Genomic DNA, 72,089 nt, shown 5'->3' with positions numbered 1-72,089 from the left:
TGGGTCCAAGAGAACGTTATTTATAAAACATCCTGGTGACCGGATTCGACAGGTGCACTAGAGTTTGCTGAGCTCTGATTTAGGAAATAGTCATCTGTTTGTGTCTGTCTATTTTGTATTTCTTGTAAATATTTCCAGGGGGAAAAAAGAAAAGAAAGGAAAACTCTTTCTTCTCCACCCATGGGCAGAGATTGGAGAAAAATAATAACATTTTTGCTTAAGAATTTAATAAGAACTCGCAAGAAGTAATTTCCAAACCTGGATACTGACAGTGAAGGCTCAGGAGCAGGCGTGAGCCAAGGCTCAGAGCAGCACAGAGAACAGAAGCAACCATCTCTGCAAATGGAATCTGGGACCGATTGTACTTTAGGGTTACGGTTAGATTAGGATTCAGGATGGGGTCCACAAGGGAACCAGGCTGTGGGGAGGGCTCCACAAGCCAAGGAAGGGCCGCCATTTGCTGTACAGAAGTGTCCGCAGGACCCTTTAAAAGTCAGGATGCCAAATATTCAGTCCTGCCTGCGGCTCTGAAAGGTCCAATTCTCCATCTTCGAAAATCTTCAGCAAAGTCTGCGACACATAGAAAGACTTTGGAAAGGTGAGAATTAAAGTGGGAATTAAGGAAAGAGCTGAATTTCCAAATCCAGGAGATTCTGGGGACCCTGGCAGCCTCACCGACAGTGAGATGATTCACAAATTGAAGTAAAAGCCGCAGGAGATGGAGGCTGCAGGCCGCGGGCCCAGGACTGGCAACGTGGCAGAGAGAGCACCAAGCCCCCACTGTCCGGGGAACGGGGCTGGAGACCATCTAATCTGGACCTGGCAAAACCGTCTAGAGCAGCCTGCTTCTGAGGTATGCAAGTTGTGGGTCTTGTTATCTGCTTGTTTGTCTGTTTATGACAAAGGGCATTTACTTCATTATAGACAATTGTTTACCGAGGGATTCTGCACCGAGGGAGATGGTGAGAACCATACTGTCCACTAGTCCTTTCTGCAGCAGCCACCAGCCAAGGGTGTAATGCTGCTGGCATGCGCCTGGTAGCCGTCCTGCTGTGGACAGGCATCCTCCTCATCAGCTGATGCAGTTCTAATTGGTTGGGACCCAGAGGCTGTGTGAGGTGTGAAATATTTTGAGTATCCTAAGCAACGCCACACAAAACCCTGTAACTTCAAGATAAAGGAGGTTTTCTTTGAAGCCAGAAGCTGCCTCTTCCTGATTCATTCCCAGACTTCAGGTATCTCCTGGGAGATAAACAGCTCTTCGTACTAAGCTAGGATTCACCTTCCCACCCGGAACATTTTAAACTGCTTACCCACCTGTGCAATGGGCTGCCACCACTAAGCCAGTGCTATTTTGCAATCTATTTGGGTTTCCTCTAATTTGACGGTGAAATGAATCTTAATTGATCCATGGGAAGAAACGTCAGCACATAGATCACCGATGGCCTTCCTGCAGGTGGAGGATGGGTTCTCAGGGTGGGGATTACGGGTCCTCCAGGCACAGGAACCATACCACCCACAAGGTCCTAGTCCTGGTATTTACGATGGTCTTCTATCCTCACCAAAACCCTAAGAGATCAACATTATTATCCCTAATTTTTAATCGAGGAATGACAGGCACAAAGAGACTGCATGAAGTTTATTCAAGTCACACATTTTGTAAAGAATGGAGATGCGGTTCATTCCTTTCTTTCGCTGGGCACCAGCAGTCTGCCGAGCCTTGCACAGAGCCCCAAGGATAGAAAGATGGACAGCACACACTCCCTGTCCTAGATCAGGGGACAGAGGCACACGAAGAGATGCGTCTAAGTTACCACGGAGCGTCCACGATGTCCAGGCTCCAACCCCAGGTTTCTCGAGGGCGGGATCTGGGTCTAATTACCGTAGCCCAGGGTTTGGCGTCCAGAGAGCCCCTGAAATACCCGATGTGTGATGGAATGGAAATATACATGCATGTCAGAACTAAGAGGACAGGCCTGGTGCACTCTCGGGACAAATAAGCATAACAAGGTTAGACCGTGGAATAAATACAGCTCCAAAACTCTACCGCGCTCCGTGCCCAGAAACCATGCGTAGTACGCAGGGAAACCTGAGACAGCGAAGGACTCCGTCACCCCACCTGTCCCCACCAGAGGTGTGTGGGGGTGAAGCAGCAGGACACAAGTAGAAAGCTGGAAACAGCCTGTGTTATGTCTCTTTAACTGGATCACCTGAGAGCCCAAGACCAAATGCCTTTATTTTAAAAGATGTTTTTAGTTATTTCTTTGTGTTACTGATGGATGTTTCTAAATATTGGAACAAATCATAAGAGTAATACTGTTTATTTTTAAACACACACACATCCAAATGTGCCAAACCAAGGGCTTTTCCCCAAGATCCTGGAACATTAAAAAGAAAGAATTTCCAAAACAAGGTTACGAAAAGTAGGACATCATTTGCATGTTTATATTTAACAACTTAACGTTTGTGATAGAAAAATAAAATGCTATCTAATGGTGAAATTCGCAAAATAAAAGATTGGAAAGTTATTTACAGTACACCCCAAGCAGTATTTGGATACTAGTTTAAATAACTGTATGAAATGTTTCTGTCGGCCCTATTAGTGCATCCCTGAGACTGAATGTGTAACAAGTGTGTGTCAATCATGTCTAGTCTAAGTCTTGTGGCATTTGTGCAGGAGAGGCCCCAGAAAAAATAAATTTTTCTACTGTCTTTACTCAGTGGCAGCCTTTGCAAAGAAGGACAAAGTGCTTCTATGCTTTAAAAGTCGTTTTAAAAATCTGATACATTTTTTAATTTCTTTTTTCTTTTTGGTGAGAAAGATCTGCCCTGAGCTAACATCTGTGGCCAGTCTTCCTCTATTTTGTATGTGGGTCACCGCCACAGTGTGGCCACCCATGAGTGGCGTAGGTCTGCACCTGGGAACCAAACCTGCAAACCCAGGGCGCCGAAGCAGAGAGTGCCAAACTTAACCACTGTGCCTCCAGGCCAGCCCCATAAATTTCTTTTCTAATTTTCCTTTAAATTAGATACATATGTGAACATTCTGTATAAACGGTTCTGCAAATTTAAGGACTCTATTATTGGGATTCTGAAGAGAAACTTTAGCTTCAGGTCGATGTTAAATATTAGTTCACCGGAAGGATGTAAGTCAATAGCAAAGGAAAGGAAGCAGGGGTCCTACAAGTATTGCTTTAGGAGGATAAGGATGCTGAGTTTGCTGCTGGGTCCAACTCTATATGGACAAATAGATCTATAACTTATCTGCCACCTGAAATGCTTGCTTTGTGCCCCTAACCAAGAAGAACGCTCATGACTGAGCTCTGGTGAGAATGGAAGGTTGGCAGGATGCAGCCAATATATAAAATGTAAAGCGACTAAAACAAGCATATTTTAACATTTTCTATTTTAGAATCTTTAGTAACACAAATCTAAAATCTAAACCTATAATCTTTTTGACCTTGAGTTTGGTAAAGATTTCACAGATAAGACACCAAAAGCATGATTTATAAAGTAAAAAAAATCAATAAATTTCATCATAATAAAAAGTTGTGTTCTGGGAATGATGCTGTTAAAGGAGTGAAAAGACGAGCCACAAGCTGGGAGAAGATATTTGCAAAAGCCTGTTTGAGAAAGAGTTTGGATCCAGCGTATGTTATGACTCTCCAAACTCAATAAGAGGAAAGCAAAATTCTTGATCAAAATGGGCAAACTATTTGGACACTCTACTAAAGAAGATCCGGATAAGCTCACGAGAAAATGTTCCTCATCATTCGTCCTTAGGGAAGAGCAAATTAAAATCCCAGTGAGGCCCTACTGCACACCTATTAGAATGTTGTTCTTTTTTAACAAACTAAGTGCTGGTGTGTATGCAAAACAGTGCAGCCACTTTGGAAAATGGTGTGGCAGTGTCCTGTAAAGTCAAACACGCACCTACCCTCTAACCTAACAATCCCACTTTCGATATTTGCCCCAGAGAGATGAAAATTTGTGATCACACAACAACCTGTAGGTGAGAATTTACAGTGACTTTGTTCCTAATTACACGAGACTGAAAACCACCCAAAAGCTCTTTATCTGCCAAATGGACACGCTGCAGTATATGCAGACAATGAAACCCCACTCAGCAATGAAAAGGAATACACGTAAGAACATAGACCAAAATGAGCTTTTTTCCATATTTTAAAAAAGCTGGACTCAAAAGGCTCCATATGTTTGATTCCATTTATATGACTTTCTGGCTAAGGTCCAACTCTAAGGACAAAAAAGATATCAGTGGCTGCCAGGGGGAGAGGTTCAGTACGACGTGGTCCAAGGGAATTTGGGGGCAGTGATGGGACTTTATTTCCTCATTGTGGTAGTGGCTACACAGCTACCTACATTTGTCAAAACTCAGGACCATACAGTAAAAAGGATCATTCTCACTGAATATAAATTAAACTACAAAGGATAAATTCAATATCACCTCCAAAAAGGAGACAGAATTCAGGCCAGAGGGGGAGAAAGATAAAGAGGAGGAAGGAACGTCCACAGGGCACTATTTATCGACAGGAAGGAAGGAAAGAGAATCCTTGAGAGTTAACACAGGAAGAGCAAGCCGCGAGGGGGCCACATCTCACCGTCCGAGACGCAGGGGCACCACTTCATCACAGCCAGCGTCCTAAATCCGAATGCTGAGCTCGAAGCTATTTCCCCAAAATCCAGAGCCCGGAGCTACCCTGGCAAACCCGTGCCACCCTGCGCATGGTTTTGATTGCTTTTACTTTCTATCCTATTAATAATTTGTAGCTTATAATCATTTCAGACACTAAAACACTGTACCATACATTTCACAATGTGTGTCATTGATTTTCTGGCTTTTAACTGTCCTATCAAATTGTTGTTACCAATAATATACCCCCCACTCAGACCTTGGCTTAGCTGAACCCCTTTGCTCACAAAGAACTCACAGGGTCCTGGTGGGTCACAGTCAGAAGGGGTTGTGGGCTTTGTCCACACCCCACTTCTCACCCCTAGGTGAATGTCCTGGCTCCCAGTGTGGCCGCAGTCCTGAGGGTGCTGCCTCTTTGGGTAGGCTTGAGTTCTCAGATCCTCCTCAACTTATTAAAGCCAGTTGCATGTGAGTCTGAAGAGTGTATCAGGTTCCGACCAGTCAGCAAACACCATGTTCTAGTGCCTCCTGTATACCCACATGGATGGTGATGACAGTCAAGTCAAGAGGTACAGGAGGTGTTCCTCCTTCACTGAAGTCAGTCATGACCTCATTGGGAAAACAAGATCCACATGGAACAAACAAATGCGCACACTTGAATTACATGATGGAGTACAGACTGATAGTGCTGGAGGGCTTCAGGAAAAAGAAATGAGCCAGGAACCAGGGTGGGTTTTGTGTCTACGCTCACTGGGCCTTGAGATGAGATGCTGAGCACCTAGATACGTGGGAAGAACATCCCAAGAAACATCCCAAGAAAGAGAATCTGACCCAAAATGATTCTTACTCTGTTGAGTTTCATTGCTTCAGACAGTCGTCGTTGAAAAGCACAGGATTAAGAAAACACGGACCAACATCCTCTCTCCCAAAACACAGACATACACGCAGTCTGCCCACCACTCCCTTCCCTCACGGCTGAAAAGCAAGATCAATGATGGGTTTGTAAGGAGTGGTAGTAGAGCTACTAAGGCAAACATTGTGTTTTATGCGTCTCGTTGGCCCTGACCACAGACTCTTGCCTGTATCCTTCACATAGTTACTCAGTGGATGGAAGAGCAAAGGATGGTGTTGAATTTCTAGGCTCGTGCCCAGGGCATGGCTTACAAATGCCCGGTTAGATATGATTCCTTGAGAAGGCCTTCCCTGCTAAAACCACCCTCTGTCCACAGCCAGGTTCCTGGGCATCTCTTGGTTTGTAATATCATATCATCTCATTCCTGGGGATATGCATCGCTACAACTGAGTTTTTCAGAATGCATTTGCCCCGTTAAGTGTACCAGCTGTATTGCCCGCTAATCCCATTTTCTCAGAGATTCCCCTCCCAACAGAATGGAGATCAAACCCATCAAACGCCTTAGGGAAAAAAATGAGAAGACATAGCACAATGTTTTGATTATTAAACCTATGATGATAAATATCTTTCAAATACTGGGAGGTTTTTCATTCCATTGCTCCAAGAAATACCAAAGACTTATAATTTACACTGAAGTCCCACCTTATATAAAGCTGGCTTAAGATAATTATTATTTTGGTAGGTACTGACGATCCATTATAGTTGGAGTGAACACACTACCTTTTTCTGCAATGCTCATAAGTTGTAATTTAGTGCATAAGTCATGCCACCAAACTGATTACTCACATTTAGACATCATGGGACAAAAATTACAGAATTTTCTAAACTCATTTACTAATGCGAATCTTCATGAATATTGCATGGAGATCACAGAGAGTGAGAGAGAGAGATTTGTATGGAGTAAATTTTGCATTCTTTGACATTTAAAAGAGTAGTCGCAGTATTTATGTCCATAGTGTGCTTCAAATCAGAGTGCTCTTTGAGGAAAGCACAGAAGTGACATTTACTTATTTGTACTTTCAGGTTTCATAGCTTACATGGAGGATGCATAATTCATGCCAGAAATCATTTGGCTCAACAAAAACTAATTTAGTTTATCCCTTTCCAATGCAACTTCAAACACACATATGACAAGGTGTGTGGATTCAGGGCTGGGGTGTAGATGTGTGTAAGAGCACAGTGAAGCTAGATTAAATACTTCACGTTGGTCCTTTTGGGAATCTTCAAATAGAATTTCACATTCTATGAGAGTCTTGATCTATTTTCTTTGAAATAAATCATTACTCATTAGTAGTAAGCCAAGTTAGACATCGGCATTATCAGAGATAGAATATGAACTAGGATGGCTTTCTCCTGTACTGAAGCTTCCATGACAATCATAGCTTAAAAACATAATTAGTATTCTCTGATTATGACAATCTTTGTAATGGAACTCTAGGTGTGCTTGAACCATTTTAACACTCAAATGTTTAGCAAGTGACGTCAGCAAAATGGAGGATTAGGAGTCTTCTGTCTTCCCCCATCTGCACCCCCACATTCACTGCAGCATTATTCACAATAGCCAAGATATGGAAACAACCTAAATGTCTGTGGATGGATGAATGAATAAAGAAGATGTGGTATATATGTACAATGGAAAATTATTCAGCTGGAAAAAGTAAGGAAATCCTGCCACATGCAACAACGTGGATGAACCCAGAAGATATGATGCTAAGTGAAATTAGCCAGACAGAGAAAGACAAATACTTCATGATCTCATTTATGTATGGAATCTAAACCAAAAAACCAAACTCATGGAAAGGGTGGAATGGCAGTTATCAGGGGTGGAGGAAATGAGGAGATATTGGTCAGAGGGGACAAGCCTTCAGTGATAAGATGAATCAGCTCTGGGGATCAATGTACAGCATGTTGACCATAGTTAACACTGTGTTGCATGCCTGTAATTTTCTGAGAGTAGACTTTAAGTGTTTGTACCACACACACAAAAGAAATAACTATATGAGGACGTGATGGACGTAATTAACCTGAACGTGGTAATAATTCCACAAAATATACGTATGTCAAATGATCACAATGTACACTTTAAGGATATACAATTTTATTTGTCTATTATGCCTCAGTAAAGCTCCAAAAAATACAATGTTTAACAAGGCCCCGAGTTGGGAAAATTCCCACCAACACCCCAAAATGCACAGTGAACCCCTGGGCTGCACTTGCAGGAAGTTCAGTCTGCCGAACCCCACAGGCTTTGGCAACAGAATTTGTGAACCTGGCCGGACACACAGGTGCTGTGTCCAACACTTTTTCTGGGAAAAAGATGACTTGGTATTTAGGGGCTGTGGTATATCTTTGCCTTCCTAATTCTTCTTCCCCATCTGATAGGAAAAGCAGTGTTTCCCAGTCGAACAAGAAAAGTGGATCCAGTAGGAGAAGGAAGGGGCGAAACACCTGTTGCAGGGTATCATGATTTTCCGCAGGTCCAAGCGTCACCCTGCTCAGCACACAGACTGGGGGCTCCTAAAACCCTGGGTGAATGACACCCCTGGACTTCTCTACCTTTAAAAAACTGAAGCACATGTTTGCTAGTTAGAAAATGATGTCCACCCACTGTGTTGGGGGGTGTGGAACATGGGAAAGAATAAAGAAGGAGACGGAGCGTCTTTAGCGCTCACCTCCCTGAGCAACGACAATTTAAAATCTTGGCCCATTTCCTGCCAGTAGTTTATGCACATAAAGGGATGCTGTAAATTGAATTCTGTATCCTCCTTTTCCCACTAAAGTTGCATTGCAAGCATTTTGAACGCTATAAAAATATCTTTGAAATTTTGATTCAAGGAATTGTTTTTATTTTCCAATGTAAGTAAATGTTGTAAAATTATTGTTTTGGATAAATCTGCCCAGAAGTCAATGTAAGACAATGGTTACAAGTTCATTACTCATCTCCAGTATCTTCCATCCCTCCAAGTGTCTTCCTATATGGACACATACATTCTGCCAGGTAACGTTTTTGGACTATTAACTTAACTGACAGATGCATAGAGCACAGCTGCACCCTGGCACATAGGAAAACTCAGACAGCCTCCAGCTAAGACCCTGATGTCATTCGTGACCCAAAGCAAAAATACCTGCTGGCCTCTAACGGGCCTGCAACCTTGTCGGATGGCGGAGGCCCCTCCTCCTGTGGTTCTCGGGCTGTGTAACTCCCAGAACCGTGTCTCAACCTGTGAATGTGGGGAGAGGTTTACCCTTAAAACAGCAAGGTTGTTTCTGTTTTAAGTTTCAATAATAAATCTGATTTTAAGGGCTGTAGGCCTTTAATATTGTTAAAATCGGTCTATTGATAATAACCACATCGAATCTAGTTTTAAAGAAACACAGACACAGTTCCCACTCTTCAAGCACTGCCCTAGGCCCCTCACCAAGGTGAACATTTTGCCATTTACGGCAATAAATGATTACTAAGCCCATTTTAAAGATGGAGAAACAGAAGCTCAGAAGTGTCATGTGACCTGTCCGAGACCGCATGATTTGTGAGGCAGGGGCCAGGTTCGAGGCCGAGGCGTCGGCTCCAGAGGTCCCTGTTCTCATCCACGGCAGAGCGTCAGCCTCCTGGGAGAGGTGGGGCCGCGGCTCCTGGGCGGCCTCCTCCTGCCTCTCACGCAGGGTCAGGAGCATTAGTGACAGCAACGCGCTTCCTGACATTCTTCCCACACTTTTGTACACTTCGTGACAGGCAAAGACATGAAGCTGCTCTTTCACGTGAACAACCTCTAGCAATGCTCTTGTCTTTCATTCTTTTCCCCTAAGTATGTCCAGGTCCCAGGCCACGATCTGGTTGGAACCCCATCGTGAAGCCCAGACAGCGCATTGCCAAGCCTGCCTCTCATCAGCAAGTTCCAGGCCGTCCATCCACTCTGAGTAGGAGAAGCACATCCTGCTGGACAGTGGTCCTCAACCTGAGAATCGCCAGGCGAAGCTTTAAACTCTCGAAGGCCCCAGGTCCCACCTGCAGAGACTCTCACCCGCCGTCGGGGGCGCAGGGAGGGCAGAGCAGGGTCTCTGTAAAGTGCCCCTGTGATGGTGTGTGCCCCAGGGTTGCGGACCACCTCCAGAGAGAAGCTTCTATGTGCCAAGTGACCTGACTGAGAAAGTGGCTGCCTTGTTTCCTGAGGAGAACTGGTGAGAGAATGGGACATTTCGACATTCCTCTCTCAAGAAAGAAGCCCGATTGTAACCTTTTGTCAACTGTCCTTGCCTCAGAAAGTAGATAAGGAGCCTTGATTTCTGAAGATCTCTTGACATAAGTGTCTAGATGTTCCTGGAGAGGAAGAGTTCTAGTGTCCACCTGGGCAGTGACAGAGTGAAGGACGACGGGGATATGGCTTCTCCCAACCTTCCTAAGCACTCAAGGATGTGGAATGGGTGCAGTTGACCACCTGCCCAGGCAGCCAGGCACCAGGTGCCTCTGCACAGCTCTCGTCTCCTGCTTGGCTGGAAAGGGAGGGAGCTGGCTGTTCTTGAGTGGACCCTGTGGACCCAGGATGGAGCATCCAGGACCAGCAGCCCTGATGGACTGAGCACCAATTCAGATGGATGGTGCAACCCCAGGGTGGGAGAGAATCCCACAAGAGAGAGGGAAGATAGACTTCCAAGCTTTCCCGCCTGGATTTCCTGCCAACCACTATGGTAGAAGCTGAGCCAGACTGGATCCCATTTAGAAGTAGAAAAAAGTGTGGCATGTTGCACTTGGAGTATATTTTAGAATTGGGACTTACTTACATATTGGATCATCTGGGGAGGATGATAGACAGAATGCCCACCCCTCCCAAAAACATGTCATTTCTTTTTTTTTTTTTTTCTGCTTTATGTCCCCAACCCCCACCCCGTACCCAGTTGTATATCCTAGTTGCATGTCCTTCCAGTTGTGGGTATGTCATTTCTTTAATCCCCGGAAGCTGCGAATAGGTGGGTTACATGGCAAAAAAGGAACTTACAGATGTATTAAGGGTCTGGACCTTGAGATGAGTGGATCTTCCGTTTTCCGGGTGGAACCAGTCCAATCCCATGAGCCCTTAAAAGCAGGGAACTTTCTCCAGGGAGTGACAGGGACTCAACGTGATCGCTGGTTTGAAGATGAACACACAAGAAGTGTACCTGGCCTTAATGAACTGAGAGGGGCTGCTGGCCGGAAGCCACTAGGGAAATGGGGACCCCAGTCCTACAGCCCCAAAGAACTGAGTTCTGCCAATAGCCTGAATGACCCCGGAAGCGGATTCTCTCCCAGAGCTTCCAGGTAAGAGCTCAGGCCAGCAGCACAGGGAAAGCAGGAGAGCCCAGCTGGACTTGACCCAAGAACGTGAGACAATCAAGGCGCCTTGTTGGAAGTCACTGTTTACAGCAGAGAGAGAAAACCGCTATGGGGAGGAAAATTACCCAGTATTACAACGACTTCCCAGAGCATGACAAGAGGGAGCAGGCTGGACCCTCCTAAGAGCACGGGATAAACCGGGAAATATTCCTTGGGCTTAATGCTGTTCCAACCCTGAGGAATGTGCATGCCAGACTCACAGAGAACTTTCTAGAAAACACTGAGTTATCCTGGAGGAAGCAGGGGGCCCCTGAAGTCCCTGTTGGATGATTAGACTCTGATAGGAGGGGAGCAAACCAAGGAGTGCGGTACAGGAAAAATCATCATTTCATGGGTTTCTCTTTATTTATCTAGGACTTAGCAACAAAGGTTTTCATCGAGTTCAACTGCTTTGTGCAGCTATTTCTTTGGGGAAAAAAATTTTTATCTTCATTGTTTAAATAGGAAGTAAAAAAAAATCAATCTACATGACAAGGACATTTTTAAAGGCTAATTTAGTGAAAATTATATGAGAAAATGTAGAAAATCATTTTTTCCCTAGTAGTGTGGATCTGAGTTCTTTTCTATTTATATGCAAATGCCGGGTGCCTGAGCCTACTTTATGTCTTACAATTTTGAAATATTGCCTATTTCATAAACCTTAGATTAATGAAGTCCTGATAAGATAGTGAGGTCTTTTAGAAAGCAGTTTTAGCAGATGTATTCCTAAAAGTAAGTTTCTAACAGATATTTCTTTGCTCTGCATAAAGCTGCAGTGAACAATTTTTGGATGTAATCTATTCTGGTATTTTTCACATTATTCTAAGAATATGTTGATCCTTTCTTAAAGTAAAACAATTAAATGTTAAGTTTCAGAAGCACGAACACCAGCCTTGTAGATGAAAAGCCAAGCAGCCAATACTCCACCTTTGCCTGGAATTATCTGCAAACTTCCACCTACGTAATGACCTTCTGTCTCAAAAAATCTGTTCTCAGTTCTTCAGTATTTCCTTGGGTTTTATTTGACTTCCTAAGTGTTAATCGTGCCTAAGTTCCCTCCTGGAAGACAAGCAGACGATACAAACTAACCAAATTACTTGTTTTTAATCCGCTGCTGAGTTAAGAAATTGTGAAACACTTTGGTTCATGTAGAAAGATGGTTTGCCAGAGAGAGGTCCTATTTGGAGCAAGTTTGCTGTATTTTTAATGACCTTGCTGCAGGAAAAGAACCCCAGCTGTATATGGCCTTAGTTCTATAGCTCAGGATTGTGACTGGACCATAAGCCAGAGAGAAAACCAGGCCGCAAGCCCTTGCCTGTGTTCCTCGTAATCGGATTCAGAAGGGGGCTGGGGAGCCTGGAGACTTTTTCTTTTTTTTTCGCGGAAGATTAGCCCTGAGCTAACTACTGTCAATCCTCCTCTTTTTGCTGAGGAAGACCAGCCCTGAGCTAACATCCATGTCCATCCTCCTCCACTTTATATGTGGGATGCCTACCACAGCATGGCTTTTGCCAAGCGGTGCCATGTCCACACCCGGGATCCGAACTAGGGAACCCCAGGCCACCGAGGAGCAGAACGTGTGACTTAACTGCTGCGCCCGCGGGCAGGCCCCTGGAAACTTCTGCATATAATACAAATCCAGCCTGGCCAGCTGCATGCAAGTTGAAATTCTACATCCTCTGCACGCAATTGGCCTCTGGTTTTAGTAATGTGTTTGTTTGTATATTTGGTTTTTTGTTTGGTAGGTTTTTGTACATTTGTTTTTCTCTCTGCAAAAATTAGGTTTGTTCCTCTTAGTCTCTTATTCCCAAGTCCCAACCCTCATGAGCCTGACTGCTTTCTATGAGACTATCTTGAGAGGGGATCCCTGAGCATGAACAATAATAATGCACGTGTGCTCAGTGGCTTGTCTCCAAACATCTTATCTGGGTGCACAATGCCTTCATCAGAGACCACATTTCAATTTATTTTGATCAACACAAGAAAACCGCCTCACTTGTCAAAGTGGAAGGGAGGCTGCTGATGGGAATTACGGCACAGCTCTGACAGCGCGGGAGAGCGACTGCCCAGAGGGCTTCAGCTGCCATATGCACAACTCGTCAAAGTTTTAGTTAAGGAGTAACACAGAGAGTCACATTCTGCTATGCTGTCCTTTGAACTCTTAGCTTACAAAGATGCTGTGTGTTGTTTGAAAGTTTTTCAGAGGTGGTAAAGGGCTCCTCCCTGTGAATATGGGAAACTCAGTCCTTCTGATGGCCTCCCTCTGCTCTTTCTAGCTGCGTTTTCAGCAGCTCGTAGATGGAGCCGGTTTACTTGGCCCAGAATGTGGCTGGGATAGAAGCAAGAGTCTTAAAGCTAAAGTTAGGGTGGGATAGAGACAAGGAAAACCAGAGCGTGCTCATGTGCCATCTAATGTGCTTTCACTGGAAGGCTCGTTTGGGGTCATACTCCCTGAGAATGGAGTGGGGTCTCAGATGCCTAAGGATACTGGGTGCAAAGTTCAGAGGTTATCCCACGGGGGAAGCACACTTGCAGCATCCTTTGCTCACTTGAGTCCAGACGTGAGGTCAGACACCATCCAGGGCTTATTATAAAATCATCTTTTATTTCTAATGATTGTTTTGGACCACAGGTGTGCAGCATTGGGCTGATATCAGCAGTGTGTGCTGGTACACATTTAACAATCAGATCTCAAAAAAAACCCCCCACTACAGTATAAACCCACAATCCGTCTTCCAAAACTTTCAGACCAGATGTATTGCAAAACCCAAAAACAATGTGTGTTTCAGAAAGGTGTATAAGCTATATATCACTTAACGTCTGCTGCGAGGTCTGGGGAAGCACCCCGTCATCCAACTCTGTTTATACAGCAAAACGTGGACATGTTCACTTAAAGTAGGATAGGTAAAGCCTATTAGCAGCGCCATGTTAGTTCACACTAGAGCCTGCTGTCAAATTTTGACACCAAAGCATAAGAAAACGTTGCTTTTTGTTTTATAAGACTGGGGTTTTAAGGTAGTAGGTGGGAATTACTTAGTTACAATCAATTATATGCATGTGCCCATTTTATTGTCCATCCCCAATCGATGGGCAAGTGGCTGATGACTGAGTCTTCGCTATGGTGACAGCACTACAGTGAACATTCCGGGTAGGTCTTTTTCGGAGAGAATCATCCTTTTGGCTGTGTGCCAGCATACAGAGTTTGGTAACATTATGGTTTCAATCCGCCTTCCCAGTGTTCATTCTACTAGTGTGGGGAAAAAAAAATTGCTGCCGACAGCAAAGCCAAGATCATTCTGCAAACAACGAGAAATTTTCACACCTTATCTAAAATTTAACAATATTATAATTGACTTAAATTCAAGAATTAAGTGGATTGACCAGCCCCGCTTATGGGTTTGTGCTATATTTCAGGTGAATTCAGAACACATTCCTGGCTCCCTTCATAAACCTAGGCATAAAATAAAGGAAGAACATGGAATGTAAATCCAGTAGGTTATTCACACCTTGTTCCCACCACTTGTGTGAACAAACTCGCTGCTGTCTCCCAGAGAATATCCATCCTTTAAACAAGAATGTCAGGAAGAGAAACTTCAAATCGTGGCATTTCCAACCACATGTGCTATGGACTGAATGTTTGTGTCCCCCAAAATTCGTATGGTGAAGTCTTAACTCTCAAGGGGATGGTATAGGAGGTCGGGACATTGGGAGGTAATTAGATCATGAGGACGGAGCCCTCATGGTGGGAGTAGTGCTCTTATAAGAGGAGGAGAGAGACAGAAGCAGACAATCTCTCTCTCCGCCATGTGAAGACACAGCGAGAAGACGGCCATCTGCAAACTAGGAATAGTGCCCCCACCGGGAATAAGTTAGCCAACACCTTGATCTGTACCCCGCAGCCTCCAGAACTGTGAGAAATAAATGTCCATTGTTAAGCCAGCTGGCTTACAGTATCTTGTTCTAGCAGCCCAAGTGGACTATGAGAATGTGTTAGATGTGTGTTTAAAAACTGGAGCCCCTGGGAGACGGTAAGGTAGGATTGTCACATAGGATGACTTGTATAATATTAGACATTCTTAAACGACCATTAGAAAACTCTCAAATCACATTAGGCAGGTGACCACGTAGGCTGTGTGTATCTTTCAAGACATGTTTCTGAGATCGTGAGAGGATCAGAGTACCAAATATCATGATAACATAGAGCAGGAAATAGCACATCATTTTTTTTTTTTAATTATGGCACAACACACATAAAATTTACCATTGGTGACATTTAGTGCATTCACCATGTTGTACAACCATCACCTCTATCTAGTTCCAGAACATTCCTATCACTTCAAAAGGAAACCTCTACCCATTAAGCAGTCACTCCATGTTCCCTCTCCCCCAGCCCCTAACAACCATTAATGTGGCTTCTCTCCATGGATTTGCCTCTTCCGGACATCTTCTGAAGATGGAATCAGAACATGTGTCCTTCTGTTTCTGGCTTCTTTTACTTAGCACCGTGTGTCAGTGCTCCATTTTTTATGGCTGAATTATATTCCATTGTATGGATAGAGCACATTTTGTTTATCCATTCATTTGTTGATGGGCACTCGTTGTTCCCACCTTTTGTCTATCGTGAATACACTGGATAAACGTTCGTGTATAAATTTGAACACTTGTTTTCAGTTCTTTGGAGTGTAGACACTGGAGTGGAATTGCTGGGTCACATGGCAATTCTATGTTTAAGTTCTTAAAGAACCAGCACATCAGTGTTTGGCTAACTCCTGTAACTGATCCTGTCTTAGACCAGAAAAAGGCAGAATAGGAAGAATTGGATGAGGTGACCAGTCATTGGGTGGCACCAGCCAAGTCCCCTGCTACTGGAGAAAGCCTCAAAATACACATTCGAGCTGAGCTGCCTCTCTCTTAGCATCACGTTCCAATAGGCATTGAAAGGGCTGATGACTATGACGGAATAAATAAGTAAGCTTCTGTCAGCCCACCAGACCACAGTGTAAAGCTTACAGGGTTGTGTGTTTGTTTGTTTTTGTGAGGAAGACTGGCCCTGAGCTAACATCTACTGCCAATATTACTCTATTTTATGCGGGACGCCACCACAGTGTGACTTGATGAGCAGTGCTAGGTCTGTGCCTGGGATCTAAACCCGTGAACCCTGGGCCGACAAAGCAGAGCACGCGAACTTAACCAATATGCCACTGGGCCAATCCAAAAAGGTTACAGGTTTTGATGGAGAAAGACAAAGAATCTGTTGAGAGTGAGCTGGACAATAAGCCCCTTGGAGTAAGGGACCACGTCTGCCCTGGTGACACTGTCTCCCCAGCATGGAGCTGGCACCCATGGCGTTCACAGTTTGTAAGATCCATTAGGAGCTAGGCCGGGATGCTGCAGAACTTGGGGAAGGGGCTTCTGCATCCGACAATAAGACAGAGAAATATTTCCCGGCCCTATTTAGAGGCCAAGTAGGGATTAGCCAAGGAAAGGGAGGGGCAGGCTGTTCCAGGCAGAAGCAGCAGCAACATGCAAAATCATAGAGAAAGATGTCCCCACGTTCAGGAGACAGTAGATAATGGTGGTATACCGTAAAGAGTGCAGAGAACAGTTTAAAGACTGGGGGAGAAGAGGCAGGTGTGATCAAACAGCAACTCGGGGAAGCAGGTGTCAAACCACCCTCTCTGAAGACATAGGAACTGTGATTCTGGAAAGTTTCCTCCCAGCCCTATGTGGCAGAAGCTGAATTCCAGACTGGAGACTAACTTTTATACTATTGTTCCTGCTCCTCTGAGAGGTGTCATTGTACCCTATTTTGCTGGTGACAGGGCAGAGCGGCAGAGTGTTGAGCCCAGGTGAAAAACATGAGATGCGAGCTACATGGCAGCCATGCACCGCACAGGGCGGGGAACCAGGCCCTCACGTTTCTCGCTCTGCCTGGCTTCACCAGAGCGGCCTCTTCCCTTCCTAAGAGGAAATCCAGAGTCCGAGGAAATGTTCTTGGGCTCAGTCAGGGTTCTGAGTTGTGACAGAGCTGAGGCTGTTCTGAAGAACGAGAAATTGTGCCTGTGAACTGCAGCTTCATCTCGGGCGCCAGACATCCAACCTGCCCTCGCTGACACATCCTGCCTGCGATTTCCCATTTGCCCAGCCAATCCCTCACAATCATGCAAGCCAATTCCCTGCCATCAACATCCTAAAATATCCCTCCTACTGGGTCTGTTTCTCTAGTTGAACCCCGATTGGTACACTATCTAAGCTGAAAATAAATTTGATAAATTATTACTGGGGAGCTCATAGAATATCCAGCTTGGATGCATTTTAAAAGCCGCAGGGAGAGAAAAGAAGAAATGAAACCTCAAATCTTGCTGAAGAACGGACCCTGCAAAGACTCCAGTAGAGTTGCTGCTGGGCCTGCCTCTGCATCTTGAACCACAGAAACCATTGAGGTTGGACATAGGACTCTGCTCCCAGAATTGTCCCGCTGTTACCCTAGAAAATGGGTGTACCCACTGCCACAACCTGCTGCACAGACTACTGTCCTCATACAGCTTCTCTTCATGAGGTTCCCAACCAGCAGGGGTGTCCAGGATGGCGGAGCTGGGATTGCACGCCTGTCCTCCAGCTGCAAGGGGGTCTGAGAAAGGCAGTAGCTGACATTCTCAGTTTTTGTGATGAAAGATGGTCTGTGGCTCCCACCAAGATTCTGCAGGTAAAGATCTACCCAAATAGAGGATCTCAAGTGTACCCCATGTTTGTGAGGGGGCTGTACCAACTGCTTCTTCCACGCCGATAAAACTCCAGTTTGACTCACCTGAGCAGCCCATACCTGTGGGGAAGGTCACCTCTGAAGTTGCAAAGATGAATGCTTGGTGTAAACCAGTCCTCGGAACCCCTTTGCTCTCTGCCCAGCCTCGGTCCTGGAGTGGCTAAATGTGAAATTTGCTGGAGGGTTCTGAGCATATTGTGGGAAGAAGCTTTCTTTTCTGCTTGACCCCCTGCCATCTGCCTGGAATGCTGTTATGGAAGGACGTGACACTCGGAGCTCTGCAGCCATTTATAGACAAGAGAGGAAAGTGAGGAGAGTCACGAAGGTGAGGAGCCACTGTCGTGATATTGTAGAGCTTCTGAACAGCCCAGCACTGCTCCCTCACACCTGTGAACTTATGCCCTTCTTAGCTGGGTATGCTGCCAGAGACTGAACATACAAATATACAAAACGTATGGTCTGGCTGTTCATGACAACAGAACTCAGATGCGCCACCTCGGCAGCGACCAGGCTTGGAAGCCAAACCACAGCCCCTGCAGCAATTGGCCCAGAATGTTGAGAACTCGGGCAACAACCGCCAGAAATTCTCTTTATTGCTCCTGTTTCCAACTCAGGACCAAGCAGAGAAGTTGAGTTATGGGCTCCAAACCCATCTCCTAAGATGTTGGCTTCTTGCTAACCACATTCAGCTTCCCCGTGCCAGCCACCTCCGATCCGAGCAGACCTGAGCCCGCCCTGTTTTCCACCATACGCCTTCCCACTCCTCTGCCTGCCTTTGAGTTTCCCCCAAACCAAGCGATGGCGGTTGCCTCCCTTGCCATCACAAGCTCGGAATCAATAGCCTCTGTCTGTTCTCATTTGGATGACGTTTCTACAACCGCTACTTTTGCAGGAAGCATCCCTATTGGCTACATCTTTCTCTCACTATTATAATATAAAGATACACATTCTGGAGATCAGCTTCCCCAGTTATACATCCTCATACTGCCTGGCTCATATGCTGGGTAGCACTTACCCCAATTGTAATTGCCCAAATGACTATGAAATCAGCTGTTCCATGCCTGCCTTTCTCCCTTGATCCCACGAGGGACCAGACAGGATCTGAGCTTCTCCTCCTCAACCCCACATGACAAGCCCTTAACTTGGCCTCTGACACACAGGCAATATCGCAAAAATATTCATCACATGAAAGATGATGAATGAACTAAATACTGTTTCACTTTTCTATTAAAAATAGAAATGGTTACTAAATTAGAGTGCGAGCCATATTGAAGCCCAAAGCCACAGGCACCTTCCCAGTGAAAAAACTAGAGAAATTCCTTCCCAGAACTGAAATAACTTTCAAAACATAATCGAAAATCTCTGCACAGATTCCTCCAAACTTCTGATGCTCAAGAGGCAAATTGCCAATGCACGTGCGGCGACGGCTCATCTTTGGCGGATTGTGTGTCTTTGGAGGCGAGCATGTAGAAACGGTTGCAGAAGAGAAGTGTGCTACAGAGCTATCAGTTCATTCCAGCGGCTCACTGGGCACACTGGTCTGCGCCCGTCGCCCCAGCTACACGGGAGGACCCCTGGAGCTCTGGGCTGTGATGCACCGTACCAGCCGGGTGTTCTCCCAGAGTTCAGCATCAAAATGGTTACCTCCTAGGAGCAGGGACCCGCAGGTTGCCTAAGGTGGGCTCAAGTGGCCCAGGTGGGAATCATGTCAGGTCAACACTCCTCTGCTGATTATGGAGGGGATCTCTGGCAGGCCTGGCCCTAAGTCAGGTGCAATTTTGGTGTAGGGGAGCAGAATTTGCCACCTGAGAATGTCTCTTTGGCTTGATTATTTTTAAGAACAAAAGACTCAGGAAGAAGCTTTGATCTTCCCCCTAAGTGCCTAAAAGAATTGAAGAGAGAAGGCCTGTGCCAGGAAGCAGCTCTCACCATAGACAATTCTAGTATAATATGAACTAGGTGTGGCAGACAGGGAGGAACCCAGCAAGGCCCACTTGATCAATGTCCTCCCCCTGTCCCATTGTCTCTGCAGGGCATGGCAAACATTTGTTTACCAAGCATTTGCTTTCCATCTCCGTGTGAATTGTCTTCATCCCCTTTGAAGTCCCAAACCACAACTCCCAACATCCTCCTTTGTCTCCAGCTGGAGATGGTATTTAAGATGGTGGCCTCAGCCATTCTGGCGAGTTATTCAGTCTTCCTGGGTTTCTCCCACATATACATATTATTAAGCTTGCTTGATTTTCTCCTGTTATTGTCTTATGTCAATTTAATTTTCAGACCAGCCAGAAAGCCTGGAGGGTAGAGGAATAGTTTGTCCTCCCCTATGGTAGAGAAAGGTCCCTCTTCTGAGAGAAGGACCCAATGTCACAGGGCTCCTGTTAACATTGCCCACCAGTCTCTTGTGACTAGTTCATACTGAACTGGCCCATGTTCTCCTAATCCTGACCATGTCACAGACGGCCCCATGCTGGCTCCTCTGGCGTGTCTGGTTTGTCCAAGGCAAGTTTCTGAGAGGCGGGCAGCTCTTTGCCTGGATAAGTTGAAGCATTAAGGTGAGGGCACATGGAGAGTTGGAGTCATTTGGTCCTGGGGAATAATCAAATAAAGGTGCCCAAAGTCCCCCTGAGTGTAGACAGGACATTCTTGGGAAGGAAACTTCCTGTACTGAGCACCTACTGTATACCATGTACTGGAATATACTTAATTTTCAGAGCTAAGTTTTATTTTTATCCTTGTACTTGTAAGAAAGTTGAGGCTCACACGTGTGACACGGTGAGAGACTGAATAGACGGACAATGGCCAGACCTCACATGACAGCAGAACTCTGAGCCTCCACCCCTGCACCAATCAGCCCAGAACCATCAGAACTTGGTCAGCAGCCACCAGCTTCTGGTTTTGCCCCTACTTCCAACTCAGAATCAAACAGAGCTAAATACATTCCCCAAACTAGTCACGTAGGAGCCCCAGTTCTAGGTAGCCCCCCTCCAGCCTCCCCATGCCAACAGCCTCCAATGAACACGTCCAAAGGCTTCCTTCTTCCACTCTAAAGCTGCTCTGCCTACTCTGGAGTGCCAAATGCAAGTGATGGGAGCCGACTTCCCTTCTAGAGCAAACTCTGGAGAGAGAGCCTCTGTGGGGCCCCAGCTGGATGCTCGTCCTTTATTTCCATAACTACCTGCCTAAATTCACTCAGACTAAGCGCTGGCAGAGCGAGGTGACTACCCCATCCCAGGTCACGCAGGACCTCAGGTTTTAGCTCTGAGTCCCAGGCACACGGGTATGCCGGGTCACCCTAGGCAGAGCTGGCATTTGTACTCAGGATGGCTTATCTGTAAAGCCCGTGCCACGTCCACAAGGGACAGCAAGTTGGTCTCATCCCTTGCACCAAGTCCAGTAGACCGGCAGGAGCTTCCGGAACACTGTGTCCAGATGGAACGAGAACCACAAACAACTAGCACAGTCAACGTCTGCGATGAGAAGGACCAGGGAGAGGCCTTGTCAGCACAGGGCCCACCTGTGCTGGGGAGACTCCAAGGAGGACCCTGTCCAGGGCCCTCTCCCTGGGGACACCAGCTGCCCGCTGTCAGGATGTAGTGATTACTCCGTCCTTGAATACAGGCTGGCCTGTGACTAAGACGAGTGCGGTAGAAGTCGTGCCGTGCCACGTCCGGGCCGTCAGCTTCAGCTTCGCCCTCCTGGGAACCGTCTGCACCAGAACCCCTTGAGGGAGACCCTGGAGGACCAGAGCCCGCGGGCTGGCCCAGCCCCAGGCAAGCTCTCTGCTGAGTGCAGCGTGCGTGACCTCGGCTATGCTACACGGAGCAGAACTGCCCCCTGAGACAAGTCAACCCACAGAATCACGAGGAAGAGTAAACCATTGTATTATTTTTTACCTGCGTATTTTAGTTCAGGTGAAATTCACATAACGTAAAATCAACCATTTGCAAGTGAGTAATTCAATGGTGTTTACTACCTTACAACGTTGTACAACAACCACCTCTGTCTAGTTTCAAAGCACTGTCATTTCTCCAAAGGAAACCCACAGCTGTTGGAGAACAGTTACTCATGACTCTTGTCAAAGGCAGTAAGGCAGACTTTATTCAACAGGGATGGCAGCTTGGGGCCGGCCCCGTGGCCGAGTGGTTAAGTTTGCGCACTCCGCTTCAGTGGCCTGGGGTTTCACCAGTTCGGATCCTGGCCATGGACATGGCACCGCTCATCAAGCCATGCTGAGGCACCGTCCCACATGCCACAACCAGAAGGACCCACAACTAAAATATGAGGGGCTTTGGGGAGAAAAAGGAAAAATAAAATCTTAAAAAAAAAAAACAAAAAATGGTCAAAATGCCCCCTCTGCTGCAAGGTCATTTGTTGGTTCCTAAGGGGGTTCACCCCCAGTCCCTGAGGATCCAGAGCAGAGTGACAAGTGGAAAACTGGATCCAAGATCCAAAGCCAGCGCAGCTGGAGCCCGCGTCGCAGGCAGAGTCCACTGCGTTGACACACCTCCTGTTCCCTGCCCTTGAGCCACACGTACCCAGATAGAGGTCAGGCCTTGGTCACAGGAGGATCAGCGAGTGGTGTCAATGGATGTAGAGTCAGGACACAGCACTGAAATCAGCTTGGAAACATAAAATTCCAAAGAGAATATAAGCTGCCTTGTTTCATTAAGATAATAACTATATACCTTAATGTTTCCAAAAATGATCTCATTTCATTTCATGATACCTTTAGAAGTTCCATTATTAATCCCATTTCACAAGGAAGGAAAAAAACACGCTCGGAGAAGCTCAGGCATTCAAGATCGCAAAGCTGGTATATAGCATGCTGGTGCCTGGACCCCCCCAACCCCACTCCCAGGACTGCAAATTTCTTCTCCCTTAGAAACTTCTCACAAGGAGGTTGGAGGATTTAAGAACGGCTGGCATTTCTCGACACACGAACAGAGGACCAAGCACTCAGGGGCTGGTACCAGAATTCTGAGTTTTCATCTACCATCTTCTCCCTTTTGGGCTGAGTCCATTTGGCTTTAGGCCTGAGTCCTCCTCGCTGTGGGGACCCTCTACAAAACCAGGAAGACTGATGGTCGCCTAATGGTGGGGACCGAACCCAGAGTAACTTTGGTGTCTGGAAACATTCCTACAGCACAATCAGGAATAGAGAAACCATGATCACGTGGCCAGAACAAACCACACGCCACAAATTCAGGGGGTCAAGATATAAAACCACTCTTGTAAGATTCTAATCTGTTTTAGGCTCCATTCTATCTTAGCCAATTTGGATGGGCAAATTCCTTAATTTGAGATTCCAATCCTCGTCTGCGACACGGGGATAAGAGTACCCACCTCACGGGGTTAATTGGATTATCTGAATTTCTATATATGCAAAGCATTTGCTAGATTGCACAAAATGTTATTGTTCTCTGCCGTGTTTTTGTTTGGGGGCCTTCCCTTCTTCTCAGAGGTGTGTTGGAATTCAAGGAAGCGTGTGTAGAAACTTGGCCATCTGGTCCATGTTGTCATCTGGCCATGCGGCTCCCGCTGAGGTCTCTCTTAGCCATAGCATCCCGGGTAATCAGGCCACGTAGGCTGCTCTGAATCTGTGCTAATACTATAACCACGAGCCGCACGTGGCCATCTAAATTAAAGTTAAATACATAAAAACTTTGGTTCCTCAGTTGCACTAGCCACACTTTGAGTGCTCAATAGTCACCCTTGACTAGTGGCTGCCCTACTGGACTGTGTAGACAGAGACCACCTCCTTCATCACGGATGGTTCTGTTGAACTGCCCTCGTCTACACTGTTCTTGCTCTTTCTGAAAGGCCCCTCCCTGCCCCATAACTGTATATTTCATCTCTGGTGTTACTGAGTGTGCAGGAATTCATGCTGCTACCCCCATACCACTATGGGCTGTTGGAAAGTACTTTTGTGAGTATTGTGGGTGTATGAGATTATAGAAATTGGGAAAATTAGCTAGATAATATTAGCAAGAATAATTATTTTGTCAAAACAGAAGCTAGAGTGTCTTCTTTTGTATGAAAAATGTACAATTCGGTGTTTAATAAAAATACTTATCATGTATTTTTCACTGACACACTTTCTATATTCCATGTCCACAGAATGTATCAGATAAGTTACAATGAAGATTGAAAGATTTTAATATGCCATGTCAAGAAATAAAAGACTGTACTTATTAATCATAGTATCTTTATTTTCTATTTTTCTTATAAAATCATTTAATTGCGTTTGTGCATCAGTATCTTCACTGTTAGTTTTTTTAAGTTTTTAAATGCTTACCTAAGTAAGTTGAATAGCTGATGTAAAGGGAAAAATACAAGAGTACAACAGTTCTAATATTCTTAAAGTTTGCTGAGAGATCTTAACTGCTTTTCTAAAATTATACCTTTCTTAATTTTTAGTTAAAACAAAAGTCAGCCCTCCAGTAGACCTTGTCCACCCCGCCGTGTGCCAGCAGCTGACCTACAGGGTTTCACAGATGGGCGCCGTGCCTTTGGCCTTCCGCTGGGTGTGGTCAGTGGGCAGCCTTGGCTGGAGAAGCGGGGCAAGGAGGCGCGGGAGGTCTGGATACTCCTGCCTGTGGCTCCCTCACTGCGAGGGGCCCTCGGGCTGGCTGTGTCCCCCCTCAAAGCTCCCTGCTCCTCTCAAGGAAGCTCTCTCCTCTCCAGTTCTGGTGACCTCTCCCTGCCCTTGACCCTCCCGCCTGGGAGAGGGCAGCTCCCCGACTACCAGCACGGGTTCCTCCTCCATCCCTGACTGCACACATTCCCCACAAATCAGTGGAATTAGCTCGCTAGTAAATATGCCCTTCTGGAAGTTTCTCCTGATAAGAGGAGGGTGCTCTTGGCTTCCTTTCAGGATGCAGACTCACGGCTCCATGGGCCCCAGCCTCGTCAGGGCATGAACTGTGTGACCCACCTACCTAAACCCCACACGGCTGTTTCTGCTCGGGGATCCTGGACTTATAATGGTTCCTATCCAGGAAAGGACACAGATGTCTTCTTTCTCAGATCCCCCAGCCCCCAAACTGACTTGGGATTTCTGTCCTCAGAGTGTGAGGATGAGGAAGAGTCCTCTCAGGGCCGCCAGCTCCTCAGCTCTCCTCTCCCCCACTGATGCTCCCTCGTCCCCTGGTCCAGGAGGGGTTCTACTTTCTGGGCAGGAGTTCTTTCCGTTTTTCTCTGAGAGCTAGGTTTTTGAAATCCAAATGTCAGCCAAGACTGTTCATTCCGGCTGTGTGCTCAGATTTGAGCATTTGCCGGTTTCCATCGTATAAATACCTCCACTACAGCTGGTTTCAAGCCGCCGAAGGCCTAACGAGTTTCCTGAAGATTTAACAATTGGCTTCAGGGAGATGGTACGAGCAGCACAGGCCACCATTCCTTCCTCCCCTTTCTCCTTAGTCCCCTCTCCTTGAATGACAAAGTGAACGAATGAAGGGCCATGAGGATGAAACAAAAAAACATACTAGAGAAAAATCGGTCAATATATCCAAATAGCATTTCACCACAACTATGTGTTAATTGCATATTACCTTCTTGTGACTTATAAGAGGCTGGGGCTTCCCAAACTTGGGGCGCTGGCCCCACCGCCCAGGGAAACGCGTATCACCCCCCTTCTAAACAGAAGCCCCACCCTTCCTGAAACAAAGCAGATTCTCTACTCTGTGGAGAAAGGGGGAGAGGGGAGAGGCAGCAGAGAAGGAACATGCTAGATTTACGTCAAGACATAATTCCTACAAAACACATCACCCTTCTCAAATATCTCCTCCCAGAGTCAGGAAGAAGTCAGCACTCTAAAGAAGGGAAACTGGAGCCAGCCTGGTGGCACAGTGGTTAGGTTCACATGCTCCACTTTGGTGGCCTGGGGCTCACAGATTGGGATCCCAGGTGCGAACCTATGCACTGCTCATCAAGCCAGGCTGTGACAGCGTCCCACATACAAAATAGAGGAAGATTGGCGCAGACGTTAGCTCAGGGACAATTTTCCTCAAACAAAAAGAGGAAGATTGGCAATAGATGTGAGCTCAGGGACAATCTTCCTCACACACACACACACACACACACACACACAAAGGAACCTATTTGGAGCCACGGAGTGGAAATTCTAATCTATTATGTTCCTGGCTCAGAGAAAAAGGTTGTGATTCAGTCTCTCTGTCCACTCCAAGACCACGAGTTCTCAACACATCTTTGAACACATCCTGATGACTTTCCATCCTGTTCTCATGTACCTAGAGAGATATGGGAGCCCTCGTGCCCCACATCTTCCTGTTTTGTCCCTTTTATCTCTCATTGAGGTTTTTTTCAAGTAAAATAAGAGTGATTTTATTGATTATGTATAACTTTACCTGTATTCATATGTAATGTAAACTTTAAAAATTGGAAGAAATGACTTTATTTTTACCAAAAATAATCTAAGTTACGGCATCATGTTCAATGTAAATTATTTAAGTCCTGGATGGTCATTTACCTATTTTTCAGATGATCAGGAAGTCATTATTCAAGCTTTATATTAGGTCATGATACAGTTTAAACTTATACACAAATTCCATGTAGTAGAAATAAGACATCGTATGTTTTCTTCAGCAAATGCTCCCTTCTTGTCTCACACACATATCCCCAGGTTCTAACCTCACCATAAGTGCAAACTTTCTTAACTTTCTATCCACAAGAGTTGCCTCAAATAACGTCCACCTTGGAAAGCTATAAAGGCAGGAGGCAGCGTTCTCACTGAGTGTTTAAATTACAATAATTCAAAGTGAAACAATTAACTTTCATACAGACAAACACACTGTGTGAAAGTAAAGTAAATATTCAGTAATGGGAGTAAGAACAATGACTTAAAATGAATCAAAGGCTGAAGATGCTCACAAATATATCCGGGACCATTTTGTGAGGATGGATTCTCTGCACACAATAGTCGAGATGTTCTAAGTGTGGTGGGGGCGCTGTTGGTTAGAAGCAAGTTTGCTGAGAATTTAACTCCTCAAGCGGCTGTGACCCAAGGCCAGAGGAGCCCCTGGTGCTCTTGGTAACATGCAGCACCCTAGCTGCTCTTCCCCTGGATCTTTGGGATTCTGACTTCAGCTTCAGGATCTGGAGTTTGATCCATTCTGTTGGCTGGCTTCCAGGCTTCCTTGGTTCTTCTGTCTGAGATCTAGGAAGGATGGCTCAGTTCCCAATGCATTCCTGCAAATATCTTCCTCCATTTCCACTGTCAATGCTTTGTCAGTGCCTTTAGCAATGGCTTTTAAGTTACAATATCCACCAAAGTGGCCAGGAAAGCTCATCAAGTCTGCCAGTTCGCCGGCCCACTGTGAAATGGGTAAACAGTTAGCCATCGATTATTAGGTAGCTAGTGATTGCAGTTTTTTTTTTCCTTTTTTGCAATTGCTGGTTATAGCTTTCAGTTGTTCCCCTGCCCATTATTAACTGTGCTGCTTAGGCAATATGCTATCTGACTCCCCCTAGCTTCCTATAGATAACATCTCTTCTAGCACCTGGATCACCATGGTAACGGATGTTTAAGCTGTTTTTCAGGAATTAGGACCCCTTGTCCAGTTCAGGCCATTTGAGACCACCAACCCATCCACTGGGCCCACACAGATGCCGGATAAGTGACCTCTTGACGTCAAGAGGCTGAAAACTCCACCCTCAGATGATGCTAACGCCGCCATTTGGTGAACACGGGTCCTGTGAAGAAGCATCGATTCTGACTATGTTTGAGCAGATCATCAGTCACCTTACCTCTCCTCACCTCCAATCATCCGTCTGCACATTTCAGACCACCTTGCCCCATAGATATCCCTGAGTCCCCATTTTCAGGAAGGCAGATCTGAGACTCGTTCTCCTGCCTCCTCACTTGGCTGCCTTATGATTAAACGCTCTCTCTGCTGTCATTTCAGTGATTAGCTTTCTGGGCAAGAGGCACAAACAAACCTGGTTTGGTATCAACCTCAAGAGGTTCTAATTCAAAGGGCTCAGAGTTGGGTCCCAGAAAATACATGTTTTTTTCACACAGCAACCCCACAAGGCTCTGACACAGGACATTTGGGGGTCACCATCTAGATGATGGGAGTGACACCTCATCCTGGTGTTCCAGAACTGGGTTTTGTGATGCACCCTTTGGTTCCCACTCTTTCCTTCCCCTCAAAATGGAATCCTTCCTCCAAGGCAACACAGCCAGTTTTGATTGAGCACTTATTATATTTGTTGAGCAGGATGTTAAGCACCCTGCTTATGTTATCTCATTTAGTCATCACAACAATCCTTTGAAGTAGATACTATTATTGTTTCCATTTTACAGAAGAATTGAGTAAAGCTTGGAGGTCAAGGTACTTGTCCAGCATCCCAAACTAAGCAGTGGCAGAGGTCAGACGCAAACCCAGGTCTGTCTGAAATCAGAATCCCAGTTTCATCAATGCCTCCAAGTTGTTTTGGTCATGATGCTAGATGGCTCTCTCCTTCACCATGCCCTAACTTTGTGACTTGGAGAAAAAGCAATATATATATTTATACAGTCAGGGGATCTGGTCAAGTTCCTGCCCATCTCTGGAGCTCTAAGATGACGTGATGAGCGCATGACATTTCCTCACCTAAAAACCCTTCAGTTACATTAGATTCAACACAACCCACCCCTGTTAGACACAGTCATTTATTCCAGTCTACAGCTGCCAAGCAGTGGGGACACAGAATGGAAATGACAAACTTCCTTCCTTCATGCAGCCAACTCAAGTCCACCGGAGGAGACAGGAGAGTCTCATACTATTCTTCTACTGGGAAACTGGTGTAAGAGCTCCACACTGAGACAGGAGCAGAGGAGGAGCAGCTGGGACTGAGGACGCAGCATCAGGGAGCGCTTTAGAGAGAAACCGATACTGAAGGAGTCTCTAAAGGTGCAGATATGATGCACAGTCAAGTAATAACAGCTACATACATTGAATGCTTACAGTGTACCCATAACGCCCCCTACACGCATTTTCTCATTCATCCCCACAGGAGCCCTGTGACTAGGTGCCTCACCGTCCCCATTTGGTAGATGAAAGCCTGACCCGGGAGGGGTTCAGTAACTCGCCAGGGATCACCCGGCCCGCGTGACTGGCAGCTCAGATGCAACCCCGGAAGTTTGACTCAAGAGCACTGAGGCTGAAATAAAGAAAGCCCTGTGGGACTCCGGAGTGATCAGAAGCCTCAGGGAGCTCCAGGAGGCTCTGGACACAGGGAGCAGAGGAGGGTGCTGAGACAGGAAGCTAGAGGAGGGCAGATTTTGCCGGGCATAGGGGCACAAGCTGAGAAGTTATATTTTCTCTGTGGGCAATAGGGAGCCATGTCGCTTGCCATCGTGGATTCCACTTGCTCCATAAAGCCTGAGCAGGGCACTCAGCCCGTGAGTGTCTCTCCCTTGCTTGGATTCTCAGCCTGGGATGCACAGCGGCTCTTGTGTCTTATTGTGCATTTTCTTATTATTTCATGCGTTGGACCATCTAAGCTGAGGTTTCATCAACATTGGGGATGCTCCATTCTGGGCCCCAGGAAGCTATATATTGCATCCCTTAGGCTCCCATGTCCTTCTTCTAACTGGTGGATCTAAAAAGTGAATCTCTGATCTCAACGGTAGCAGATAGGAGGATGAGTGGAGACGGAGGTCAGAGTATTTATTCTCCTGACTTCTGCCTTAGGCACCATGTTTTGCCATGGTCTATGTGCCTCCAGACAATGCCGTGGTGTTGCCAGGCTGCCCTGTCCATGGCTGTGCCTCCCCATGAGCACGGGTCCCCACTCTCCCCCTTGCCCTTTCTGGCCTAGGGGAGGTAAGGACTTTCCGTGCTTGCAAGCCCCGGGTGCTTCTCACTATCTCAGTGATCCCCCCAAACCTGTCCACATTGTGGTAAATAGTCCTTTCCTTAAACATTACAACCTCTTTGCATGTATCACCTATTTCCCTCTGAGATACTGACTAGTACAGGTTAGTTTTGTTTTGTCTTCTTCAAACTTCTCCAGGACCCTGCAATATTCTTCACTTCATTTATCCTTGACCTGAGCCTGCAGGCCAGTGTCTAATGAATGTCTGGCCCTTTCTCAGATAGCATTTCCCTGTAGCTTCTCAGAAGAGAATTGCACCACATGGTCAGGAGCATCATTTCACCCCTGAGCAAGAGAAGAGCCTTCCCTGGCAGGGCTACAAGACCAGTGATTGCCATCTTACAACCCCTGTGCTAAAACCTGTGTCTCTCCAGCCCAGACGTTCACAGGTCATTAAGAATCAGCGTTGGCATCCTTTAAGGGGTGACAACTGGCCACACAGAGTATCTATGTGAGGGAATCAGTGAATTCCTTAAGCATTGCCATCGCACACTTCTGTGCAGCTGAGTGTCCCCTTGGAGGAGTCCCTTCCAGATAATCTGTGGAATAAGCCCCCTGCTGTGCTGGTTGGCCAACATGTGTGTGGTCCACTGTGGCCTCCTCAGGAGGCTGCTGGAGCAGATGGTTGGGAAGAAGCCGTGAAGCATCCCTCAGTCTCCCAGGAACACATCTCCACTGTATAATGAAAGAAGCGGATTTCTTACAGAGCAAAGGCAGTTTCAAGGAAGAAGCAGGACACACCGAGATGTCAGTGGGCTCCGCGTCCACCTGGGGCGACAGTGTTCAGGATCACATCCCTCAGATACCAGATTCAGGCTCTTCACTGGTTTCCACAAGAAAATCAATCTCAGACATCATGCTAAGTCTTTTTTTTTTTTTTTAAAGATTTTATTTTTCCTTTTTTCTCCCCAAAGCCCCCCGGTACATAGTTGTATATTCTTCGTTGTGGGTCCTTCTAGTTGTGGCATGTGGGATGCTGCCTCAGCATGGTCTGATGAGCAGTGCCATGTCCGCGCCCAGGATTCGAACCAACGAAACACTGGGCTGCCTGCAGTGGATCGCACGAACTTAACCACTCGGCCACGGGGCCAGCCCCAATGCTAAGTCTTTTTTGATAGACTCTATTGAAAATTTGGTGGATCATGGAACCAGATGACATGGTGAGTACAAATGCCTTACCATCAGTTAGCTTCTTCCTCACCCCCCCACCATCTCTCAGATGGCCCCCATAACTCCTTTCACTGTTGCTGAGGGCAGTACAGCATGGGGGTGTCAGACCTCGTCACCAAGTACTTCCAGCTCTCCACCTCCGAGGTGTGCCCTGCCCTCTGTGGTTGCGTAGGGGCCACATGTCTTCTGGCCAGTGGATTGTGAGTGGTGATGTCTGCTGATTTCATGGTCACTTTAAGACCCTCTGGAGCTCTTTTTCCATCTTCTACAGGACCTGGTGAAGAGGGAAAAGGGACAGACACACAAACACATCCCTTCACGCTATGCAAATATCCTGTAACTGAGATATAATCTCATGTAAAAATAAATAGGGGAAAACCATAAATTGACTAGGATTAAGTTTTTCTGCCATTTTGGACAACAGGAGCTTAAAATCAACATCATATGAAAATAAAGTTTATATTTCTTTCACAGTTGAGTCGATGTGCTGAGTTTCACTCCCATTACAAAGGAATTCTAGGACCAGCTGTTACGAGAACGCCACTTTCTCCATCTCATCACTCACTCAACTCACACGGCTCACGGGAGCAGCGAAGGTGCCGCAGGCAGACACATCCTTCACGTCAGAGTGACAAGAATTGCTTCTCACTCCTGGTGATGGAAAAAGACAGGTGTACACTGTGCGTTTGCTTCAGCACCAGCTTCTTCAGGAACAGTGCATAGCTTGATATTTGCTAAGAGCTTCTGCCAGCCAAGCATGCAGAAGGTCCCGAGCAGACCCCGGCCTCGGCGCTCTGCACCCATCGTCTCACTTAATCCTCATAAACCTGTAAGGCAGACACCACATCTACTCAAGGAAACGCTGTCCAATATTTTTCTGCTCTAAGAGTCCACCTATAGACTCTGGAGCACTGAAGCCATGGTTATATTTGTAGAATGGAATATAAATGTTAACCTTAAACTGTAAAAATATGGTTGGCCAAAGGTGGGAGGTAGTCCAGGTGTGGAAAGAAAGGAGAAAGCAGTTCTGATCTTTTCACCTTATATAGAAAGTCGCTGACTGGAGTTGAAGGAGCAAGAAATAGAAACCTTAGCATCTCATTAAAATGACAAAGGGCACCAGTAGGAGGAGCAGCTGGTGGCCATCTCTCTAGCTAGCTCTTGGAGCTGGAAGGAGAAAGAAGAGACATGTGAAGGGGAAAGATTCTAGTATTTCCTAGAAGACTAGATAAATGTTGTCTAAAGACAGTAAATACAGAAATTGCATTTTCAGCACATTATAAGATCCTGGAGGAAAACAGCAGGAGAGTCAAAGGCTTTGAGGTTTAAAAGAAGATGCTGCAGAGGCATGGATCTGAGTGTGAGAAGGGGCGAGTGAAGACTTGAATTTCATCATGAACTTCTCTGAATGGTTTAACTAGTTGCCATATGCAAGCAGGACCACGCCACAGACATATTTTTCTTACCAAAAAGACATCAACTTGTTCCAGGTCCACACAACCTGAAAGGAACAAGTGTTCTTGGAAGCTGAAAGCATCTTAACATTCCCAAACCAGGAAATGTTACAAAATATCCCCAAATTTTCTCAACCTCTCCTTTTCCACTTCATCTGTTTGTGCTTGTTTATTTTGTGATGCCTATGGATAAGTAGCCTAAAGTCCAATAATTTCCCCTGGGGGAAACATTCTCTGCCACAGGACTTGTCATTCTGGTGCCACCATTTGAACTTCAGCATCCTGTTTTGAGATGATCTGCTGCCTGTCCTGGACAAATGATAAGTGTCTTGAGGGAAGCCCCAGCACACAGTCCTGTTCTTGGAGCCCGAGGTGATGAATCTCTTCTCCCGTGGCCGGTGCAGCTCTGAAGGGCCAGGGAGAGAGGAGTGGACAGTCCTACCCTGTGAACTAGCTGGCCTGAGCCGTTAAGCAGCGCCACGCCACAGCTGGATCTAAACTCAATTCTAATCCAGGTAAGGGTGAAACTAGCCTTCTTCATTCTTATCTGTGAACTGGCAGGGTTGTCTGAGGTCTCTGGGCCCAAGGAGAGGAGAATCTGGCCGATATGACTATGTCAAGGTCCACAGGATGCTTCCAAGATTTGCAAGACCACCATTTCTGCTCTATGTCCCCACGACGTTTGGGGAGATGAGGCTTGGCTGCCACAGTTTGTCTTATCTGAAGTCATTTTGGGTCCAGGGAGTAGAAGGATTCTGGAACCCACAGGATTCCTGTAAGATAAATGCTCATCTACCACATTATCTCCCAGGAACCAGACTCCAGATGCCTGGAGGTCTTCTGATCTTGCCGAGTGCCTCTGACATCCCTCAGACGGGGCAGACACCACAGACTTGATTACAATGGTTGATTTGATATTCTATAAATCAAGTTCTTGCCATGTGAATGACTCCAAACTAATTGTATCAGCTGCTGTGCTGTCTCTCCCAGAACAAGAGCTCCTGTGTTCAGACCAATTTGCTTCTCTCTGGTCTCTGAATCTCCACCTGCAGCCCCCAGTGGTGATAAGCGATGAACCGTCCGTCTCTGAGGTATCTAAGCTTTTAATGGATGAAACGAGCAAGAGAGGAAAACAGACAGAATCTTTCAGCCAGAGGTTAATCCTTGCTGAAGAGATGGCTGATTAGTTTCCACCTTGAACAAAGCCTGGGGAAATTAACTCGATAAGCATCTCATCTCTGTGGGAGGGAAAACTTCTGTAACTTCCTGGTCAAAGGAATCCGTGGAGGGCATTGTCAAAAATACTGATGCCAGCCTGCACCCTGGGAGACTCCGGTTCCTTAGGTGCAGGGTCGGGCCTGGGAATAGGTACGTTTGTGGAATCTTCATGTAATTGTGAAGGTCAGGCCGATTTGGGACCTCTGCCTGGGAACCTGGGCAGGCTAAGACTGGCAGCTGCGCCCATTTCCCTCCTCTCTGAACTGAGGAGATGCTAGCACCAACCAGAGAGCTGTTGTGACGATTCAAGGAAAGTCACTCACTCAACGGGCATTTAGTGAGCACCTGCTGTGTACCAGGCATTGTGCTGTGACCCAGTCAGCACAGCCCTTTGTGACTGGGAGACAGGTGTGGACAGACTGATGAGCACCACTCATACCTAGAGGTGAGGCTGTCGTGGAGAGGAGGCTCAGGGGGACTGGGGCCAGTCCACTCAGGGCCTGAACAGAGCAACGTGGTACAGGAAGGGAGGGTGGCTGTCCCTGCCTGACTGTCGAGCTGGGACACGGACCTGCTCCTCCCTCCAGGGCTCCTGGTTCTCAGGGCTTCAGACCCACCCTAGAATCTACACCACAGGCTCTCCTGGGTCTCCAGCTTGCAGACAACAGATCCTGGGTCTTCCCATCCTCCATAATCACGTGAGCCAACACCGTGCAATAAATCTGTCAGACACATACACCCCCACCATTGGTTCGGTTGCTATGGAGCACCCTAAGGAGCACACAGCCCTGCACTGGACCGGAAGCAGGAGCCAGAACCGACCAGGAGCGGGGAGGAGGTGGGAAGAGTGCCCCAAGCAGAGGCCCCAGTCAGAAGACACATGGCAAGTCCCAGGGAGGCTGAAGCGCAGGGAGGAGAAGCCAGGGCCGGCAGACCCCCAGGCCACCTGAGGAGGGGCGCGTCCCCAACCAGCGAGCAAAAGAAAGCCTTGGAACTGCCTCAGGCAGGCCAGTGAGGAGACCACATTCGCTGTCCTTCGGAACAAGGACAGAGGAGGCCCCAGTGCATTTAGGCACCGACCAAGCCCTCCAGCCCCCACCGATGGTGACCAAATGGTCTTTCCCAGCGCTCCTGGGCTGCTGGCTCTTTAGGGGGCCTCAGTTGGGATCTACACAGGAGACCTCACACTTGTCCTTGAGCCCATCACACCTCTGGTTTCACTTCCATATACACGAAAACCATCTCTATACATAGGTCCGAGGGGCTGCAACACACTCTCCTGCACGAGGCCTGTGTGCTGGAGCTGGTTCTCCTCACTCTGCCTGTTCAGTGTGCACCGTGGGAGACCCAGGATGCCCCGGCCGCGTCCCATTTCATTGACAGTCCCCCGCTCCAGCATCTCTCGGAGACCAGCCCCTCCTGTGTTGTCCTCACAGGGATCCTTCTGCATCGGCGCTCCTGCTGTGCTGCTGTACCCCCTCCACTTGCTCCTCACACAGGAGGTGGCTCGGTTCTGCTGGGAGCCGGGCAGGTGACGTTGTGCCACGAGAAAGTGCTTTCCCCTGGGGGTCCAGCCAAGGGCCCGGGCGTCAGGGCACACCAGCAGGTGACCTCCTGGGGCCTAGCAAACGCCTCCTAGTTAGTGAGGGGGTTTGTTTTCTCCAGAGTCAGTGCACCAGGTGAGGACCTTCCTGCTTAACCATCATGCGGGCTCTTAACTATGAATTGGGTGGTTTTGCTTAATATTTTGGTGTCACCTTGACCCAAGAGGAAGCTGCAGCAAGATAAGTGTCTAGAGATGAGCACATTTTCTTATTTAACTATCCGAGTGAGCCGGGATTGTATACATATGTGCTTTGTTACTTCGGTCTATACGATTCTCTGCTGCTCAACTGATACTGTCTTTCTGCGGTGAATTAATAGGATGATCAGCTTTGCGAAGGAACAGATCAGATACGGCGTCGTATCAAATGGCCTCCAGGAGGGGGAGCAGCAACTCCTGCAGCCCTGAAACCCGTCCTCCAGCCAAGGGCACGATGTTTCTCAGAGGTGTCCCATACAACCACCTCCACCCCCACCACCCCCATGATCACCATCACTGCCAACAGCACCGCCAACCACTGCTGCCTCCACAACCTCAGCCACCGCCGACATCATACCCTCTACAGCCTCCATGTAGCCACTGCCTCCAACATCATCACCAATACTACCATCATCACCTCCACCACCTTCTCAAAAAGAGAAAAAGAAGAACAAATACAGCTAATATATGGCCCTAAATGTTAAGGGCTGAGAAGTGCTATGGGAAAGACGAACAAGACAGAGCACGCAGGAGCCCTTAGGCATATGGGGTGATGCCAAGTTGCCATTGTAAACAGGCTATTGGAGTGTGTCTAATTAAGATGGTATTTGCCCAAAGACTGGAAGTAGGAATAAATTAGCCAAGTGGAAATCCATGCCTCAGTGCAGCTTCACTCCCTCATCTGTAAGATGGTTCTAGCAATCCCAGTGGGTTGGGTTAGCGGTAGATGAGTCAATGCACATCAGCTGCTGAGAACACACAGTAGGTGACTCGCTTAGGGGCTCCTTGCACCAGCACTTTCTCTGCCAATATTCTTAGGGCACTTACCACATGCGGGCACCGTTCTGAGTGTTCCAGCTAACACAGCTCACTTAGGGCTCACGGGGACCCTATGAAGCAGGGTGGTAAGAGAATACTAAAGACCCTCCCCCAAGATTCCCATCCGCTGGTTACTCAGATACTGATCTAGATACTGCTGTGAAGAGACGTTGCAGATGGAATTAAGGTCGCTGATCAACCGACCTTAAGATATGGAGATTATCCAGGTGGGATCCATGTAGTTACATAAATGGGTACTGGGTTTTTGAGGAGAGTAAAAATATTCAAAAATTAGACAGTGGTGGTGGTTGCACAATTCCATGAATATCCTAGAAGACACTGAATTACAAACTAGTGAATTGAATGATACACGGATTATATCAATAAAGATGTTTAATCAAAAGTAGAAGGAGGCAGAAGATTCCACACGACGAGGCAGAAGGGAAAGTCAGAGGGACTTGAGCATCCATTGCTGGGTTGGAAGGGAGCCACGGGCCAGGGAATATGGGGGGGTCCTCTAGAAGCTAAGTGTGACCCCAGGATGACATCCAGTAAGAAAGATCTCAGTCCCACACCTGCCAACTGAATGGGCTTGCAAGCCGATTCACCCAGAGCCCCCGAGAGAGCAGCCAGCAGCCGACTCCTTGGCCTCCCCTTGAGAGAGACCAAGCAGAGCAGGGCCAGGCTGTGAGCGGGCATCTGACCTACAGAACTGGAGACAGTACGTGGTCACTCTAAGTCACTAAACTAGTAATTCATTACGGCAGGAATAGAAAACGAATACAAGGAGATGGAAGCGAAGTCGGTGGGTTTGTCTCTTGGTGAGTGCGAAGCCGAGAAGCAGAACAAGGCAGAAGCAGGTGAAGAACAGGTTTATTGCTTGCACAAGTGATGGAGAACATGAGGGATGGCTCCCAAAGCAGAGTTCCCTGAGCTCAGTGCCGGTGGGGGGCTTTATACACAGAGAGCAGAGGAAATCTGGCTGCTCATTTGAAACCACGGTGTCCCTTTAGGGCGCATGCATGGCAGGTACACGTGCTGTTACACACATCACACGATCTGAAAATGGCTGCTTGGACCCTCCCAGAGAAGGAGAATTTACGATGCTAATACGTTTAAGGTAACTTTAGGACACTTGGGGCTGGGACATTTTGCAGGGGTCTTGCTGCAAACGTGTGAATTTCTCTGCAAGGTAGCAACATCTGCAAGACAGGAGCAGCAACGCCTGCAAAGCAGAACAGTTTCTTCTCATCTGAAAAACATTTGACAGACCGGGTTAGTTGTTGATCAGATCCTCAGTAATCCTTTCTTTGCCTGGCTCCCTGGTTACAATATGACTATTGTCCTCCATTTTTCTGATGAAGAAACTGAGGCACAGAAAAGTTAGTAACTTGTCCGAGTCTATACAGCTAGCATGGCTTACAGCAAGGATTTGAACCCAGGCAGTCTAGCTTCAGAGCCCACACACTCCATCTCTGTGCTACACACACAACGTCGACACAAAGGGCAGCAACAATGAGAACCACAGTATTCCCTGCATGCAGTGGGAGCTTACTAGGTTCCAGGCAGTGTGTCCAAGGTCATCTTCACAGTGACCTTCTGCAGTAAATCCTATTATCCCCACTTTCAGAAGAGAACATTGAAGCACAGAGAATTCAAGTAACTGACCCAAAGTCACACAACCAGAACGTGACAGAGACAACATAGATGCACCTGACACCAGAGCCTTTACCCAGGACACAATTCCATCTCTGCTTCTTGCTCAGGAATCATCTCTCGGCTGCATAACGGCCTCTCAGAGTATTAGGTCTGCCCAGTGCTATAGCCCCTGCCCTGATCAACTGCTTGTAGAAATGATGCTGACGTTACAGAGAAACAGAGGCAGCATCATTAACTCCGTTCAGGCCCTCTAAGCGCCGGCACCTGTTAACTAATTTAATACTCTCGCACCCCGTCAGGTGGACAGTGTCGGCCCAATTTTACAGGTGAAAGAACCAAAGAAAGAAGAGACATTGAGCGGCGAGCCTCAAGTCACACAGCCAGCCGGTAAGTGGCCGAGGTGGGATTTGAACCTACGTCACAGGCTCCAGAGCCCACCCTCTCAGACCCCTCACACAGCGTCCCTCATCCTCTGAGCACTTTGTGGTGTAGTCCAGGTAACCCTCACAGAGACCCTGAGAGGCAGGGACTACAATCATTCCTATTCAGGGATGGGGCAAATGGAGCCTCAAAATCTTAAATCATTTGCCCAAAATCGCCCATAGTATTTGAAATACCTTAGAATTACACCCCAAGAAGCCTGCTTCAAGCCCCATGTACCACAGGCCCGCCCTGCAGGAACTTGTACACGAATGAAAAGTTTGCTCTTCTTCATAAAAAGTACAGTGGCATCTCCAAAAACTCAACGCTGCCTAGACATTTGGGGGCTCCACACGCACAACACGAAAGCTGCACTGAAGGAGAGAAACGAAAGCTGCTGCTGCATTTCCTTTGTTTCCCGTCCTGCCTGGGCTCCACTTCCTTCGCTGGCCCGGCCCCCCGGTGCCTGAGATGCGGCACGCGCTTGTGCACAGCCGTGCAGAGACTGAAGGGGCCCGTGTTCATCTCCCCCCATCACGGGCCGGGACAACTGATCTGGGCAGCACTCCATCTATGTCAACGTCAGGCTCCTCTTTAAAAAGTAGCATTAAGGAAAATTTAAAGTAGCAAATGGCTAAACCTTTCAACCCTTGGGTGAACGGCAGTCTGTCACGTTACAAACACAACTCCTTCCCCTTGAAGGAACAGGCCATTAGCATCCACCCAAGGGCTGACCCTTGCCCACACAGGTTACCCGGTAAAGGGCATCACACTCATTTCCTCTTGCTGCTGTAACAAGTCGCCACAAACTTAGTGGCTTAAAATAACACAAATTTATTTTCTTATGGTTCTGAAGGTTAGAAAGTTGTAATGAGTGTTCACCGGTTCACAATGAAAGACTACGTTCCTCCTACAGGCTCAGAGGGAGGGTCCATTCCTGACCTCCCCCAGCTCCCAGAGGCACACACAGTCCTCGGCACACAGCCCCCCCATCACTCCGACCTCCGCTCCCGTCAACACGCCTCCTTCTCTGACTCTGACCCTCCCGCCTCTCTCTTATAAGGACCCTGGTGATGACACTGGATTCACCCAGATTATCCAGAACACTCTCCCCATCTCTTTCCTTAAATGAATCACACCTGCAAATCCCCTTTTGCCACATAAGGTGGCATATTCACCACTTCTGGGGTGAGGACATAGACATCCTGGCAGGGGACATTATTCTATCACAGGCATGGACGTGGCAGGATGTTTGGGAAATCTGCTTTTTCCTACGACGGAGCGACGATGTGCTGGGATGGGTGTAGAGTTCTGGGAGCACTGGGAATTTTGCTCTGCCCTCCACCCCCAAGGAGATCAGGCCAAGTGGAGACGCTGAGTAACTTTTATACCACTTCGAGTCAGAGGTGCATTTCAGGGCCAAGTGTTTGTCCCAGATATAAAGTAAGCATAAAAGGCATGACTATAGGATGCCCTCTTTACTGTTATTCTCTGGCTCCTATTGGTCTGTAGAATAAAGTCAAAGGAGCCCTAAGCTTGTGGTGAATTCGGCATGTTTAGTTTTGCCATCCCAAAGTCCACCTTTACACAGCACAGACAGGCTAAAGTTTGCCACAGTCCCCTCACTCCCTAGTATTTCCCCTGGCCGCAGACATATGTGTGACACAGCTGAGACTCTGAAGTCACTGGTGTGCCACATCCTGGTCCATCCCTCGGACCCATCTCCCCAGGACTACGGCCTATCGTTCACCCCTTCTCCCTGGGCTGCATCCACGTGGACCTCCTCACCATTTTCCAAATAATCTCGCCTTTCACAACTTGCTCCCTTTGCCTCATACACGGATATCCTTTTCGCCATTTATTAAAACCCTCTTCATTCCTCATGGCCCAGTTCAAACGTTCATTTCACCTATAAAAGTTTCCCTAACTCTCCCGAATGGAGAACTTTCCTCTTCTTGGTGTCACCGTTTTCCATCTCTGTTTATACCCCTGGGACCCCAGGCTGTCCGCAGGGAAGGGGAATTATTTGTGCTCACAGCTGTCTACACACTGAGCTCCGGGAGCCAGGACCTGCATCTCGCTCACTGCAGCATCCCAGAGTTGAACACAGACTCAGAAGGCGACTCCCAGAAAGAAGAGGTGACAAAACGAAAGACACACAGTTGAATTGTGTGATTGTGATGATGAGCGGATGAAAGAATAAAATTAAGGAGTGCTGGAAGGGAGGGAGTGGGAGCAAGAGAGACTGAGTGATTCATACTAAGTCGTCAAAAATACATTTTTAAATTTAAATCTGATCAGATGAATGAATTTCAGGAAGAAGCTAGAGCTGTAATGACTCCAGTCGCAGTGTTCCAGCAGCACACGTGCTGAATGCCAGCATCCAAGGGCCCCTTCACGTCAAACAAAGCAGTAAATCCCAGCCAGGCTCAGCACAGCCTTTCCAGGGTATCAGAGCTCTCTGGAGGGGGTGCATGAATGAGGAAGAAAAAGCAGAATAGGTACCATGATGCTCTGTTCCTCCGTCAGTAGAACCTGGGGCTGTGGTTAAACACACCAGTGGCGCCCACACGCTTAGCTTAACCCCCTCCTGACACCCCCAAGATGACAGCAGTGCAGGAATGACGAGGGGGAGGAGTGGAGGCATAAGCACCCAGGGACAGGGCAGATGGGCAAAGGGAGATGAGAGCAACACCACGGGTGGATCTGGACAACAGGTAGACCAGTGTGAACTGAACTCTCTCTGGGCAACGGGGCCCCCAGAAAGCAAGTGCCCTGCACGGTAGTGCCTTCCCAGGTCTCAGACAGGCAAGGCTCCCGTGCCTCTGAGATGCGAGCCTGAGCAGAGCTGGGACCAGGAGCATTCTCTAAGGGCTTGGACCCTCCCACTGCCTCCCCACCCATGAGGACCGGCAGTTTCCCCATCGGCACCCTGGTGGAAGGCTGGAGCTTTCTCTATGGGGAGGAAAAACCAGGGGGGTTCTGGACTCGGACTCCAGGCCCAGCTGAGAGACAGAGAGCCACAGTGTAAACAGAGTTTGTGCGAAAGTGTCCCAGCTGAACAGAGAGTGTCCTCATGCCTCTCACCACACCCAGCTCCACAGTGCAGGCAGCCAGACTCACCATCTCCCTGCACTCCAGCCTGCTTCTAGGCTCTCTGTGGAGCCTAGAAAAAAGACCAAACGACAAACGCTGGCAGTCAGTGTCCTGCAGTGAACGGCCCAGGCTGATCACACCCAATCAAGGGCCCAGACATCAAGCCCTGTCGGTGCCCACGGGGGTCCCAGTCAGCCTTGCAGCTCATCAACCCTAAATGTGAGTGGACAGCAAAGACTCGACAGGAAAGATAGAGATTTAAAAACAGCCAAGAAAGGAATCTGAAAGACAAGAGACTGTGCAAGCATAAGAAATCTCTATGAAATACTCATTAATATTTTCATTTGAGTCCAGGGAACTGGAAGATGTTCTTTTTATGAAAATGAACATTTAGAAAACAAGGAAGGATTTTAGAAATTAAAATAGGAAAGCAGAAATATAAAACATGTAAAGAACTAGACACTGATGTTTATGAAATCTTTCACATAGTAGAACCAAAAGAAAACAACAACAATAAAAAAAAGACAAGGACAAGGCTGGAAGGAGAGAGAAGACCAAGTTCAGAGGATGTGGTCAGGAAGCGTCATATTTGGACGAGAAGAATTCCAAAGAGAGAAGACAGAGAAAACTCATGAGAGAAAATTATCACATAAATAATTAAAGAAAAATCTGGCAATAGAAAAACAACCATTTCCAAGTTAAAAGTTTTCACCAAGTCCCTATCTCTATGAATTTTTTTAAAAAAGGAAAAAGGTGCAAAGCCAGGCACATTATCGTGAAATTTCAGAACAGAGATAAGAACAATACTCTAGAAGCTTCCAGAAAGAGAACACAAGTTGCACACCATGGATTAGGAGACCCAAGTTCTAGTCCTGCATCAGCTAGATGTGCGAACATCTGGATGTTGCAAATTAAACTACCCAGGCCGTGTCTTAGCATCTCAGGCATAACCGGGGGTGAGAAGAGGTTCAGCATCACCAGCCACTAGGGAAACGCAAATTAAGACCATGACAAGATGCTACCACACACCTTGAGAGCAGCAAAAACAGAACTAATTCTATCCAGGGCTACATACAAGGCATTATACAAAAATTAAGTATATTTCTATACACTGGCAACGAACATTTGAGAAGATATTTTTTAAAATTCCTTTTACTATAGAATTTAAAAGTCTATGATACTCAGGAATAAATTTCATGAAAATCCTTTCAATGAAAACTACAAGACATTGCTGAAAAGATATTAAAAGACCTAACTCAGTGGCGAGATAGAAACCGTATTCATGGGCTGGAAGAGTCAGGATTGTGGAATTGTCAGTTTGCCCCAGAGTGTCCATGATTAAACATGCTCCCAACTACAGTGAATACTCCATGGTCTAGGTGTACCGCATGTCGTTTATCCACCCATCGGGGAATGGACATTTGATCTGTTTCCTCTTTTTATGAATGACGCTCCCAGGGACACCTGTGTACAATTTATGCGTTCTCCTGGCTCCCTGCTCCATGTTTTTAATGAAATGTGTAAATTGAGCATCTTGACATGGTCTGTGAGCCTTTCCGATTCATGACCTCTAGAAGAGCTTGTTGGCAGGGTATTGGAGGCCCCCATTGCATCTAGGTGACCTCCCAGAAGACAATTCTATGGTGTGGCCATCCGGGCTGCTGCCTCTCAGGGCACGCTGGCTACGGGAGGAATAGCCAATTCACAGCGTGTAACTAAAAGAAAATTGATGCCTGAGTAAAGGATGCTATTAATAAAGCCTTCACAAGGAAACAGAGAGGAACATGATCCAAATTCAATCTTCCACTGCCTAATCGATCACAGCCCCGCTCCCGGGACCCCAGGCTGGCGAGACCAGGGCAGCCTCGATTCTCACAAACCTTGGCAAATGCGAAGCGCAGGTTTGCCTCTTGCGTGTGGCCAAGAGACCCCAACAAAGCCTGCGTGTGGGTGGCAAGCGCTCATCCGCAAGGCCCAGTGGCTACAGAAAGGCCACCGTACTTAATGGATGCAATTCCTCAGCAGAACTCAGCACGTGCGTGGGGAAAGCTGATAGGGTCTCGTGACCAGGCCTGAACCAATCACTGTGGCGGGGCAATGGCCTGCACTGATTGGCCAGGCTTGGGTCATGTGACCCCACTGGAGGGCACTTGGATTCAGAATAGGGCGGGGAGGGAATCCCGAGGAAAATCTGGGTGTTGTTTCCGGAATCTGGAAGGAAAAAAATACTTCGGCACACGTGCAGGAGATCTGTACACACTTCTGAATTTGCAGGAGCATTTGGCAGTTAGAACATAATTTCTGGAAGTATTCATTGGACGCTAAACCACAATGCAGATTTTATCTTTCAGGTCGGAACAACTCTCCATAAATTTATCCTGAAAATGTTTCCTTCAGAAGAAAACAGCATGAGTATGGAATGACCCACACACAGACAGACAAATGTGCATGCGTGCAGCATGCACCCGCACGCGCACACGCACACACACACACAGGAGCTTGAACAAAGATCTGTTTTAGAACAGATGCCTGGACAGGTTTTATGCAGAGGTCGTTGCTGTTTGATGCCTCCCTGTCCATCAGCTGGGGCGTGCAGCTTCTCTCCGCCATCCCTGTCTCTGAGATGCCTACCGTGATTAAGAACTTGTAAGAGATTTTCCCAAAGCCTCCCGCGTGGATGCGTCTTTCAGAATGTTAAGTAATCCATTTCTGACATATGCCCTTGAACTGAAATTTTAAAGATCCCTGACACCTATTGACAGACAGTAATGAGTCTGAAGAAGCCGACTTCTGCCAAGTGCTCGGCTTACTGTGAGTCATCTTCTGCATCCGTCCTTGCCCCCACATCGTCATTTACAGGAAGCCAAGGTCGCCTCTGCTCCACTGGCCGCCGTGCGCACGCCTGGCCCACTCTGAGGACGGCTCTCTGCATATTCTCTTCCCGGATGGATCTTGAGACTATCAACGTTGGAGAAGGAGGCCCAGACCACGGGCACTAAGGAATGTGTTGCCGGAGAATCCAAGCCACGTATTCAGAACTCTTGAGAATTAGGGTGTCAGGAAATTTGGGTTCTTCAGGTACCCTAAGCCAAGAGTGATTGCTTAATTTAGTGTGCAAACCAGGATCGAACTGAGAGAGAAATGGGACCTATCCACCGTTAGGCTGTGAGAGTAGACTTAACCAGATTACCCTGGGTGAACCAGCTGGTCTACACACCTACCTGCCTGGCGGATCCCCAGCTCTTTCGCTCTTGTACCCACTGGCCCTGGGATGTCTCTTCTCCTCATTAGCACATGCTAGTTCAAATGCCGCCTCTTCAATACAGACTTCTCGTGCTCAGTCTAGTTCCAACAGTTTCTTCCTCTTCACGGCCCTAAAACATTTTCCTCTGTGTTAGGAAGCCATTTGGGGTTGTAAATGAGAGACACCCCCTTAGCCTGATGATGGAGGGTTTTACTGACACTTCTTGCGCTCAGGGCACATCGCACTGAAATGGGTGACACGCACAGGTGGTCTTTATGGCTGATGACTATTGAATGCCAGTGTGTCTCACATGCATTTTTCCTGTTTTCTTATAGAAGTTTTATGGTTTTATGTTTTTTTGTCTCACGTGTACTTAATGCACCATGGACTTTGGTGCCTTGTGTGCATTCGGTGTATTACATTTATGCTGAGCGTGCTTCATGAATATTTCATCTACACTCGGTCCTGCCATTTTTTCTCTTGGCGTTCTGCACACAATGCTCTACCCACCTTATCTCTTTACATCACAAGCCCATGTATAACGTCATATCTCCACCTTACTTGTGTCTTTCTCTCATCTTCCACAGCAGGATTGAATATTCTTAAATAACACAGCAAACACACAACACAAGAATCAAGCTGTCATTGCATCTTCTTCTCAATCAGAAGGTGGCATTTCAGGTGGCTTTCCTTGGGAGGGACATTGGTTGCATCTAGAAGAGACTGGAAGTGTCATCCCTCGTGTTGAAGAAGACCCAAGTACCATCTTCCTCCTGCATTGGTTCTCTCTGAAACTGGAGACTGACTAGGGGCCCGAGGGAATGAAGGTCCTTCAGAATGACTCGTGCCAAAGGTGAGCTCTTCATTCACGGACAGACCTGGGCCTGTCTGCCATCAGCAGAGGGAAAGGACTGATCTCGACTGATTTCCGCCAGATAAGAGCTGTCCAGTATATCTTGGACACCCTCATGGAGGAATGGCTTCTGTCCATGAGGAAGTGGCAGCTTAGAGTCTCCCAGGCTGACTGGAAAGTCAGACACCAACACAATAGAAGAGTCTGCAGTGGCCACTTCAAAACCCAGCATTTGATTTCAAACAACAGAATACCTGGCTAAAGGAGGCTTCAATAATAGGCAACCATTTTTCCTACCCAACAAGAAACAAGTGGTTCTAGGTTCGTTTGGTGACTCATAAGCTCAGGGTTCTAGATGAGCCTCTCTGTGATTCTCTTGATCCTTTCCTCATAGTCACAAGGAGGCTGCCACAGCTCCAACTCTCTAGTCCTTATGCAACATCACACAAAAGCAGAGCTAAGGGAGGGCACCTCTGTCACATGTGTCTCTTTCTACTAGAGAGGACAGTAATGCCCAGGAACTCCAAGGAGGCTTCCTTCCGTCCCACTGGCCAGAGTTGGAGGCATTCTCAAGCCCTGGCTCTAAAAGGGACTGCAATAATGGGTATCTTCCATTTTTAGCCTCCATAGAATGGGGGAGATGGACTTTGAAATAAGGAGAGGGGGCTGGGAATAGCTTCTGGGTGGGCAACCATGACTCTGTACCCCAGTGAGCCCTGAGGTCTGTGTGGGCAGCCATGTTTATGGATCTCTGCCTCCCGGCATCTCACCAGGCAGACAGGAGGGGCTCAGTGAGTATAACACCAATATTAACAGGACTGCCCCTCAGGACAGGGAGACCAGACCCCTCGGGGCCACTTTCCTGCAGGACACTCATCAGCCAGAGACATCCCCACTGGACAGTTTGGGCTGTTAGTGCACTCCAGGCCCCTGCTCTTCCCTTCACTGTTTCTACTACCCCCCCCCCCCAATGCCCGTGGGCACTTTTGTTCATGACCCCTGAAAAGTTGTAAGCCTGGGAAATTTTCTATACAAGTTCTATTTGGAATTTAAATAGATCATATTTTCTAAATTCGTAAGTAAAGAAACTCATCAATGAAAGAATAACTGTAGAATGAAGTTTGGGGAAAAACAGCTCTGAGTGGGGAGATGCATTCCTAGACATTGTCAACGGCGGAGTCCAGGTGTCCAGACCACACTGAGCCCCAGGAACGTGTCTGTCCTATTCTCTCCTGGCAAATCAGTCAGACAAATGGGCTCCTATAATTCAGGAAGCAATAGTGTGGTGGCGACTTTTGTCCCTGGGAAGCCATGTCCCTCAGCCACTCTCTGTTCTCACAGTGTCCTGTTCCATGCCCTCCTGTGTGCCCGGCTGCTGTCTCACCACATCTGTCTCCTGACAATCGCTGACCCCTCCTTGCAGGTGCCCGGGACCTGCTGGACGGAGTGGGGAACCAGCCTGCGGCCTGCAGAGGCTTCTGCCACGAGAGAAGGGAGGAGCCAGGCCCCAGTCGAGCCCAGCACAGTCCCCTCCCGATGGCCATCCACAGCCCTCGCTCTGGGGAACAAACACGGGCAGCTGAGTGGGGACGGGGTAGGGCCTGTGTCCCTGAGCTGATTCCCTTCCTCCCCCTAGAAAGCCAGGAAGGAACTTCTTTCTAGATGGAGAAGCTGCTCAGAGCCTTAAAGAGCTGGGCAGGGCGACCCGAGGTCTATCGGTTGACAAGGGCTGTGTCTCTCAAAAGCAGGCTGGGCGGTTCACCCTGACGAGTGTCAGAGAAAATTCCCATCTCCTCTCACCTTTTGGCACTGTGTGACAAGTCCCTTCTCTCATGCCCTTACTAGTTTTTGACCAACACCAAAACTTAACCTTTGTGCATGCTCATTAAACCTCGGTCTCCCTCTCATCTCTCTTCTCCAGAATAATGTTCTCAGGCCTCTTTGCAACAGAGGAGACAGTTGTATCCCTGAAGAGAGCGGGCACTTACCTCACCCAACCCACGTCATCTCGGAGATTGATCTGTCCATGCCTTCTCTTGAGTTGGGCTTTCAACACCCCTGTCTGCAGTGAAGAAAACTAAATGCAGCAATTGTCCGTCAGCCCCAAAGAGCAGCTGTAAAGTGTTGCAGTTTTTTCTTCCCTGGATAAACCAAAACCACTCAGATAGATAAATTCCCTGGATAGCTACCAAGAGTTTGTTGTCCCGGAGAAGAGTGGTGTGTCTAGATGCGCCACACAGAACACAGGCCACCTTCACTAGAGCTCCGCAGCCTGGGATCAGGAGTCCTGATGCATCAGCCGGGTCCCGCAGTGACCCACAGCCACGATGGAGGCCACCGTCAGGAGAGCTGGTCAGTGAGTCTGAGGGAAGTCATTTTTGAACTGCCTTTGGAGAAAACCCCTGAGCTGCACAGAAAGAAAGAAGAATCTTATACCCGGAATCAGTTCTTCCAGAGCCGAGGACAGAGAGAATCAGTGAGGGAGGCATCCAAGGAGCCTGAGAGGACATCTCAGCCTTGCGTCCTCCATCAGGCTGCACTGGAGGGCTGGCCCTGGTTGTTCTGGGGAGGGGGAAGTCACAGGTTGGAGGAGTTATGCCTGGAGAGAGTCACCCAGTCACTTGGCCAGAATACCCTGCATTGACCCCAAAGACTGAAGGGCCTTCAGCAGGTTGGTTTGCTCCACTTCAGGTCACCGATGAAAAAATAACTGGGTCATTCTGATGAAGGTGACAAATGGCAAATATACAAAATGAAAAAGCATCGGCCTCATGGTTTCCAACAAACTTCCTAAGAGATCAGATTAGAGCCATGTAAACATCTTCCTCCTGGTTCCGGCTGACCTCATTAAGCGTTTCTGCGTTTCGGATAGACACCAGGCTGTGAAATTACTGATTGCTCCTATTCCTAGTGGGCGCCTGCGAACGATGGGCTTAAGAGGATGTGGAGTTTCTAATAAATGTGAAACCGCACTTTCCCGTGCCTTCACTTCAAGAGGCTGTGTGATGCTCTGATGAATTATCTTTGAAAATCCTAACTGGGAGGAAAAATGTTAGACAGTCAGATGCAGTCAAGTGCTTGAGCTCATCAATTCACATTTGCCTTAATTTTATAAACCAGTTGACTTTGAACTAGAGGTGACCAAGAAGATTAATGATTAATAATTATCCATCCACGACTGCCAAATGATGGCAACAGTGGAAGCAGGTTTTACCATTGATGCCAGCTGACTCAGTTTACCCATGGTGTGGCCATGGAAGGCAAGCGTGTGAGCTTAAAGCCATCCCTAGTTGGTCATGAACGGCATTGTCAAGGCATGGGTCATCAGTCTGCTGTTAATGGGAGTTGCTTTACCACACTGAAAAGGACGCTTGTTCTTGGAGTCACCTGAGCCCTCTGGTCTGTCGATCAGTACAAGAATTCCTGATTTGTTCTCTGCTATTACGCACTGTCCCAGCTGTGGAACACCACCGTGTGGGCAACCTTGTCTCTGGCTTTCAGTCAGGTTCAGCCTGCGAGAGGCTCCAGCAGGAGATGAGAGAGAACGATGCTTCTTCTGTTCCCTCCTCTGTAATGTCACCGCCAGAAGGCTCCCCTCCGACGTGAGGGTGAGGACTCCTCGCCATTACTAACCCCGGGCTGCAGGGAGAACCTGGTCCCAACACCCTGCCCACTCCTTTGCAAAGAGTTTCTTTACTACAGTTCCTTCACATCCGAGTGTACCACCTGTTTCCTGCTAGGACGCTGACTGATGGCGAGCAAGACGATAGTACAGAGGGAGAGAAAGAGGCTGGAGGGCTGGAAAGGAAAGGAAGAGGAGAAACAGAGGGGAGGAAAAGACAAAAATAGGCATCATTTGTCTGGTTTTTATTACGCATCCAGATCATTGCTAAGCAGATTTCTTTTTTTTCCCTCTTGCCGCTGACCCATTTTTTTTCTCTTGAGTTCATGACAGTTCATAACATTGTGAAATTTCAGTTCTACATTATTATTTGTCAGTCACCATATATATGTGCCCCTTCACCGCTTCTGCCCAACTGCCAACCCCCTGGCCCTCTGGTAACCACTAATCTGTTCTCTTTGTCCATGTGTTTGTTTATCTTCCACATATGAGTGAAATCATGCAGTATTTGTCTTTCTCTGTCTGGCGTATTTCACTTAACATAAAATCCTCCAGTTCCATCCATGTTGTTGCAAATGGGGTGAATTTGTCTTTTTTATGGCTGAGTAGTATTCCATTGTGTATATATACCATATCTTCTTTATCCATTCATCAGTGGATGGGCACTTGGGTTGCTTCCATGTCTTGGCTATAGTGAACAGTGCCGCAATGAACATAGGGGTACATAAATCTCTTTGAATTGTTGATTTCAAGGTCTTTGGATAAATACCAGGATTGGGATAGCTGGGTCATATGGTATTTCTACTTTTAATTTTTTTGAGAAATCTGCATACTGTTTTCCATGGTGGCTGCACCAGTTTGCATTCCCACCAGCAGTATATGTGGGTTCCTTTCCTCCACATCCTCTCCAACATTTGTTGTTTTTTTTGTCTTGGTGATTATAGCCATTCTAATGAGTGTAAGGTGATATCTTAGTGTAGTTTTGATTTTCATTTCCCTGATGATTAGTGATGTTGAGCATCTTTTCATGTGCCTGTTGGCCATCTGTTTATCTTCTTTGGAAAAACATCTGTTCATATCCTTTACCCACTTTTTGATCATGTTGTTTGTTTTTATGTTCTTGAGTTGTGTGAGTTCTTTATATATTTTGGAGATTAACCCCTTGTCAGATATATGATTTGCAAATGTTTTCTCCCAGTTGATGGGCTGTCTTTTCACTTTGTTCATGGTTCCCTTTGCCTTGCAGAAGCTTTTTAGCCTGATGTAGTCCCATTTGTTTATTTTTTCTTTTGTTTCCCTTGCCCCAGTAGACATGGTATTCGAAAAGATGCTGGAAAGACCAATGTCAAAGAGTATACTGCCTATATTGACTTCTAGGACTTTTATGGTTTCACATCTTACTTTCAAGTCTTTGCTCAATTTTGAGTTAATTTTTGTGTATGGTGAAAGACAATGGTCTGCTTTCAATCTTTTGCATGTGGCTGTCCAGTTTTCCCAATACCATTTATTGAAGAAACTTTCCTTTCTCCATTGTATCTTCTTAGCTCCTTTATAAAAGATTAGCTATCTGTATATGTGTGGTTTTATTGCTGGGCTTTCAATTCTGTTCCATTGATCTGTGCACCTGTTTTTGTGCCAGTACCATACTGTTTTGATTACTGCCGCTTTGTAGCTTATTTTGAAGTCAGGGCTTGTGATGCCTCCAGCTTTGTTCTTTTTTCTCAGGATTGCTTTAGCTATTCAGGGTCTTTTGTTGCCCCATATGGACTTTAGGATTCTTCGTTCTATATCCGTTAAGAAAGTCATGGGATTCTGATTGGGATTGCATTGAATCTCTAGATTGTTTTAGGTAGTATGGACATTTTACTATGTTTATTCTTCCAATCCATGTGCATGGAATATCTTTCCATTTCTTTGCATCATTATCAATTTTTTTCAGTAATGTCATATAGTTTTCATTATATAGGTCTTTCACCTCCTTTGTTAGATTTATTCCTAGATGTTTTATTCTTTTTGCTGCGATTATAAATGGGATTGTATTCTTGAGTTCTCTTTCTGTTAGTTCGTTATTAGAGTATAGAAATGCAACTGATTTTTGTAAATTCATTTTGTACCCTGCAACTTTGCTGTAATTGTTGATTGATTATAGTAGTTTTCTGATGGATTCTCTAGGGTTTTCTACGTACAGAATCATGTCGTCTGCAAACAGCAAGAGTTTCATTTCTTCATTGCCTATTTGGATGCTTTTTATTTCTTTTTCTTGCCTAATTGCTCTGGCCAAAACCTCTGGTACTATGTTGAATAAAAGCAGTGAGAGTGGGCACCCTTGTCTCATTCCTGTTCTCAGAGGAATGGCTTTCAGTTTTTCCCCATTGAGTGTGATGTTAGCTGGGGGTTTGTCACATATGACCTTTAGCATGTTGAGGTACTTTCCCTCTATACCCATTTTATGGAGTTTTTATCATAAATGGATGTCCTGCTGACCCATTTTTTTGAAGTTGATAAAATTTGTATAACCATTTAAAATTAACTGTTTTAAAGGGAACAATTCAGTGACATTTACTGTAGCCACAAAGTTGTACAACCACCACTTTGATCTAGTTGCAAAACATTTTATTCACCCTAAAATAAAGCCCTACACCAGGTGTAAGCTGCCCTGCTTAACTAACCCCAGTACTTCCCCCATACCCTAACAACCACCTGTTGGCTTTATGTCTCCAACTCATACAGAACATGCTCTCCAACCACTGTGGAACCGAACTGCAAATCAATAACAGAGAGGTAACAGGAAAATCTCCAAACACTTGGAAACTAAACAACACACTTCTAAATAACCCACGGATCACAGAAGTCTCCTGTCTCAATCAAAAAATGCATTGAATGAAATAAAAATGAAGATACAACATATTAAAATTTCTGGGAAACAGCTAAATCAGTGCTGTGAGAGAAATTTATAGCATTAAATACACAGATTGGAAAAGAGGGAAAGTCTTAAACCAATCGTCTTGATGATCAATCATCATCAAAAACCTAAAAAAGGAAAATCAGAATAAACCCAAGACAAACATAAGCAAAGAAACAGTAAAGAGCAGAAATCAGTAAAATTGAAAACAGAAAAATAGTACAGGAAGTCAAAGAAACAAAAAGGTGGTACTTTGAAAAATAAATCAAATTAACAAAGAAAAAAATGAGAGAAGACACAAATTACTAATGTCAGGAGTGAAACGGGGACATCACCACAGACCTTGCAGAAATGGGTAAGAAGGAAATACTACAAACTACTCTACACACTTAAATTTGACAACACAGATGAAGTGGACAAATGCTCAAAAACACAAACTATCACATTTGTTACAATTGATGAACCTACATGGACTCATCATAATCACCCGAAGTCCATAGTTTACCTTAGGGTTCTCTCTTGGTATTGCACATTCTGTGGGTTTGGACATACATATAATAACAAGTATCCACCATTAATATCATACACAGTATTTTCAGCACCCTAAAAGTCTTCTGTGCTCTGCCTGTTCATCGTTATCTCCCCAATGCTGTCAAACACTGATCTTTTCACTGTCTATATAGTTTTGCCTTTTCCAGAATGTCATATAGTTGGAATTATACGGTATGCAGTGTTTCCAGATTGGTTTCCTTCTCTTAGTAATATGCGTTTAAGGTTCATCTATGTCTTGTCTTTTCATGGCTTGATAGCTCATTTCTTTTTAGCAATGAATAATATTCCATTCTCTGGGTATACCATAGTTTATGTATCTATTTGTCTATTGAAGGACATCTTGGTTAATTCCAAATTTTGGCAATTATGAATAATTCTGCTATAAATATCTGTGCATAGGTTTCTGTGTGGATATAAGTTTTCAAATCCTTTGGGTAAATACCAAGGCATGGTATTGCTGGGTCATATGACAATAGTATGTTTAGTTTTGTAAGAAATTGCCAAACTGTCTTCAAAGTGGCTGTACCATTTTGCACTCCCACCAGCAATGAATGAGAGCTCCTATTATTCCACATCGTAGTCTGAATTTGGTGTTGTCAGCATTCTGGGTCTTGGCCATTCTCATAGGTGCGTAGTGGGACAATCTAGTTTCAACTGTGTGCCTTCTCTGAGCCCAGCACCCTTCCAGGCACTGGGGATGGAGAGGTACACTGGGCAGAGAGAGTGCCTGCCCTCATGCAGCTGCTGTCTGACAGAAGCTCATGTGCACGGAGTATGTGCAAGTCTCTATTGATGGCCACTCAGATAATCAGATAACGAGAGGTGGCACTTTAGGTATTTACTTAACATTTTAGACTTCCATTTCTTAGAGGTACAACCCATAGTTCAAAGAGAAATGGACGTTCTGGGAAGTTCTTGAATCTAGGACTCCTGCTAGTTTCCATTAGAATTCATTCATTTCTTTTTTTCACCTGCTTACTGCTCTACCAAATAGTCAGGGAAATATTTCTTTTCATTGCATGTTCGAGTGTGATTGGGATTTTTATTTTTCCCCTTTACGTTTTTATTGGTTTTCACTGAAATGTTGATTTGTCTACGTACAGCGTGTCAACCTGGGTGAGCATTCAATCAAATTTACAGGGACTTTTGTTGTTATCATTGTTGCTCAGTTTGCCTTGCCTGCAAGGAGAGTAAAGGAACTCGTTCTAATTTCGTTTACTTCATATTGTGCCTTGCTGTTTAGTCACCAGTATCCTCTGCGTTACAGAACTGTCTTTTACTTTCACGATGAAATGTGTAAGGCGCTAGACGCCATTTAGCACACTACTTGTGGTATTTCTTCTCCAGGTGCCACTATTCACTGTTACTAATACATTTCTTTTAGCTCTGTGATTTTATAATTTTAATTTTATTCCAGGACCGAAGAACTATTATCCAAAACTGTTTTCTATCGCATTTCAATATAGAGTATGTTGGATTTAAATAAGCAAAAATCCCTATTTTTCCCTACAAAATCACTTTAAAATCACTTCTGATGTCTATATAATGAAAAACATTTAGATTTTTTACCTCCAAAAAACATTTCCCTGTGAAATGGAATGTGTTTCATACTCTGGTGTAGCTTGTAAGTGAGCAAACGAGGCCTCCAGGCTGGATCCGCAGGAGAATCCAAAAGAAATAAATCTAAGTAGGATTTCTTGAGCACAGAATCTTGCATGCAATATCTTATTTAATCCTCAAACAGTGCTGAGAGGGAAATGCAGGATAAAGTTCACACAGCAGTCCTAAGCCAGCCGTCCTTAGAAAGGTCTGCTTGCAAGGCCAGCCCTGGGTGGCGTCTGGGAACTGGCCTGGTGAACAGTTCCCTTGCTGATAAAAACCCTTTGCTAGATGACAGGCAGCACCCTGGACCTAAACTGATTGTACGGTCTGTTGACTACACTACGCCTGCTGTCCTGAGGGGAGTCTGGAATCTGGCCTGCGCCAGGCAGAGGGTGCTGACAGGAATGCCCCCCAATAATTGCCATGAGCGCCGAGTTGCTAAGGGCTTCCCTGGCAGACAACATTTCACACGTGTTGACGTGACCGTCGCTGGAGGAATCAAGTGCATCCTCTGTGGCTCCACTGGGAGAGGATGCTGGAAGCTTGCGCCTGGTTCCTCCAGACTTCACCCCACGCACCTTTCCTCTCAGGAGTTTGTGGAACCAACAAATTCCAGAGAAGCAAACGAATGTTGCTTCCAGATTCTAGAAGTCAGCCAGGTCCTACAAAGGGCTGGGCATGCTGTGCAGCTCACATCATCACCCCGTATAAAGGGTCAGCATTCGCAATTGACATCACAGAGGTGTACACTCCTGTGCCTCCAATCCCAAGATCACATCTTTCACACTTTAACAGTCCTTTAAACTGGGAAACATTTTTAGACAAGGGCATCTGCCAATTGTAACCGGCAGCACCTTCGATTAGTGGTCTAGAAAATATTGATAAATCTTACAAGAGAAGGAATCTTTAATTGGATCAAATAGTATCTTTTTTATGAGAGATTTTCTCTCTGATGGCTGTGAAGTTTCTTGTTCTAACAAACTCAGTGTATTAAAATCATTTTCTGACAGATGGCAGTAAAAGTGTCATCAGGAAGATTCGCTGTTTTTTAAATTTTTCATAACTCCTGGTATGAGTTAGAGGTGGTGCCAGAAGCCAGGCAACAAGAAGGACTTACCTCCTAGGTAGAAGCAATTAATGTAAGCAATTAAAGCTAAGAAGGTTTGTTCCCCTTTCAAAGTTTCTACACAAGGTCACAATTTTTAAAGAATAATTTGCATATGTAGCAGTCTCTCAACAGAGCAGATAAAAGATCAAATACATTTTTTTTACTTTGACGCAGTCATACAATCCTGTTTCTTCATTGCCCACTTGAATCCATCAGCATACAACTCTTTTACATTCATTTTGTCATTGACACAGCACTTCCATTTCATGCCCCATTGGATTTTCTCATCTGGGCCAGCACAGGTCGCAAAACCCACATGGAGCCATCACAGGGGCTCATCCACCATTCCCATCCCTCCCAAGCTGATGTGCATGGTGGCCTGAGGAGTGGCCACTCTGCTTTCTGATCTGGCCCCCAAGCCTGGGCTCCGGGCCCCCAAAGGGCTCCACAGGAAGCAACCACCTGTCCTCAAAGGGAATCCATGACCTGACCACCAGCACTCAACGTCAAAGTTCTCATCATACATGTTGTTGGTACAAAATGGCAGGACAGAGCACACTTCATCTCCAAACCATTTCAGCATCCCCGCTTCCACTCCACCAGCCTGTTCTCTCCACACACTCAAATCTTCAACAAACGAAGCACACTTTTAACAGATTTACAAACCACTTGGCTCATGTTTAATTTTAATTACTCAATCTGTAAAAATTAATGTCAGTTTCTCATAATTAAGTACTAGAAGAATGGGGGGAAACTCTCACTTTGGATTTAAAACTCCCCACAGCCTTCTCAGCCAACTCTAACGCTGGAAATCATCTCATTTCTTAAGCGTGTATGTCTTTTTTTATTTTGTCTTATAATCTCTGCCAGGTGTTGAACTGTGTCTTCCCATGGCCTTCTCCTCTCTGTCTCTCTGTCTTCTCCTGTAAGTATAAGGACACCAGTCATTGGGTTTAGGGTCCACCTTAACCCAGTATAACCTCGTCTTAATTTAATTGCATCTGCAAAGACCCTATTTCCAAATAAGGTCTCATTCTGTAGGTCCAGGTGGATGTGCATTTTTGGAGGACTCTATTCAACTCGCTGCAAGGAGTGGGGCCCAGAAATGGACAGATCTGTGTTTTTCATGATCGACTCAGTGAAAGAGATTCGCTGCATCTTGGATGCTGCTGAAGAGAAGGAACATGGGAGGGGTTTGAGGAGGTGCTGGTCACAATTGCTATCTGCCTCCTTGACATTAGTTTTCTTCTCAATACCCACGAGTTTTCGCATCTGAGGTTCCAAACCTCCCCCATGTTCCCTCACTGTTCAGGGTGGAGTTGCCTCCCTGTGCACCCATCGTGCGGCATGCGACCCCAGTGTAAACCAGTCACTGCCCTGCATTTCCCAGCCACAGTGTTGGCTCTGGGGTTTGACTTGCAGTCTTGACTCCAAGAGACACGTGTCCATGTTTGGTAAATCTTGTTTGTCAGAGCTACGGCCATTCCAGCCATGCTTTCAGTGCTTGGCTGTCCCCAAATGGACACTCTTTGCCTTCAGTCCCTCTTTATTAATCCCAGTAATTAGGAAAAAAACCCCAAAAAACCAGCTCTACAGAATAGGGTTGGGGGGGCTTGAAACTCCAAAATAGAGATTTAGGGGCTCAAATCTTGAAATTCGCCGTCACTGGTCTTTCTGATCATGCCTGAGATTTATAGCAAAAGATACATTTAGCTTCACTTGATGAGGTGCTAAAATTATTTACTTATAAGTTGGAATCATAGAATGTTCTCAGTAGAAGCAACCTTGGTGACCATTTGTGTATTCACTTTATTATCAAAATAGGGAAACTGAGGCCCACATGGCAAGTGACTGGCCCAAGGTCCAGGCAAAGGCAGAACCAGGAACAGTCTGAGGCCTCCTGGCTCTCTCAGTTCAAGGTTATTTCCACCAGCGGGTGCATTGTGAAATGTGGTCAGTGCAAGGTGGAGAAACACTGATGAGGAGGAAGTTACTCAGGGTGTGACCCACATTTGGGGGTGAGAGCTGAGCCAGGAAGGGGGGCTGGAGGCGTCCTGTGCAGGGGCTGTTGGGCACCCAGCTCTTCCTGAAGCCAAAAGAAAGGAGCCCCCTGGGGACACTCTTGCATTTATATCTGATTTCCTCCTCAAAAAAGACCATTTTATGTCACTGGTACATCCTTTGCATTAAATATGAATGAATGATACTCCACCCTTTTCCTGTTAACATACATTAGTTTGTCAGAAATGCTTCCTCTCCTTTCCTAATTGTCCACGCAAACCTAACTTTTAGCTCTGAATTTCTCGTGCTTGTCTATTCCAATCTTTTAATTCCATTCAACCCAAATGTGACGACTAAGCTTTGAGTGAGACTTTTATAGCTCATGCCCTATAAACAACTATAAGGCCATGCACTGGAAGAGGTGACATTTAAAGAAAGGGAAGGAGCTTTTTCAGAAGGCGGTGACTAGCGGGCACAAATCTATTAATTCTCCACGTGCAAGATTAGGATCTTCTGAGACTCGGTCCAGCTAAGGTGCGATTTGTCGTATTGCAGACGACCTCCCCCGCAGGGATGGCAATGATACCAAGACCCACAGAGAATGACAGGTGGACACTGCGTGCTGAGCGGCTTGTTAGGAGGTGCTGAATCCAACAGAGGGAAGGCGGACCCAGTGCCTGAGGGGTTTCCCAACTGATAGAAGAAGTTTGCTGAAAACAGACTAAAACTGCTGAGGGTGGGAGTGACGTAGGATCTGAGTCTTGCACTTTGAGAAACCTTTCAAGGTTTCAGACTAAGGTCCCCAACACGCCTCCTGCCGGTCTCCTTATTGGAGGTGTCCCCTCTCACGGATCTCCGGAAGAGGGCTGCGGTCCTCCAGGGACACCCAGAGCCAATTCTCGGTGCATCCGCCACCACTCCCTCCCCTTTAAGAGCTGAGGATAGAAAACCGCTTTCTGTCCGTGCTTCTGTTTGTCACAGTCTCTTGAGGTAAAGTCTGTTTCCTCAAAACCCCAAGCTGTCCTGCGGAGGAAACAATATCCGGCGACAGAAGTAGAGCGGGTGCTGCTGCGTGTCTCCACCGCGCCTTGGGACAGGTAGCTCACTCCACCGAGAAACCAAGATTTTTTAAATGTTAATGCTCTTCACTCCTACCACTGATGTAATTCCGTGCAGAATGCACAGTTTAAGAAGCAATTACCATGTTTCCAAGCACCTATCGAAAGGTACTTTCAAATGTTCCTGTCTTTTTTACAGTTGCTGTTGAAAATGTGGTGCACAGTGCATTTTTTCTTCCTATCCAAGGTAGATATGGTCCAGAAGAAGTAAATAATCTGACTTTTGAGCACTCCCTGGGACCCCTAGCAATCCATCAGTGAACAGGGACAGGCTAGTAAATAATCAGACCAACACAATGCGTGTCCCCGTAACCTTAGCAATGACAGATGGGTGACGGGCTGGGGTGAACTCAAGAAGCCGCCATCCACTGTTTCAAACAATAGTTCCTGCATGTGGCACAGGGTGTTGGTTCCCTGCCCAAGTCCATTCACCCCTCAGAGTAGGTGCCCATCCATCCAACTCAGGGGTAAATCCACAATAGTCTAAGCCAATCATGGTCTCCCTTCCCCATCCCAGTGATTGGTTGAGGAGTGGGCATATGACACAATTCTGACCAATGAGAGATGAGAGAAAATGTTCTGGGAAGGCCCTGGAAAAGTTCCCCTGGCTGATAAACGGGACACACAGAACATTGCTGGATGGTGATGGAAACCCTGGAACTTCAGCTACCATCTTGCCAAGTTAGGGGGACCAGCCTGAGGCCAAGCTAATAAGGATGGGGAAGCAGAAAGACAGAAAGAAACTTGACTTTGAGCTGCTATATATCACCTTGTTCTGAAACTCCCGCACTTTAGGACATCTTAATACGTAAGATGCTAGATTTTCCTTATCACTTAGCTATTTCGAGTTGTTTTTTCTGGAAGGATCTTTACTAAAACTGTAAACTATCTTAAAACATAAAGGCTCTTGACTGGCTGCTAGGGAGCCCTCTTTATCCCAAAATGCTGAGTTGTGACAACCACCTGGCACTAAGACAATGCAGAGAGAGAAATTCTCTCTGGCCAGTAATGAAGCATATTCCACCCTTCACAGCATGTGAATTGCATTCCCCATACATGTGCCCCGTCACCATGAGGCTGTCATTTTATCCCCATCAACTTTCCAGTACGACTGAGCACTTCACTCCCATCAGGAGGATGTACAGTCGTGGTTTGGAGTGAAGGCTCTGCAGCCAAAACCAGTTGGTTCAGATCCTATCGCTGTTAAGCTGAACAACGGCCCCCCAAAGATGTCCACGTTGTGGTCCCAAGAATCTGTGAGTGTGTTACCTTACTGGGTAAAAAGGACCTCACAGGTGTCATTAGTTATGGATTCTGAGATGGAGAGATGATCCGGGATGATCCCATGGGCCCAATGTCATCACAAGGGTCCTTACAAGGGAGGCAGGAGGGTCAGATAAGAAGATGTGCCAGCAGAAGCAGAGGTTGGAGCTATGTGCTTTGAAGATGAAGAGGCCATAAGCCACGGAACATGGCCTCTAGACGCTGGAACCAGCAAGAAAACAGTTTCTCTTCCGGAGCATGCAGAGGGAACAAATCCGTGCCAGCACCTTGATTTTAGAATTCTGACCTCCAGAGCTGGGAGAGAATAAATTTATGTTGTTTAAGCCACTAAGTTTGTGGTAACTGGTGACAGAAGCAACAGGAAACTAATGTACCAGCTCCAACATCGACCTTCTGTGGGGACCTTAAGATAGTTACGTCTGAGCTTCAGCTTTCTCTCTGTAAAACGGGTATAATGACAATAACTCATAGGTCTCCTGTGATGATTTAACATGGTAATACTAGTAAGGCCCTTAGAATAGTCCTTGATATATGGTAAGGGCTCAATAAATTTAACCTATATTAATATCGTTCCCTCCGAAAATCTATTCTACAAAACATGATTGAGCACTTTTGAATTAGCTGAAAAATTTAATGGAGAGGAGATGAAGGGAAGTATTTGTATTTGATCAGGCTTAATAGATTCCAAGTAAATATTTCTGTTTTCCCCCAGCGCCATGCAGCTTTCATGACAGGTGTCCTCACCTTTCTTCCCTTCACACACTGCTCCTGCACACACGCCACACATGACAATTCTCAGCCCCTGCTCATTTCTCTTTAAATACAAGGTAAACCGCAGTCTCTGTGCAGCGGATCTTCCTGACGCTGAGATTCAGGGCATCACCTGGCATGATAGCGGTCCCCAGGGCACGGCACAAGATACCTGGAGATGTGCCAGGTCTAGAAGGAAGATCAGAGAAGGCTTCACAGAGGTGGGATGTGCAGGACTTGAAGGATGAAGTGAACACACAGGACAGGAGGGATGAGAAAGCCTTTCACAGCCTGAAGACTAAAGCAGGGGGCTTTGGGCATCAACTCGGCCTAGATTCCCAGATGATAATCACTCTGAACTAGGACAATGGGGAATTAGACTTTGTTTTATTTTTTTTAACATACAATGGGAACATTTTAAATTATTTTACTATAGAATATGAACTTTTTAAAGTTTTGCTAATAAAGCCAGATGAGGTCAAAGTCATCAGAAGGACTTCAGGAGGAATATGGATATCTATCTTTTTTGGATCACTTAATTTTTACTTTTTGGTGTTTTGGCTCAAGGACTGTCTGAGTGTGCTGAGGGTGGATCCGGGGTGAGAGGAGGCCTGTGCCCCAAACCAGGACAGAATCCTGCAACTCCACCCAGGGACCCATCTCAGCACCACGCCCAGGGGGAGGGGCGTGAGCCTTGAGAGCCCCAAGGTGAAATTAGAAGGATGTTCTTTCTGCAAGGCCAGTGACGGGGCAAGACTTCAATCTCCTCTGTGGAAGCTGCAAGTTTTTCCGAAAGCGAGAACTCCCACTTGGAGCAAACACTTGGAGAAATCAAGTGGGTTTTCCGGTGCCTCTGTCAAGTGTTCCGCACAAGGTTCAGGCTGAGAAATTCAGTGCATGCAAATGGATTCAAAATAAGCTTCTTCACTTAACGGACTGGTCCCCTTTCCCTATCTGGCTTGGCCACCACCTCCTGCCATGGCGAATCCGCCTCTTCCTCAGGGCGGCTGATGACGAAGAAAATGTTTTCCCATTCCACGAATTGACTTTTCACTCTGTCTTCAGATGTCAGCGCCAGTTTATCATGTCACCTTCCTCTGACATGTTTGCCTTCCTCTGAGGTCTGCGTGCATTAGTTATGCACAAACTATCGGAAACTTTGACCACTGGAGCTGGAAGATGAGCGTGTTCAGCATTGTCAGGTGATGCGGAGGGAGTACCGATTCTCCTCCAGGAATAGAAGGGAACAGGTGCTGAGTTACAGTGAGCACCTGAGAATGTTAATCTGCTCTCGCAGCCAAGCGAGGGAACCGCACTGGAAGCTGAGGAGTACTTGCGTCTCAGGTATGAGCTCCAACGTCCAGGCCCTCCATGTGGTCCTCGCCGCAGGCTTCCCCAGGCTCTGCTCTCCAGCCCGCTCCACCATCTGCCCTCACAGACGCGCACAGCGGACTCCACGCTGCCCTGTCATCCTGCTGCCCCAGACTCGGCCTCCCACAGCTGGAACTCTTGTCGGTCCTTCTCAGAGCAGCCTGATGTTAGTTTTCCAGTAGAATCTAAACAGGTTGGGCTTTTCCCAGGGCCTTCAGGAGGGGGAAGGTCGATGTTCGGGTTTGACCTTCGCAAGTGGACTTCTCTGCTTGGAGAATTTACTCCATGTGCAAAAGGGAAGCCACGAAGTCTTAGGAACCGTAGAGGGAGAGAAAGTGGGGGGACCAGGACTAAAACCCAGTTTCACTTAGTCCAAGGATTGTCCGCATGCACATCCACATCCCAATCCACACGAAAGCTGTGAAGATGTTAGGTTGCCTGGTGAGGGGAAAGTTAGGCTGCAGATGGAATTAAGGTTGCTAATCAGCTGACCTTGAGACACACAGGCCATCCTGGATTATCTGGGTGGACCCAATGCAATCACGGGGCTCCTGAAAAGTGAAGAGGGAGATGGTAGAAGAGAGTCAAACTGATGCGGAGCGAGAAAGCCTTGACTGACCCTTGCTGGCTCCAGGGAGAAAGGAGAGCCAAAGAGCACAAGAGGCCTCTAAGCTGGGAAAGACGAGGAACGTATTCTTCCCTAAAGCCTTTAGAAGGGAACACAGTCCTGCCAACATGTTGATCTTGTCCCAGTGACACCTATTTCAGGGGAGGTTACGGCTCTGATATCCAGAATTGTAAAATAATAAATGTGTGCTGTTTTAAGCCACTAAATTTGCAGTAATTTGCTCAGTAGCAATAGGAAACTAATACAGGCATAATGTCACCATTTTGCCACAATCCCCACCACTCCTTATTACACTTTCCCATTTCAGTTCTTTGTATTTCCTGCCTGGCTCCTGCAGGCACTTGAATGTTCAAACTCTATCTTAGGCCATCAAGCTTTCCCTGAAATCTTGACAGCTGTGTGCTTTCTGATGACCACAGGAGTCAGAGTATTTCTTTGCTATTTGTGTTTCCTCTGGGGAATGCAGAATTCTTAGAAAATGGATACTAATCATCCACATTATCGTTCTATGTCACTATCTTAATTTTGCCGAGTATTTCCGAACATTTTATTCCAGCTTCCCAGCCATCCTCTAGAGCTGCTTTTCTCTACTGGGTTTTGCCAAATAACTAAGTCCTACAACAAAGGGTTGGACTATTTTCTCAGCAGGTGGCCCCACTGGAGGTGCAGAGGAGAGGAGTTAATCCATAACATCAGAGGGAGTCCCTCAGGCATCAGGGCACAGTGCTTAGGCAGACAGTGCTGAGACGGCTGCTCTGTGGGGTGGGGCAGGTGGAAGGAGGGCTTTATGCCCATTTCATGGACAAAGAAACGAGCCAGAGCCTCACAGACTCTTCTAAAGCCACACAGCAAAGGGACCACGGACCCAGAGAGAAACGCCTCTCTCATCCCAGAGGTTTCTCCGTAAATTCCGCCATGCCTCTTTGCTGTGACATTGCCCCCACCTGTGAAACTTCGGGTCCAGCGTCCTAGAGCCTGTCCTCTCCCTGGGGCAAGAAGACAGCTCCGGTGAGGCTGCCTCCCCCATCCTTAGCTTTTTACTCCCCAAATATACTCACTCTCCACCTACCAGATTCTATATTTTATCTTCCCAAATGCACAACCTGTACCAAATGCTACTTAAACATTAACTGTTGTGTTTCCTCCACTTGGGGGGACAATCCCGCTGCCATGAGATTGAAGCTGTCATGGGCACCCAGAGACTCTGCCTGCCTCCCCAATCCCAAATACGGCTTCCTAAGGTAAGACGGCAACTACGAGCGCCTGGCAGCTTCATTGTAAGTGATAAAGTCCTGAGTGCGAAGCCCCAGGGGTTCTGAAATACTTGAGGAACCCACTTAAGACTGTCTTTCGGCAGGTTTTGTGACACAGCTGGTTGAGTTGACACGTCTAGATACCCAGTCTGCACAGAGAGCTCTTCGAAGGAGCTCAGCGATGTCAGGAGAGCTGGCCAGTGTTCGGGAAAGGAACAGCACACACTTTGAAATAATCATTCGACTTTGTTTTTCAGGACAAGCTGTCCTAGCCAAAGGCACTGCCCTGTTGAAAAGAAAGAGTAACTGCTCAACAGGTGCAGGGTGTCCCTTGATGGTGATGAAAAAGTTCTGGAGGTCGATGTGCTGATGGTCACACAACGTTCTGAGTGTACTTGATGTCACTGAATTGTTCACTTCAAAATGGTTAAAATGGCAAATTTTATGTTGTCTTTTACTGCAATAAAAACATAAATAAATAAAACTTCAAGTGCTAAAAAGAGCTGCAACCTCTTTTGGCGAAGACGGGTCTTCACACACTCACTCCTCCATTCATCCATCCCGTTGATGTGTGCTCCCCCGCTCTGGGCCAGGCACTCTTCTAGACCTCGGGGATCCAGCCCTGAACAAGACAGAGGAGGTGTCTGTCGTCAAGTCCCCTACATCCCAGCAGGGGAAGGAGACGATAAACCGTTGGAATAAAGATGCGGGAGTGAAGAGCTGAGGACAATACCGCCAGGTGAGCATGATGCCAGAGAGGCAGGACGAGGCTGCTGTAGGTAGGGTGGGGCTGATTGTAAAACTATTGATGCCTTGGTCCCCTCCCAACCAGCAGTGGGAAGATCTAGGGGACGGTATTTGGACAGAGAGAGTCCCAGGTGTAAAGCCCTGAATGGAGAACCATCTGGTGTGTTCTAGAAACGGGGAGAAGGCCAGTGTGGCTGGAGTGAAGGAGGGAGAAGCGTGAGATGAAGCTGCAGAGTCAGGGCCCAACCAAGCCACTCGTGTCCAAGGACGTTCCTTCTTTCAGAGGCACAGTGGACCTCTGATCCATAATAGGATTCTCGCCCCCCCCACACCGCCCCCTGAAAACTGCAGGAATTTAGAAGCCTGGAGCCAAAACTGAGAACATCAACCCACTCCCTTTCCCTGGCATGTCCTCGGCACCCAGGGCCCCCGAGTGCCCGCCGTGCCCGGTCCTCACTGAGCCACATTGTTGCGTCCACCCCCCCACCCGCCCCCCCGCCGCCTCCTCCATCAGGACAGATGGGTCTTATCCAGTTCCCTGAAGGTCAAGCCTCGCACCGGGCTGCACCTCAGAACGACCTGGGGAACTTTATCAAGTCCTCACGTCTGGCCTCCCTCCAGATTGAGCCAGGGTCTCTGGGGCATGCTCTGGGCACTGGGCTCCCCAGATGGTCTAAGGTGCCACTGGGGTTTCCTCTATTAACTGATGCATTCTCATTTCATCATGAGCTACCATGTTCCCTCTCAAGTAAAACATACATATTCAAACAACTCTCTATGGATAATGCATTTTACCCCCAAAGAATAACTCTCCTGCGGGGAAGTTAAGGTTCCGTGACAGCCTGTGGGGAGATTTGTGGAGGGGAAATTTTGGCTGTCCTTGAGATACTAGTAATGAGTTCACTAGCAGCCCCTATTTCTGGGTCGCTCTAGTAGGAGTGCACAGGCGCGGCTGTGGGCGCGGGCTCCCAGCAAAGCCACCCACTCCACGGACATCCTCGACGGGGAAGCGGAACGCGCGTGTCCGCCCACGAGGAGGAGGGTGCCTTGGCCCTGGGCAGTGTGTTCTGTGAGCTCCAGGGGGCATCTTTCTCAGTGTTTTCCATGCAAATGGTGCTCCCGGGAGCTGGGCCTTCAGTGGTCCTCTGTGAATTCGTTTAATCCTCACATCGGCCGTGAGTTAGGTCCTCTTATCCTTGCTTTACAATTGGGGAGACAGAGGCACAGAGAAGGCCACTGACTTGTCAAGGTGACACAGGTGATGAGCAGCAGACCCAGGGTTTGGTCCCAGGCAGCAAGGCTGCTGAGTTCACCCTCTGAATTGCCCTGCGACACCACAATCCTGGCTGTTCCAGGCTGCCTGGAATGTAGACAAAAGCCCAGGGAAGAGGATCCGCATCACGTTTGCCTGAGATTTAGGTCCCTCGCCATGGAAATAAGTGGCCCTAAAAAAAATTACGTTTCTTGCTCACTGGATTGTGGACTGAAATGCTTTTCCACTCCAAATGCAAATCAGAGGGTAACTCCAGGAGAAAAGCAGCTGCTCCTCCACCTGAGTCCTTCTCCCAGGCACACCCTGCCGCCCCAGCACGCCTCTCCTCCTCTTTCCCTTCCTCTCTGCATCTTCTTCCATCATTGAGTGGCCATCAGGGGCTATCTCTTTCTGAGTCAATTAATTCTCCCCACAAGTTTATGAGATCAGAATTATGATCACCCCTATTTTACAGAAGGGAAAACTGAGGTTCAGAGATACAAAGAATCTGCCCAAAAGTTTTACAGCCAGTCAAGGGCCAAGATGGGCCCCGACCCTAAGTGGTCTTGGCCAGAGCCCTGCCTTCAAGCTCTCACTTTCCTCCACTTTCCCTCCCTTCTTTTCTTTTCCTTCACTCTGGATGAATATGTATATTCTCATTTTTTAATAAAGGACGATGAAGCTTGGTTAAGGGGAAGAAAAGGCAACGAGAAGGAGGAGGGAGTTCAAAATCACTCCTCCTTGTTAGCTGATTACAAGATTCTTCTGGATGCCCTGCAGCTGTGTCTCCATAGAAAGGCAGCTCCAAATTGCACTATGGCAAGAACACTTTAACAATAATCACGCAAAATCTATTTATTCTTGATTGTTAACGTCTTCACGATCTGCCCTCTTCATATCTGCGTAATTGGAGGTACCGTAGAGGAAGGGTGCACTCTCAGAAGAAGCAGACACTGTTGGCACAGGCAGTCCTGCTTCTCGCAGATGCCACAGTCCTCTCTGGGGGTCCTACCACTGTCCCCACCACACTTTTCAGGAGTTGACCATCTGCCCCTCTACGTGGAATAGAAGTGGGCGTGGGCTGCTGCCAGAGGTGAATCTTGCCCTTGAAGCGACAGTGGACTTTGTTGGTTTTGCCTGTCTGCCATTTTCCTTTAGGAACCTGACCTCCTCAGTGGTCAGTCCATGAGGGCCAGGAGGCTGAAACTGCTCATGGTTCCAGTCATTGACATGACCCACAGCTCCAGCCACAGAGATGGGTTTAGCAATGGGTAACAACCCAAACCAGGCCCGTGAGCATTCCTCGGGAATTCTAGTCTCTCCCATCACTAGGCTTGTTGGATCTTGGATTATGAGCCTGTAGGTGTGGTTTTCATCCAGCCTGTGAGCATCCACCCACTCCCTGGTGCTTAAGTGTCCAGGGCATGGGCATCTGTCAGGACCGGCTTTTCTCCATGGTGGCACCTACTAAAATGTTTTTTATCCACTCAGTAAAAGCCAGCCCATTCACAAAGCCCCACATTTTGGGGTAGATCTCCATCCTGCTATTTCCCTTTCTTTGCCTTCCACAGTTAAACTGCATTTCCCACCCTCTCTGTGCCAGGCATGGCCATGTGCCATGCTCTTGGATATTTTCTATTTTCTTCCATCCTATTTCACATTTTTAATGCTGGTGGCTGCACATTACATCAGTTACGGCCCCCTGATGGGTCACAACCCACTGTTTAAAAATGGTGGACCAGATCAGGCCTCAACACAGGCAGACGCCCAATGGTCCTGGACAGATGGGTTAGTGTTGGCATCTCTAAGAAAGCGGTCACAGGGCTCTCCTCCTTTTTCTTCAGGTGTCAGAAGGAGAGATTTCTCTGATCCATTTGCATCACCGAAGGTCCTTGGGCAGGAGAGGATGATTATGGCATTTGTGACAACGGACTCCTGTGGAAGTTCCTGGTACACCCGGCTGGATCTTACCCTGCCTGGGCTGTTCACTCGATTCCTCAGACGAGATTCCTTGAGCTGAATTTATCAGGCTCTATCACAACCAGGCGGGCAGTAATTGGAGATTTTGAAAACAAACAACCAAATTTGAGCGCATCAATTTGGAAAAGAAGAGAAAAATACCTGCCAAATTGTTAGCCATTTCCAACGCATAAGCACCTGCATCAGCGCATTTGACATCCTCCTGGAGATTCCCTCCCTCCCTTCTTAACTGTCCCTTGAATCCTAGCTCCCTCCCTCGGCCACAGCTCTCCCTGAAGGGGCCCGCTGCCAAGGAGATGATGCTGGGACCGCCCTCCAACTACCCTGCCCAAAAGGCATCTCCGAGGGAGCAGGCTTGCTTTGCAGGTTGACAAACAACAGTAAATTCAATACCATCCATTTTCTTTCTGTCTTGTTTTCTTTGGATTATAAAAGAAATATTTGTTCCATATGAAGAATTTGGAAGAGGGAGTAAAAAAAGTCATCCATGGTCCTTTGACTTGTAACATTTTAGTATTATTTCCTTTCTGAGTTTTCCCCATGCTTTTCTTTATTGATACTTCAATTTACTATTATTTTATTTGCAGGGATTCAAGTTGTACACACGATAACAATGCGTTTGACCACAAGTTAACAGACGAATCCACTCGTGATGCCTGAAAACCACGATGCGTATCTTTACAGGGGGCCCAGGGGTGGGCCAGGCCCGGGGTTAGTCCGGAGACTGGCTGAGCTTTCAGCACTGCATCCTCTCTCCTTCCTTCTGTTCAGTGTACTGGTTTTCTTCCTCATTCGTAGTTTATTCATTCGTCTTTCCGAATGCCCCTCTTGATTGTTTCCTTTAAACAATTTTCACAGAAAGCAGACTTGCATTAGGCACACGTTTAGCTTCCACAAATTCCACTACACCCTTTCTGCTGAGAGGGAGAGGGAGAGAAATGGCAATTTGAATAGTGAGGGTGGGATTGTGTCCTCTCGTCTGTGCCAGGTGAGGGTGGGATGGGAACAGCGACCTCCCGTCCCCTCAGACGGTCTGAACTCCGCAGAGCCTTTCATAAATTAGTGTCCCGTCACCCTGAGTGCTTTCTACTGCATTTGCGGGGCAAGGGAAAGGCTTTTTCAAATCCTATACACCAGGGGTCGGAAAAATATTTCCAAGAGCCAGATGGTATTTTTAGCTCTGTGGGACATATGGTGTCTGTCACAATTACTCAAACCCCGCCACTGTAGCAGGAGAGGAGTCATGGACAATATGTAAATGGAGGGCAGGGCTGTGTTCCGATAAAACTTTATTTACAAAACAGGCAGAGGGCCGAGTCTGGCCTACCAGCCACAGTTTGCCAACCCTGCTATACACCACTTACTGTTTTTGCCTTAACAGGGAGGCTGCTTAACCTTCCCCATTCCCATTTCTACAGCGGGGATGTGAATGTCCTTGGCCCATATACCAGGAGGGCCTGGAAGTAATGTCCACCTTCCTTGCTGCCCCTCACTGACTCCTGCCCCTGGAGAGGAGTGGTTTTTCTGAGAGCTGAGGCCAGCTCAGCTCTGCCCACTCTCCTTCAGAGAGCCCTGCCTCCCCGCTCCTCTCCTCTGGGTTCTGGGTGGGCATGGCTCACACTGGAGGGAGAGGAGGAGAGCAACAGAGTCTGGCCACAGGTCAGGCCCTGTCCTCCAAGCTAGTTTTAACAAGAATGGAGCAAATGGATTTTTCTCCATCTCTTTGGCTCCTGTATCTACCTCTCCAGTGATTCTGAACTGGGAGGGTGAGCGGGGTGTCTTCCATTTTCCCCACCGTTCCTCCCTGCTCTGTGCCCAGGGAGGCCGCATTGTGGGGCTCCCTGCCCTGTGTATCTAGCTGGCCTTGACCCATGGGAGGCAAAGCAGGAGACAGGAGTGTGGGAAGGGAGCAGGTCCAGCCTTAACCCCCAGCTCCCTCCCTGCAAGGTGTTCCTGGCTGGGCTGCATCCGTCTACCAAAGGCCACATCTCCTATCTAATGGCCTTATCCATGTGGCCAGGAGGAAAAAGACAGGACAAATCATCTTGCTACCCAGACCCCAATCCTGCCTTCAGATTCTCTGGTGGGTTGAATAGTGCCCCCAAAACACATGTCCGCCTAGAACCTCAGAACGTGACCTTATTCGGAAATAGGGTCTTCGCAGATGTACTGTAGGTAAGGATGGAGATGAGATCATACTGGACTAGGGTGAAAGTGTCCTCAGGAGAGACAGAAGAGGACAGCTGAACACATACAGAGGAGGAAGCCCTGTGAAGACAGGCAGAGACTGGAGTGGTGGGTCTATAACCCAGGAACGCTCGGGGCCACCAGGAGGTGGAGGAGGCAGGAAGGATGCTCCCTGGAGCCTTCAGAGGGAGCACAGCCCTGCTGCCCCCTGGGTTTTGGACTTCTGGCCTCTAGAACAGCGACAGAATAAATTCCTGGATCTTAAGCCCCCAGTTTGTGGTCATTTGTTGCAGCAGCCCTAGGAAGCTAACACAGAACCTAAATGACGAGTCACACACGGCATCTCTTTCTACAGTGTCTGTGTTTTCCACGAAACACACCCAGATCTTTTTCTCCATGGGCGACAATGATGAAGAATTCCATTTCTTTGGGGAAACTTATGTGCTGAGCTCCCAGAAAGGCTTCCTTCGTAGCATCCGCACCGCTGAGGTCTGACAGCAGCCAAGCCCGTCCGGCGCAGCCCAAGCCCGGGGGGAGGACAGGCTCGGCTGGCAGCAGCAACACGTCTGCGGGAAGACCCCAGCCACCCCCTGCTTCTGTTTCCTTCTGATTCCAAAGTGTCCTTTGTCTGCTTTTCACTTATGACAAAATCTCAGGCAGCCTTACTTCCCTCTGGAGCCCAAACCAATACATCTTCCTCCAAGTACAATTTCACGACATTTGTCATTCAAATTTAAATTGTAGGGAGGAGCAGGGCTTCTAAGAATCGAAGGTTTTGTCCACTATTGTGCCAAGGATTTTGCAGGATTTTACGCCTTTCCATATTAGCAGAAACATGAAAATGGAAACAATAACTTGCTAACGAGTTTTCCAGGAGGTTTTTTTTTTCTCTTTTGGGGGGAAGAAAATTGGCCCTGAGGTAACGGCTGTGCCAATCTTCCTCCATTTTGTACGTGAGATGCTGCCACAGCATGGTTTGATGAGCAGTGTTTAGGTCCACGCCCAGGACCTGAACCTGCAAACCCCAGGCCACTGAAGCGTAGTGCGTGAACTTAATCACTACACCACCAGCCGGCTCAATCTAGCAGTATGTTCACAAGGCAATTTCCCTTGGGGTTCTGTTTGTCCCTTTAGGACAAAGGTCACAAAGGACAAAGGTCTTCTTTAGGAGCCAGAAGAACTCATAGGCCTACAGGTCCAGTCTTGGAAGACAAAGAAGCCTCTCCACCAGCAGACATCTGGAATTTTGTGTGTCAGCCTGGCTCTGCGTGGGCTCTGCCTGACTTCTCACAGGTGGAACCCAAGATGCCTCATCTTCTGGCCGTGCCGCTTGGGCACAACCTGGCGCAGGAGTGAGGACCACTCAGCACCCACAGGTGCACACCCAGACATACAGGGGGTTCACACGCATGGGGTGAACCTTTGCTCAATAGGAGGTGGGAGCTGAGGGTAGAGTCTTCCTTTCTCCCTCACCAGGGACTGCTCCGAGACCCCTCCTCCGGCATCCTCTCAGAAGCCAGGCCTTCGAGGTGAGTGAGTAGTCCTGCAGGATGCAGGCAGTGGGCTTGGCAAAGACCCCCGTCCCTCCTGCCTCCCTCTCCTTCCCCTCCCTCCACCTCCCTGGGTTCACACAGCCCAGTAAAGGGAGCCTAGGGGGCCGGCCCCGTGGCCAAGTGGTTAAGCTCGTGCGCTCCACTTGGGTGGCCCAGGGTTTTGCCAATTCAGATCCTGGGCACGGACATGGCACCGCTCATCAGGCCATGCTGTGGCGGTGTCCCACATAGCAGCACTAAAAGGACCTACAACTGGAATATACAACTATGTGCTGGGGGGCTTTGGGGAGGAGAAGAAGAAAGAAAAGCTTGGCAACAGATGTTAGCTCAGTGTCAATCTTAAAAAAAAAAAAATGGAGCCTGCTGTGACATTACGGTGTCTCACCCCCTCTGCCTTTTCATTGGTGGGCCTGTGACCCAGAGTCCAGTTAGATGTCTGTTGGGGAGGGCCTGCCTCCCCAGATAAAAGTCCAAACCTCATGGGAAAGTATATTAACTTTTTATTGCTGCAGTAACAAATTCCACAGCCACAGCAGCTTAAAGCAGCACCCACTGGTCAGCTCCTGATTCTGGAGGTCAGAAGTCCAGGGGGGCTCAGCTAGGTTCTCTGCTGAGGGTCTCGCAAGGCTGACATCAAGGTGCCAGCCAGGCCGGGTTTTGATCTAGAGGCTCTGGGGACTTGCCTGCTTCCGACCTCATTCTGATCATTGGAGTTCAGCTCTTGGTGGCTGTAGGACTGAGGTCTCCATCACCCTGCTGGCTGTCCCCCAGGGTCACTCACTCTCAGCTCCTAGAGACTGCTTGCATTCAATTAGATTAGGCCACCAAGATAACTTCCCTTTTGATTAATGCCAAGTCAGCTGATTAGTAACCTCGATTACATCTGCA

Source organism: Equus quagga, chromosome 15 (genome assembly GCF_021613505.1).
Source record: "Equus quagga isolate Etosha38 chromosome 15, UCLA_HA_Equagga_1.0, whole genome shotgun sequence".
NCBI classification, from domain to species: domain Eukaryota; kingdom Metazoa; phylum Chordata; class Mammalia; order Perissodactyla; family Equidae; genus Equus; species Equus quagga.
The sequence above is the reverse complement of the archived record's forward strand: the minus strand, read 5'-3'. Positions refer to the sequence as shown.